General features: G+C 50.2%; 1 protein-coding gene and 1 pseudogene across 1 annotated transcript; one reads left to right on the top strand and one right to left on the bottom strand.

Moving 5' to 3' along the window:
- Positions 1 to 17681: 17681 nt before the first annotated feature.
- Positions 17682 to 49589, bottom strand: Hs1bp3 (HCLS1 binding protein 3). Its single transcript, XM_057781915.1, has 7 exons — positions 49471 to 49589; positions 45541 to 45706; positions 41540 to 41747; positions 39020 to 39245; positions 25411 to 25565; positions 24072 to 24195; positions 17682 to 19794 (listed from the first exon to the last, which is right to left on the bottom strand). The coding sequence occupies exons 1-7, from the start codon at positions 49500 to 49502 to the stop codon at positions 19539 to 19541; spliced, it is 1167 nt and encodes a 388-aa protein (XP_057637898.1). The 5' UTR covers positions 49503 to 49589; the 3' UTR covers positions 17682 to 19538.
- Positions 49590 to 54724: 5135 nt separating this feature from the next.
- On the top strand, positions 54725 to 59243 carry LOC130880465 (growth/differentiation factor 7-like; annotated as a pseudogene).
- The last annotated feature ends 11820 nt before the right edge of the window (positions 59244 to 71063 follow it).

The following is a 71063-nucleotide window of genomic DNA, read 5'->3' as shown; positions in this document are numbered from 1 at the left end:
ACTTCCTGCTCCAGGTTATCTTTGATGCACACTTTCGATTTGCCCAGAATTCTTTGTTGTTGCAGAAGCATGGTCTGGTATATAGCCAAGCCTGGTCTTAAGCTGACGATCTCCCTGCTCCAGCAAGTGAGTGTTAGGGATTACAGGTACGAACCACTATGCCTAGCTCACAATTCTATATTTGTGCTATTTTGTTTCACCTGATGTTTTTAAAGTGGCATCAAATTATCTCCGAAATGAAGCAGAATATAATGAAAAGATGTTTGAAATACCTGGGCTTGCAAAAGCAAAGTTTCTTGGCTAGGCTTTCAAATTCTTCCAACTTCTCACTCACTCAGTAGGGTTTTTTTTTTGTTCGTTTGTTTAACTTGTTTGTTTCTTTTAAATCCAATGATTGTTTCAGTGTGAATTTATGTCAAATATTACTTTAAGAAAATCTGGAAAGTCTATGATTCTAACAGCACAAGCTTGTGGAGAATAATGGGATAAAGGTATCAAAACTGAAGACATTTTGGACTGAGAGTAAGTCACTACTGAGTGTTCAGCCCTCCACGGGACAGCAATATCACCCCCTCCAAAAATTCAAGGACCACTCCAGAAAAGGGGGAGAAGGAATATAACAGCCAGGGGATGGGAAAGAGTGCCCTGGAATGCTACTTTCCAGAGGTGACCAAAACAGTTGTGGTCACCTGTCTGAGAACCGCATAAGGTTGAGCCATCAGCCTTCGTCAGTGGGAGAAGGGCAGTGAGGTCCAGCCTCTTTCTCAGGGGCTATTGGTGGTAAATGGTTGTTTTGGGGTAGAGAGTAACTTTCTTTGGTGCTGCAGTCATTGCTAAGTTGCCTTTGCTTAAGTAAGTAAGCCCCCATACACACTAATACAAGTAACCTTAATTAAAGACACACACACACACACACACACACACACGGCATGAAAATAGGAGTAAGAACTTGTTGGGAAAGAGAATGGGTTCAATGGAAGAGGAAGAGGGGTGACTGAGGCTAGCCCAGGGTGAACATGACCAAAATCTATTATATACATGTATGAAGTTATCAAAGAATAATAAGTGAAAAATTGGGAACGTACACACAAAAGTAATTAAAAAGTTAGGTCTTTTGGTTTTCAACTATTTGCACATCCTGATCCAGGATTTATATCTAACATACATAAGGAACACCATGACTCCAACGAAAAAGACACATAATCCAATTAAAAAATGGGCACGAGCCGGGCGGTGGTGGCGCACGCCTTTAATCCCAGCACTTGGGAGGCAGAGGCAGGCGGATCTCTGTGAGTTCGAGACCAGCCTGGTCTACAGAGCTAGTTCCAGGACAAGCTCCAAAACCACAGAGAAACCCTGTCTCGAAAAACAAAAAAAACAAAAAACAAAAAAAATGGGCACGAGATTTAAAAAGATGTTTTTCCAAAGATGATATGCAAGTATCTAATAACATTCACCTGAGAAGACAGTCAGCATCATTAGCTCTTAGGGAGATGTCAACCAAAGCCACAATGAGATACACTTCAGTGAGGGTGGCTAAGATCAAAAGACCACGTCGAGTGCCAGGAGGGAACAATTAGGAACCTTTGGCAGGTATGTCAAATGGTGCACTTCAGAAAATGGGGTGCCAAGTCCTTCAAACATCCAACATGGAGTTGTTGTATGCCCCAGCAATTCCACTTCTAGGTACATGAAAAATGAAGGCATAAACACACATAAAACCCACCAACAGCATTATTTTTGAGCCGATAGGAGCTTGGCTTGCAGAACACAGAAGGTAGAGGCAGGTGGATCATAGAATTCCTGGCCACGCTGGTCTACAAAGTGAATTCCAGGACAGAGGAATCCCCCACCCTATCTTGAAAAACCAAAACTAAAACCAAAACCAAACCAAGACCAAAACCAAAACCAAAACCAAAACCAAACGAACAAAGAGCCAATAAGTGAAACAACCCAACAACCGAAGAATAGATGAACAAAGACATAAGACATCCACAGGAAGGAATACTATTTGGTCACAGAAATCGATAAAACACAGACAATGCTTCACATAGATGAACCTTGAGTCTATATGTGATGTGGAAGAAGCTGGGATTACCAAAAGGCCACGTGTAAACACCATTCTGTTTGCAGGAAATGTCCAGTGGGGAATAGAAACGGGAACTGTCCGTCTAGAGCTCTGAAGACGGGGGGTGGGGGGTGTGGGGGGTGGGGGGGTGGGGGGTGGGGGGGTGGTGTTGGTTGGAGCGTGATAGCTAAGTAGTGTGGAATCAGTCTCTCGCCCTTCTTGCTCCCTTGTTCTCTCCGGTCCTTCCTTTTCTCTTTCTTTTTGAGACAAGTTCTCAGCATGTTGCCCAGGCTGGACTCAAGCTCATGTGTCTCATTCCCCTGCCTTTGAGCATTGGGATTAGACGTTTGTAATTAGTACACATGACGTGGGGTTTCTTTCCCAGGTGATGGACATTCTAAAATTGGTTGTAGTGGTTGTATACTCTGTGAATGTAATAAAACTCATTGAGCTGTATAGTTCACATGGGTGTGCTTTATGGAGTGCAAATTATATCCTATAAAGCTATTGAAAAGTATCTGGGAGCTGAGTGTGGCGGCGCATGCCTTTAATCCTTGCACTTGGGAAACAGAGGCAGGCCAGTCTCTGAGTCTGAGGCCAACCTGGTTTACAGAGTGAGTTTCAGGACAGTCAGGGCTACACACACAAACCCTGTCTTGAGAGAGAGAGAGAGAGAGAGAGAGAGAGAGAGAGAGAGAGAGAGAGAGAGAGAGGCAAATCACCTGGTACTTATTCTATTTGACCCACTTAGAAGGCTGGGATGCTGATGGGAACTCAGGTATGATCCTAAGCTGCTTCAAACTTCAGCTCAGCCACTAGACCAGGTTGCACAAGCCCACAGTGCAACATTCTCAGACAATCATCGCATGTCCTTACTTAGGAGATAATGACATCCGAGGCACAGCGTGCTTGTGTAGATCTGGGGATATGATCACACTATAGGAACTGAGGGGTGTGTCCTGAAAGGCCTGCTATGGTTTGAATGTGTTCTTCAGAGTTCACATAAAGGCACAGTTTGTAAAATGCTTCTAGTGTAAGCCTGACGATCTGAGTCCAATCCCCAGAACTTTAAGAAAGGCTGGGCTAGGTGCTGAGCTCTTGTAATCCCAGAGTGGAGAGGCAGAGAATGGGGCTTGCTGGCCAGTCAGCAAGTTCTGGAACAGTGAGAGATACCAGGTCAAAACCAAAACCAAAACAAGGTGGATGGCTCTTGAGGAATGACACTCAATTGGCCTCTGACACACACACACACACACACACACACACACACGCTGGAAGGAAATCCAATCCCTCAAATTTCTATGTGAATAAATGATATTTGAAGCTGGAGTCTTTGGGAGCTAGTTAAACACCATGTGAGGTCACGAGGGTGGAGCCACCATGATGATCCTAGGGGTTTTATGAGGAGAGGGAGGAAACCTGAGCTGGCACGCTTGCTCTGTCTCACCATGTGATGCCCTGAGTCTTCAAGACCAGATGCCTAGCAGGTGACACACCACGTGCGCCTCCAGAACCATTAGCCAAATAAACATCTATTCTTTATAAACTACCCGGCCTCAAGTGCTTTGTTATAGCAACAGGAAACAGTCGAAGACAACTCTTTCTGAGGCTCCTGTCCTCGGAAGGTGTCACAGGTAAGTGGAGCTAGTGGATTTCCTTTATAGGAATAAACTATCATTGGTCTTGCTAATGTAGGGGGCCTGAGAAATGGTTTAGAGTTTGCTCTTAAGCCTGACCTTAATTCCAAGAATCCACATAGTGGAAGGAGAGAACACTCTAGCAAGTTGTCCTCTGACCTTCTCTCTCCCTCCCTCTCCCTCCCCCCCATCTCTCTCTCTCTCTCTCTCTCTCACACACACACACACACACACACACTCATACAACATTGGCACACGTACTCCTCTGACAAATGTTTTAAAAAAATCAAACAACAATTCACTAAGTTTATGGGAACGCCTCAGAGAGGGAGGCAGGAGCTGCCTGTGGAAACAGGCAGCCCATGAATGGTACTGAGTCGGCTGTCCACACGTCACCGACCCTAAGTGTTTGGTCCTTAGCTGAAGTGGCAGTTGGTTTTAGTCTACATTCTTGCGTCTTACTTTTCTGGGTCTCTGAGTCAGCAACTGCATCTAAATTCTGACCAAATGGCCCTGAGTGTGGAGGCCTTAGTTTTAGAGTCAGTTATTCCATGCCAGGCCCCTGGTGACTGGAGATTAGAAGGCTGAGGACACAAGGACCGAGGGCTTGACTATGGTGGTCTCTCTAGGACACCCTTCTAGCAGCCTCAGGGAGCTTTTCCCAACCCCCTCCAGCACACCCCACTCTGTTCATGTTTCTGGGGTGTTTTCTGTCAGAATCCCAATGGTCAACCCTTAAAGAAGATGTTTTTATTTTTTACAGCGACTTCTTATGTTATTAAGACAGGAGCATGTTAGGAATCAAACCTAGTTTGTCTGAGCCAGAAGTCTACAAGCCCCCAGCCTCACCTCCAGCCCCCTAATTTCTGTACCCCAGTGCTGACTTTTCTGTGACTCAGGCTTCTTGTATGTGACCCCTCTAATCTGGGGCTAGGGAGCTTCCATTTAAAGTACCACGAGAGAAAAGGAAACAGAAGCATGGCTCTCCCTACTTCCAAGCCCTGAGTCTGTCTCTCAGGATGCCTCTTGTTGCCAAGGAAGATGAAGCAGATGTCTTGGCAGCAGCTTCAAAAGCTTCCTGCCAAAGCAGGGGAGAGCTTGTCTTCAGTCTAGCTGCAGCCAAGACAGACAAGCCCCAGCCCACATTAGTCACAGGAAATGAGTGCACACACGAGAGAGCATCTTGAACCTGGGAGGCCTGCAGCTCCCAGCGGCCTCTCTTCAGCAGAATTTCAACACTGACCGCAGAAGTTTCTTGGCAAGGCTGTAACAGACTTCAAGTGTCCATCCTCCACTCCCCTAGGCCCTAGACTTCCCAGGCCACCCCGTCTTTCCCATCATGCATTATCCCATAGGATCCCAGCTTGGCAGGGAAGAAGCCCTGGAAGGGACATGCAACCATAACACTCTAGGTTTATACTTATTTTTTTTTTTTGAGGAGGCTGATAAAATGCACATAACATGAAGTTTACCATTCTAACCATTTCCAAGTGTCCAATTCAGTGGTACAGTCACCATGTCTCACAAACATCACCATCACAGATTTCCAGAACATGGTGTCACGGCAGGAGGAAGCTTATATCAACAAGAAATCTCTTCTCCTTCCTCCCTCCCCTAGCCTCTGGTGATTTAACCTCTCATCTCTCAGTCTCTGACTTTTCCATGTTGTATGTAATTCATAAGCAATATTCTATCTCATGTGACCATTGTGAATGGCTTCTTTCACCCAGCTTAGAGTTTCCAAAGTTCATTTATACTTTAGCTATACTTCACGTACTTCAGAATTTTCTATTGTATGGCTTTACCACATTGTTTTATTCGGCCACCATAGACATTCACCCAAGATAGGCATTTGGGTTGTTTCTACTTTTAGTTTATTAAGAATAGTGTTATCATTTTTTTTTTTTTTTTGGTTTTTCAAGACAGGATTTCCTTGCAGCTTTGGGGCCTGTCCTAGAACTAGCTTTTGTAGACTAGGTTGGCCCCGAACTCATAGAAATCTGCCTGTCTCTGCCTCCCGAGTGCTGAGATTAAGGGTGTGCACCACCACTGCCTGGTTATAAAAATTTTTATATGAAAATTTTTTTGTATGTTTAATTTATTCAAACATGTCTTTAGTCTTCTCGCCTGTACACTTACTTGTGGAATTGCTGGGTCATATAATTTCTATTTTAAAATCTTTATGAATATTTTAAAAACTACAAAGCCAATCTAGGAATGGTGCTGCATGCCTGTAATCCCACCACTCAGGAGGCAGAGGCAGGCAGATCTCTGAGTTCGAGGCCAACCTGGTCTATAGACTAAGTCCCAGGACATCCAGGGATACACAGAAAAATCCTCTCTCAGGAAGAAAAAAAAAGACCAACTGTTTTCTTTCCTTTTCTGGGTTGTTTATCATGCTTTCAATGATGAACTTTGATGCACAAAGGTTTCTCTACTTGATCAAGCTTAGTTTATGTTTTTTTTCTCCTTAGAGGGGAGTGTGCCTAGCATGCGATACATAAACCAGGCATGGTGCTTCCCACCCACAACCCCAGCACCTAGAAGCAAGAGGTCATGCTTGGCTACATAACAAGTTTGAGGCCACTCTGGACTGCCTCAAAAAGCCAGAGGAAAAAGAATCAAGTTCCTTAGATGTACTAATTCACATCTGCATTCTCAGCTCCATCCCATGCATGCGCATGTCTAGTCTTGTGCTGAACTGTAATGTTGTTTTCATTGGTCTACCTACATAGCAAGTTTTGAAGGCAGGACGTAGAAGGCCTGTTCTTTTTCAAGACTGGTTTGACTGCTCAGAGTCCCTTACAAGTCTATATATTTTATTCCTTTTGAGACAAAGTTTCACTCTGTAGGCCATACTGGCCTGGAACTCAGGAGTCTCATGCTTCAGCCTCTAAAATACTATGGGATCAGGCATGAGGAACCATGCCTGGCCCCATATACATTTAATATTAGCTCTTCTGTTTCCTTCTTTTTTTTTTTTAAAGGTCATTAAGATTTAGATACGGATGACATTGTCCTATATATCAAATTGAAGTGATTGCCATCTTAACAAAATTAAGCCTTAAAATAATTTAGATTTGTTTAATTGTTTTATGTGTATAGGTGTTTAACTTGAATGTATGTGTACCATGTGCATGCAGAGGCCAGAAGAGGGCACAGGAGTCACAGGGACTAGAGTTAGAGATGGTTTGAGCTCCACTGTGGGTGCAAGGAATTGAACCTGGGTCCATCGCAAGAACAACAGCACACTGAATGGCTGGACCAACTCACTGGCCCCAGTGTTAAGACTTTCAGCCCATGACTACAAGTGTCTTCCCATTCCCCTTTACTTTCTTTCAGCAGTTTTCTTTCTTTTTCTTTTATGTGGAAATATATATGTTACATGCATGTGTGTATGGGTATCCATATGTCTATAGGTGCATGTGTGTGTGTGAGGGGTGTGTGTGTGTGTGTGTGTGTGTGTGTGTGTGAAGGGTGTGTGTGATGTGGAAGTCCAAGACTTATGCTGGGAATCTTTCTCAATCGTTCTCTACCTTACTCTCTTTGAAGCAGAGTCTCACAGTAAAATCCAGAGCTCATCAATAAGGCTATTTTTCCTAGTCAGCTCCCCTGGGGATCTCTTATCTCTGCTTTTGAGGCTAGGATTATTGGTGGATCACCACACGCCACAGCATTCACATGGGTGCTTGGGATCTTAACTCCAGCTTTTGCTGCTGAGTCATCCTTCTAGCACCATCAACGATGGTATATGGTCCTCATTGTAGAAGTCTTCAACTTTCTTGGTTAAATCCACTTCCAAGTATTTTATTTTGTCGACACCATATGCACGGGATGACTTTCTTAACTTTCTTTCCATATTATATAAAGACATATGACTGATTTGTATGTTCCTATCATATCCTTTGGCTTCGCTGAATTCATTTATTAGCTGTCATAGTTTTCTGTCTGTATGCATTATTTATTTATTTATTTATTTATTTATTTTGGTTTTTTGAGACAGGGTTTCTCTGTGGTTTTGGAGCCTGTCCTGGAACTAGCTCTTGTAGACCAGGCTGGTCTCGAACTCACAGAGATCCGCCTGCCTCTGCCTCTCGAGTGCTGGGATTAAAGGCGTGCGCCACCATGGCCCGGCTGTATGCATCTTTTATGAGTGTCTATCTACATGTAAAATCATGTCATCTGCAAAAAGAACACCTTGACTACTCCTTTAGCCATGTGGGTGCCTTTGATCTCTTCTTCTTGCCTAATTGCTCTGGCTAGAACTTCTGGTCTTGTTGCCGACCTGAGTGTATGCCTGGTGCGTGTGCACGTGTGTGTGTGTGTGTGTGTGTGTGTGCGAGAGAGAGAGAGAGAGAGAGAGAGGGATCAGGACTTCACCAAATATTCTTCCACCTCTTCCTGTCATCCCTCTGTGGCCTTCAGAGTGGCTCCCACACCTGCTCACTCTCCCACTTCTGCCCACTATTTTCTCAGAAAATACCCCAGGTTTACAGCAAAGAATGTTTTGAGGAATTTCTGCACCTAGTATATGTGGTTCCTTCCACCCAGTCAGTTTCCATGAATTCTCTTGGACCCTTCCCCACTATCCTGAACATGCAAGCTCAGGGGGTGCATCATAAGTGCTGGGGAGCATGTGGGAAGCCTTTAGATATTTTTTTAGAGGCCAGGCTTGCTGAGAAGAGCAATGTCCTAACATTCCTGGCACAGGAAAAATTAATCCGCAACCCCCCAGCCTGACTTGGCAGAAGAACTGATGGCTGGCTGTCACAGAATCACGGTGTTCTAGGGCACCTGACCCGTGGCAGGTAGCACCACTGGCAAGCCACAGAAACAGAACCAAAACCTAAAATCATGTCTCCTTCAGCTAGAGGAGGCCAGAAGTGCCCAATACCTGAACGAAGCACCTCTGTGAAGCAAATGGGTGGAGATCCATATGCTAGGTTAGAGCACAAAGCCACAAGGAACCGAGGGCGGTGCTCAGTACCTTCCTGCTTTCTGCTAGAAGCACACGGAAGGCACAACATAGACAAATTCTCTCAGTCCTGCTTAGGGACAAGGCCAGAGTCCGCTCTGTGGATCCTTAGTCAGAACTGGCATCAAACAACACCCGGAAGCATTTGACAAAATCACCACAGTGAGATATATTAATATCCTCTCTCAGAGATGATGGGTCAGGTAATCCGGAATAAATTAGAATACAAAACCTGGGAAATAGGGCCAAAAAATTTGAAATTATATATTCTCTCCAAGAAAGGCACAATTCAATGAAATTTAAAATGAATTACATAGGGATAGCAATACTAAGGATAGAACCTGGGAAATAGGCATAAACACGAAACGTTATGAGCATTTTAAGTAGCTTTTTATAGTTGAAATAAGAAAGACAAACTTAAAATTCATTGTTGTTGAAAATCAATCAAAACGAGACACACTAAATGATAAAATGTACAGGAGGTAGCCCAAATTCTGCTTTGATGGATTAAGTAGGTAATACTGGGTGCTGACGAGGTGCTTCATAGGCACACATACAAATAAATAAATCAAATAAAAATAGAAAAATAGCAATATAACCATATAAAGCCCAAACTATCTGTTTTTTAAATTTTCATTTCAATTATTTATTTGATACAGGGTCTTACTATGTAGCTCTAGCTGTTCTGGAATTCACTTGATAGACTAGCCTTATTATTGTTATAGTTATTATTTATTTTTGTTTTGTTTCATTTTTTGAAACAGGGTTTCTCTGTGATGATGTGGGATGCCCCTCTGTATGCTGTGAACATGTTTTATTGACATTGGTTAATAAAGAAGCTGATTTGGCCAGTAGCCAGGCAGAATAGAGCCAGGCGGGAAATCCAAGCATAAAAAGAGGGAGAAAGAAGGTAAAAAGGCACCAGCAGCCACCTGAGGAGTAAGATGCCAGAGAATTACTGGTAAGCTACAGGGCACATGGTGATACACAGATTATTAGAAATGGGCTAATGTGTATGTAGAGCTAGCCAGGAAGAAGCCTGTGCCATTGGCCAAACACCTTGTAAGCATCAGACTGATTATCTGGGAATTGGCTGGTGCCAGAGAAACCTCCAGTTACACTGTGTAATAGCTCTGTCTGTCTGGGAACTCACTTTGCAAATCAGGCTGGCCTTGAACTCACAGAGATCTGCCTCCCTCTGCTCCCAAGTGCTGGGATTAAAGGCAAGGTAAAAAATCAGTGGGAGGACTGGAAGATGGCACAGTTGGCAAACTTCTTGCCAAGGAAGTAATGAATCTGGACACAGCAGGATACACCTCTAACCCCAGTGCTGGACGGGGTAGAGGGTAGAGACCAGAGAACCCCTGGAGTTCACTGGCCAGCCATCTGGAAACGATGATTTAGGTTCTGTGTGAGACCCTGACTCAAAAAATAAAGGTGGAGAATGATGGAGGACAGACTGTGTTGACCTCTGACCCCCCACAAGCATGTACACACACATATATTAATAAGACCAAATACCACATGCATCACACACACACACACACACACACATACACACACACACGTTTAAAACAGAAAGAACAATGAGTGGCTTTCATTTCTCATCGATATGAGTGCCAAAAAAAATAAACAAAAGACCCCAGATTGAAAACTGGATTGATAGCACAAAGATAATTTTAGAGCTATAGGAGAAGAATGTGCATTTCTGAAATCTAAAGAGGAGGATGCTCTTCTAGAAAAAAAAATATAAAGGATGAAAGAATTAGAAAAACATCCATAGAAGAAACAGATCAAGGAGGGGTACAGCTGTGTGACAGACAGGTGAAGAACGGGCGGGTCTGGGCAGCTTGTATAGGAATCTTATCGGTACCTTGGTATTTTTGCAAAGCTCACTCTGCTGTTCTGCAGCCCGCATGAACCTGGGACCCCTATTCTTGAATTCAGGCTCTCACACTTGTTCCTTAAACTTAAGACCCTTGAGCCCTAGGTCTAAGGGGTGCCCTCAAAGCCAGCTCAAATGCCATGGTGGGGAAACGATTTTAGGCAGGGCAGCAGAAAGAGCCTGCCTCTTATTTATTGGCAACAATAATGTCTCAGGCTTAAAGTAGGGGACAGGAGATGACGTGTTGGGCTTAGGTTGGCCCTTGTAACCATGAGACAAAACAAAACAAAGCAAATGAAGCACCCACTTCTTCTTGGTCAATGTCAGCAGCTGAATGAGTACTGCTCTTGGGAGGGGGAGGCCCAGGAACTAACCAGGCACCCCCGCCCCCCTCCCCTGTTCTCAAAACAGTGAGCAGCATGAAGTCTTCAGAGATGAAGTTAGCCCTCTTTGCTTCTTAAGAGTCACACAGCAGCCCTTCCTCGATGCTAATAAGCAAAGTCCCAACACTTCCTGAACCAAAAGGGCTTCGTGGAGACCTTCAGAAGGACCGGGCTACACAGCCTGCTCCAGAAGGCTTCACTCCCAGAAAGGCTTGTCTTCTCAACAGTCATGGCCCAGGCTCCTAGGATTTACTGAGGACCTCAGGGAGAACCTTGGACAGCTTTCCCCCCCACCCTTGCCTGACACGGACAACTGACAGGAAGTTGGAAGTCACACACACAGAGATAAAGCCAGTAAGTATCCAGGGCTTCCAGGCCCGCTGGGGATTTTTGTCCCCATATTTCTCCAGGGGGATCTAAGAGAAGATTGCTTTCTTTCACAGATGCCCCCAACTCCTTCCTTCCACGCCATTTTCTGCTGGGCAAGAGCCCTGACCACCATGAGGATGATGTGGCTGAGCTTGACCTGAATCCCAGATGAGTGAACCACAGGGGAGGGTCAGGGTGTAGGGAGGTAGGGCTAACAACTAGGTGTTGTGGGTGTCTTCTGAGTTAAGAGACCTGCTACTGGTGGTGCCTTTCTAAGTTTTTGTTTTCAGGTAGACCGGTGTGTAAGTTTTAGGTGTGTACACATGCAGGTGTGTGCGCACCCCTCCTGTGAGCGTGCCATGTAGGTGTGTGCGCGCCTGCTGTGAGTGTGCCATGCAGGTGTGTATGTGCCCTCTGTGAGTGTGCCATGCAGGTGTGTGTGTGTGCCCACTGTGAGTGTGTCATACAGGTGTGTGTGTGACCGCTGTGAAGGTGCCATGCAGGTGTATGTGCCCGCTGTGAGCTTGCCATGCAGGTGTGTACAGAGCCCCCAAATTCTCCTGCCCCACCCAAATACACAACTCCCCCACTGTGGATACTCTGCTCCACAGAATGACCAGTGATCCTATAGAAAGTCTAGATTCTATTAGGCTCATTTTCGGTGTGGATTCTATGTTTGTCCAAAAGCATGTATGTATCCTCTAGAGCAGCGGTTCTCAACCTTCCTAACACTGTGTTCCTTTAATATAGTCCCTTATGTTGTGGTGACCCCCAACCATGAAATTAATTTTGTTGTTACTTCGTAATTGTATTTTTGCTGTTATGAATCATAATGTAAACATCTGATATTTCTGACGGTCTTAGGTGACCGCTGTGAAGGGTCATTTGACCCCAGAGTGGCTGCGACCCACAGGTTGAGAACCACTGCACTGTAGGCTGTATTGAGCAACTTAGGCCCACTCATCCCTCCTTCCCCTTGGACCCTTGGCAGCCAGCGATGTTTTTGCTGGCCCCGCAGTGCTGCCCTCTCTGTTTTACTGCGTTGGCATGGCTCAGCTCCCTTTTTCAGACTGTCGTCTTTTTCAGGTAGCACTATGCATGCGGGGTTCTCCCCCAGTCTTTCAAGGCTTCCTAGTGCATCTCTTCACCGTACTGACTATATTCCATTGTCTGGGTTCCGTTCTTCATCTATGCAGCCACAGAAGGGTAGCTTGATTGCTTCCAGATTTGAGCAATTAGGAGTAAAGCCGCGGCCCTGAACAGTAGTAGGTTGGTGTGTGGACTCCAATCTTTCAACTCCCCTGGGTAAGTACCAAGGTGCACAATTGCGGCATCCGCCGGGATGGAGTCGGTTTGGGACCGTGGTTCCTCTGTGAACAGCTTTGCTGAGACGGGGTTCAAATGCTTCCCATTTAAACTGAGCAGCCTGGCGAATCCGAGAGAATGTTTACAGGCTCGCTCCCTAGCGCGCGCTTTAGACCACTTCCCCACTCTCGAAACGTAAATGTTTCCTCATGGCCGCTGGCAGTTCGTTTTCTCCCGCACCCCTCCGTCCCCCAACCCACTACCATCTGCTTTCTGCCCACACGACGACAGTTTACCCTCTCCAGAGTTCCACGCAAACAGGCTCCTGCAGTGCATTCTGGGTCTGGCTTCTTTGACTTAGCGTGTTTTGGAGGTCCACCCTGCCATAGCCACTGGCTAAGCTCTTCCTTTCTGTGCTGAACAGCGTCATACCATATATGGATGAACCCCAGTTTACTCACCCATTAACCCGTAGGTATTTGGGTTGTTTCCTGTGGACAGGAAACTGCTGGGCACAACACTTCCGTGAACGGCCATGCCTAAGTGTTTGTGTGTGGCTTCTGGAAGAAGGGGGATGGTGGCTTGGCTACCCGGTGGGAGCAAGGAATGGAGGAGAAGCTTGGGGGAGGATGGGGAAGACATGCAGGCAGTTGCCTCTGTTCCCAGCCTCCCTCCAGAAGCACCCAGCCTGTAGCTCTGAACAAAAGGTCAGAGGCTGGGAGAGCGAGGAAGAAGTGTTTATTTCCTCATCGCCATGGTGCTGGGAAAACTCCTTTGTCTACACTGTAAAGTGAACTGGGATGAGGTCCCCTGCTCCCACCGCCCTGCTGTTATTCGTGAGTCTCATCAGCAGGGCTGGTGTCCAATCTGTTCCATCTACCCTCCTTCCCACGTCCTCCATGGCCCACACCCAAATAGCACAACCCTTGGCCTTAGTGGATCAGAAGACTCCGTGCTGCCATCTTCCAAGGTCACCGAGCCACACTAAAGCAGGGGAAGCAAGTCACTACCCAGCCCTGCAGACCAGCAGTTAGGCTCAGGGAAGCACAGTGACAGGCACAAAGTGACATCTGATGAGATAAGAGCCTCCTCTAACTCACATCTGTGCTCTACAGCATCCCCACAGCTTCCCATTCCATACAATATCTGGTCCTCCCTCTTAGGGATGTCACAGTCCAGAAGGCCTGGGTTCGAATCCTAGGAGCACTCAAATAACCAGAAAGAAGTTCACTAGAGTCGTACACCAGACTGGGGGCAGGAAGCAAGGTTATTTTCAAGTGTCTGCTCAGCTTCTCTACAGCTGTGGATGCCGGGGAAAGAGGTGGGCAAGAAATCTGCCATCCTGCTTTCTAATCTAAAAGCATAGCCCTCTGGGACCTAGAGCATTTGTCCGAGGAAGTCAGCAAAGTGTCCATTAAACCAAAAATGAAAAGAGAAGCGTGCATGAGGATACCAAGTGCCTGAGAGCCAGTGTGGACCAGCCAGCTCTGTGGGAGTAGCACAGAGCCTTTATGCTCTGCTAGGCCCTAGCCTCTATGGCTTCCTTAGAGCCTGTGCTGACATCCTCAGAGGCTGAGTGAGATAGAGGATCATGGGAGATGCCCAGGAGCCAGCTGCCTGGGAAGGCTGGGCCATGCAGAGCCACACATAGACAATGTTCGGGATGGCAGGGAAGGCTCCAGGCTTCCCTTGGCATCTCCTGCCCTGTAGGAAGGAAGGCAGGCATGTCACTGTCTCCACCTTTGAGGGTCACTGAAGCTTAGTTGGGCACGTGGCACAAAGAATAGATGCCAAACTTCGGGCTCAGCAAAGAACCTGATTCAGTACCAGAACCCAGCGTTACAGGACAAGGGGGCGGGTATACGATTGGCCTGGGAACACTTGTGAATGCCAAATGTTCACGGCAGGAGGCGGATATAATGGGTTGGAGAGGGTCTCCTCAAATTTCAAGTCTACCTAGAACAGTGATCCTCAACCTGTGTGGCCGCATATCGGATTCCTGCATATTAGATATTTACATTATGATTCATAACAGTAGCAAAATTACATGTATGAACAACAAAAATAATTTTATGGTTGGGGGTCACCACAGCATGAGGAACTGGATTAAAGGACTGCAGCGTTAGGAAGGTTGAAAACCACTGTTCTGGAAGCTGTGAGGATGGCTTTTATGGGAAAGAGGTTAGAAACATCATTAAGAGAGAATGACGTGTATTATGTGCTACATTAGGCAACATAGTCTCGTGGCTAGAGTTCTTACAAATGGGAGTTAGGCACAGAGATGTGGGAGAGACACACAGGCACATGCCACATGAAGATGGGGGCAGAGGTCGGAGTGACGAAGCTATGTACCAGGGCATGCCCAGGGCTGCTCAGGAGCCAGGGAGAGGTAGGAGGTGGTCCTTGGAGACTATAAACACCCGAGCATTATGTATCTAACTTCCAGAACTGCTGAGGAAGTTGTTCTGTTTAGATCCATTTCGTTAGGGATGATGGCAGACACCCACGCAGGACCAAAAGCCAGGGCCAGGTTACACACAAAACTATATGTGCCGGCAGGCAGCAAGAGAGGACATTTTAGTGGTGTTTGATGTTTGGGCAGGAGCTTAAAGAAGAGAACTGAAGCCAGGCGGCCTCTGGGAGGAGCGACGAGAACTCCTTTTCCATCTTCGGGTCCATTGCCGTTCCTGGGGCAGGGCTTACAGACAGTAGGTCAACAGGAACATTCACTATCTGCATGGCCTGCTCTTTCTCATGTCTGCGAGCCCCAGAGGTGTGCACGGCAAACTCCTGCCTCCATCTCCCCTGCTCACACTGTATGCTCTGAGCCTTTGTCTTGCTCCCGATGGCTCGTGCTCTCTTTCCCAGCTCTACTGCTACAAGTCGTCCTCCCGCGACAGGACCGACCTGCTTCTAGTCTGTTTCCCTAGGACACCCGATGCCCCGCGTTCTAGGGATCACAGTTCTGCACACAACAGGAGCCCACTGAACACTGTCTGGAGATGGGGAACTGGACATGACTGGCCAGCCTGATTGTCGGAATCTCGTGAATCCAGCTTTACTGAAAGAAGTGACCAGAGGCTGTGCTCTTTGTTAAGTTGGCAGAGAAGCATCCGGAGTTTGGGAGGAACGTTATCAAGAGGGAAAGTCCACTCATTGAGCCATTTGCTAAGCTCATGACCTCTTTGCTAGAGGCTGCAGCTATATCCCAAGTATGACCTGAGAGTGCGATCTCTAGCCCCTCACCAGCAGCCAAAGCCAGGGAAATAAGAACCAAGGGTCAGCAAGTAGGGCAGGGACTCATGTTTGCACATCACGTATATGCACTGCACAATGCCCAGCATGTATTCAACGGCCAGTGCTGACGAAAGGCTTGCTGAGGCTAACCCACTGGCCTCTGACCACCCTGCCTGGCCACTTAGTAGGCAGCTTGAGTTGGGAAGAGGTCCCTCTATGGTCAGCTCCTGAAGCTTCAAGCACAGATAAGACCTTTTGGTCACATGAGTCCAGCACTGTGGAGCAAGAGTTTTCTACAGTCTGGATGGATGAACGTTCAGAAGCTTCCATGGCTCCAAGCTGACCACATCCTCACCAAGGGAGTGCTGCTGGCTGTTCATGCCACTTCTCTGCCAGTCCCTGGCCACCTTTCTCCGATCAAAGGTCCTTAGGGTATAGAGTGGGATGGTGGTGGCTCCAAACAACAGCTGACAGTCCTTGGGGCATCTAAGGCTAGAACTGAGAGCTCAGCCACTCCAAGTGGCTCTGTGTATCAGGTCTTCTGTAAGCAGCCATCGGCCTGTGTGGATATAAGCTGCACTGGGAAGTGTCTGCCATGTACGCAGAAGATACACTGGTCTCTTTGCAGTTCTCTTTCTCAGGATCTGTACAGCTGGGGTGGTGAGTGAGCCAGAAAACTAAGCATAACCTCCCACACCAGCTTGACACTGGGCATCAAATCCATAGCAGTTTGTGGACACAAAGCCCAGGCGACAGCTGGGAACATAAACCACAAGTCCTACAGAGGAGCAAAGCTTGGCTGTGGTTAGCTTCTGATGCAAGGGTCTCAGCAGATCCTTGAGCACACGGGGATGAGCAGAGCCGGAGAAGTGGTAGGCAGTAGGTGGGCACTCTCCAGCAGAGCCCAGGATGCAAGCCTGGCCAGGATTAGTCCTAGAACTGGGACTTTCCAGAACTGTCTCAAGTTCACGATGTTCTCAGAACAATGATGGGAGGAAGGGAGCAGCGGATGCAGCCAGCGGCAACACATCCTGCCCACAGGGCCCATAATAGCCTTCAAAACAAACACATGCTGCTGTTCAGACTTCAGTTTCTCTCGCATGGAGATATTTGGAAGTTTCCTGAGTCTGAGTCCTCAGAACAGCTGGATGCTTGCTCCTCTGGACCCCTGATTCCAGTTCGATCCTGACTAAGGAGTCAAATCAAAGTGGAGGGGGAGAAAAGGCTATGGGGTGGCGCAGGTTACTCTTGGCACATGCCTGAGAATGTTCAAGGAGCTGGTTGCTCTGCAGTGAATGGCAGCCTGCAGAGCTGTTTGCTGCAGAACCCAAGACAAAGCAGTACCTGCTTCGGGTACAAGGCCAGGCTTGTGTCCATCCATCAGGCAAGACATGCCTGAAATCATGACAATTCCAGCCCCATGATGAGAATCTGGAAAGAAGAGGTTCCCCTTCTACAAAGGGCTTGGCTGAGTGATTATTGGCCAGAGGCTCCACTGGGCCTGGCCTTCTAGGCCGTCTGCCTCAGTTTACACCGTGGGAAGGACTAGAATTATTCCTTCTTCCTGGTTGCAGCTAAGAGACAGAAAGGAGGGCTAGAGCAGAGTCAGCAGACATGCCTTCCCTGGTTCCAAAGACAATCCTAGTTAAACACACACACACACACACACATTCCCACAGAGACAGACAAACTGAGAGACCATCACCACCACCTCCTCCACCACCTCCTTCCTCCACCACCTCCTCCACCACCTCCTCCACCACCACCTCTCTCCCATCAGCCCAGGCATGGAAAATAAAAGAACACTAAAATTCTGGCTTTGTCACGTACAGACTTTACTGGGTAACGGGGAGATGTAGACTAGCTATGCAGGACACAGACCTGAGATCAAAATAAGTCATGACGGGAAACTTATCTGTGGAGCAGAACACCCGTGCCAGGGTGTCCCAAGAGCTCCACGGCAGACAAATCCCTCCTGGTGGGCAAAACCACACAGGAGAATGGTAGGTCAGGTCCTGTTAGGGACGCCAGCTGGGAGTTGGCCCATGGTCATCCAAATCCCTACCACCCACTTCTCCTACGTCGTCTATCCCCCAGATTGGGTGCAAGGAGCGTGTGTGTGTGTGTGTGTGTGTGTGTGTGTGTAAGAGAGGTAGACAGCTCATAGTCAAGGCACAGAGGAATGATATAGAGGGAGAAGTGTCCAAGGATATGGTTGACTGGCTCTGCAGAGGGCTGGGCCACGTGGCCTCTTCCCACCTACTGAAGCTTCCTTTGCTGTCAGCGAGGAGGGCTTGAGGGGGCTTTTGGGCAGTAGGTAGGGAGGGGTGAAGGCCTGCTGGTGAAAGGGAAGTAGAGTTGGGTTGGGGGCTATCTAGATCAGTTCTAGGCTCTGGGGAGACCCTCAGTCTGGCAAGGCAGAGGATTACTCTGGTCCTCAGCCTAGAACCATTTATGCCCTTCCATTCAGCCTGGGCACATGGCCCTGCTCAGAACGAGGCAGCTGACAAGGGACATGGTAAGACGCAAGACTTGTCAGACCTGGTACTCCCAGCCTGCTGCTGTAGGTCTTACTACAAGGTAAGGAAGCTGGGGGCCCCGGATGGTGCCATTTGGGGGCTCCTGACAGTGACTCTTGGACCCAATTGGGCCTTTCTAATGCCTCTGTGAAGCTCAACTGAGCCAAGGAACAAAAAGGCTGCATTTTGTTAAAAAAACAAAACATGTGTTTCGTAAAAAAAAAAAACAACAACAACAACAACAAAAAAACAACCAGAAAAAAACCTAGTTCCTAATGCAAAGAATATGCTCCAACATTCTTTGCTCCAGGAGATACCACTGACTGGCAGGCACAGGGTTGCCTGGTGCACAGCTCCTTCTCCTTAGCTGGTGGCGCCACTGGAGAAAAGCTAACACGTTCAGATCCTGAGGGCAGAGAGGCCTTATAGGAGAAGCGTCAGTGCCTTATACCCATGGGTCAAGTTCTGGGAGATGCTATGACCCACTTGGTTAACAGGTGCATTAAAGAGGCCATGGGCTAGCCAGGTCCTTCCTGGGAAAGGGAATGGAAGACCTGGGGTCCTGGAGCCCTCCATGCCCTAGGGAGGCAAGGCAGGGCCTAAAGTTTTCCTATTAGAATTGAAAGTACAAAGAGATGCTGAAGGGACTTGGGTCAAGGCAGTCTGGACAACGGGGCTTTCTGCTCTGATCATGCCTTGGGGCCTCAGCAGCCAAGTAGAGATTCCAGAGCGGCCTGGCACAGGTACTCCCTTTAGCCCAGCCTAGGTTCAGTAAGTCTTCCTTCCTGTACTGAGCTGGCAGAGACAGTGGATACATGTATGTAGGTGTCCCTTCCCAGGTGGACATTGTCCTCTGAGCTCATTCTACCTTAGAGGTCAGGCCCTTATTGAGCAAGGCAAGCTCACACCAATTCTCTTCTTTACAATCAACTGGGCTGGGCTGATGCAGTTTGATTCCTATGATGCTCCCCGATCTCCTTCTGCAGAGTCCTTGTCCATCCCATAGCCCAGGAGGAACAGTGTAGTACTGGGACCAAGGGTCCAGGCTTCCACTTCCATTGGTAGTCCTTGCCTTGCAGGTAGAATCCACACATTCACATACAGCCTCTTCCCCGGGAGGGTATGCAGCTGCAGGCACAGTAGAGGCTGGAAGGGGTAAGTCAAAAGAGACTGGGGGAGGTTTGGGCAAGAGTGTCGTGGTCTTGGATATACTGCAAGATGTCCATTTCATCCATAGCTTGAATCTGTTGCTGCTTCTGTGGTCCAGGCCCAGTTTCTGATGGGCCCACAGAGGGGGGCACAGTTGGTTTCCTGGGCAGTGCTGGCTTCGCTGGGACTAGAGGCTTGGGCTTAGTCTGGGGCTTGGGTTTAGGTTCAGATCCTAGGTTCAGAATCTGGTCCAGGTCCTCTTCAACTCTAGGGAACCAAAGAGAGCAGTCCTGGAATATAACTATATCCATGAAAGGAATAAGAACCTGGAGCAACACCATCCCCACATAGGCATGGGATAGCTTCCAGCTTGCCTCATGTCAAGGTATTGCTCACTGGACCATCCACCCAGTACTGAGGAGAAGCCCAAGGGCAGGTCTTTCTGACCCTCCACCTCCACAGCAGCCAGGGTAGAGGCAGACCCTTGGTGGTGACTTCAGGCCTGCTGGAGTCTTCAGGGTACCCAGCCCTCTAGAAATAACTGCCTGCTGTCTGGTACAGACTCCTGACCTTCACTGAGCACTTGGGAATCATTCACTCTCTCAAATCCCTACTTCCAGGAAGGATATACCTGTGTCTATTTTATAGACAGGACTTCCAGTCTGAGAGGCTGGGTGGCTCACTGAGAGGGCACTAGGTCATAGTTGTGGTGAGTCACAACCTCGTTCTCTGACCTGGGAGGCACACCGTGAAGCTAAAACAGCTCCACCCAGAGAAGCAGTAAGCATGGACGCTGCTGCTGTGGGACAGGGTCTTCTGGCTGAGGTACAGCTCTGTGAGTCACCTGGGTTCTAGAGAGAGCCTTCCGAGGCTGGAGTGGACTCAGCCAGGACTCATGAGGATTGGGTCATGTGAGTCTGGAGCAACGACTCAGCACCCAGGTTATATCCTAGCGCCCACAGGGAGGTTCACAACTACCTGTAACTCCCGTCTCAGGGAGTCCAATCCCTCTTCTGACCTCTGAGAGCACAGTACACGTGATGCAAAGATAGAAATATAGGCAAAGCAGTCATACAAAGTAATGCAATAAAAATTTCCAGAAAGACTGGGTGATGGCACAGTCCTCAGATGTCCCACTGGCTGACAGGACTGAGGCTTCGGTAGTGATTGGCAAGGAGGCGAGCAAGCATGGGTACTGAACAGCCAGCCAGATGGCTCACTGCTCACCCGTTCTTAGCCTGGGGGAGCTCGTGTTGTAAGTTCCCAGCGGAGGAACTCGATCTCAGAAGCAGATGTGCAACACAAACCTCCCTTGACACTCCCCCCCCCTTCTGTTAGCCCGCTCAGTACTGTGATAGACACAGCAGGCCAGGCACTTCCGCACTTTTCAGTTTGTCTGATGCGCTCTCAAAATACTGGGAGCAGATAGATTCAAACCCCGTTTTACTGAGGCTTGGATTCCATGGCTAGGGTGACCCACAGGAGGCTGGCTTTCTAGAGGGTGGTCACCTTCCTGGGAACTCCTGCATAGAGGTCCCTTCTCCAGCTTCAGGGAGGGACTGGCCCTGTGCTGATAGTTATCTCCACAGCTGTCCTTCAGTCATGCCAGACTAAGTGAGTTCGGCACAGCTGTGGAAAGCAGAGGACCTGGGAGGCCGCTTAGCTTCTCCACCTTTTGGTTCCTCATCTCTAGGAAGGGGAGGGGAGCATTAGCGCTGTGCAGCAGGCCTGAGCAGATCCAGCAGTGCCTCAGCAGGTGGCCACAGGCCACTCCACCTCTCAGACTCTCTCGGTCTGCCCACCTGTAGAGGAGGGGGTGGTTCGTGCTCCTCTAACCTCACAGGGACCTTTGTAAGGAGCAAATAAAACAACCCTAGAAGTGCTTCGCAAATCTAAGGGCATACTGCACACACTGACTTGGACTGACAGTCCGGGAATGTTAAACAGAGCAGGGAGCAGCTATAATAGAGCCACTGCCTCACTCCTCCCGCAGGGCACCCCAGGGACCCAGAAGCAGGCACCGATGGTTAGAGAAGATGGGGAAGGGTTCCTATGGAAAGGAGGAAGAAAGGTTGCTCTGACATGACTTGGCAGGATCCTGCAGAGGGGGTGCCAGAGAGCAAAGGCTGGGAACAAAAGGACTGAGTATGAGGGAGGCTGTCTGCCCTGGGCAGTGTGACCTTGCAGAGGAACAAGAGTACCCAGTAAGGACTGAGGTGGGGGAGGGGGACAGGAGTGGACAGAGGAGCATTCGGTCTGAACAATGCCCTGCTCCTACAAGGCCTGAAAGAGTCCCGAGTGCACACAGAGCAGTGCGAAGAACTGCCTGTCAGGAACCAGCGGCTTGGGAGCTCTGGGTTGCCCTGCCTGCTTTCTGGGGTGATCGTGGCTTTCAGAGCCTGCTTGTGGGGGAGCAGAGAAGTGAGCAAAAAGTCTAGGCACAGAGGGAACGGGTGGGCCAGCTTCTAGAGAGACCAGGCATGTAGGGAGATGTAGGGAGGTGTTCTCATCCACGGGAAGGCTGCTCCTGCCAGTCTCTGCTGTGATGTGTTTCAGCTTTCTCCAGGCAGCCATTGTGTCTTGACTCACTGGGTCCCGAGCTGGCTTCCTTACATCCTCGAGAGGACATCAAGGGTGCCCACAAGAAGTTCAAAAGGGCAGAACTATATTCAGAGTTCTTTGGAAAGCCGGACAGCAGTTAAAGGACTGAGACCTATTTCAAGCATAGCCACGACTCTCTGGAGCAAGTCACAGCAGGGTCTGCTAAGGTTGGGAGGGGTGCGTATGGATGGTGACACGGGCCCCTCAGATCATGTCTAACATGAGGTTCAGCTCCTCTCTCTTCCAGACCCAGGTGGTATGATGTCCTGAAGTGTTCTGTGCCCCGGAGCCGCAGCTCTCTCCTCCCTCCTAAGCCCCCACGAAGGGCAGAACTCAGTTACAGTTCAACTTTGAGACCTGGGATAGAGGTTTCTTGAACTCTGCTTGGTTCACTCAACAACTCCGACATTGCAGCCTCAGGAGAACTGAAGCTGAGGTAAGTGGCTAGGAGAGCGGCGGAGGAGTGGAAGCCCGCCATCAAAGGGAGTCCAGTCACTGCCTCAACAGGAACAAGGCAGGCACAAAGAATAATAAATTCTGGCTCCTGCTCCCAAGAAGCCAATTCTTCACCACCAGATGTCTGTTAATGGAGGCAGGGATGCAAAGCCCACATTCTCCGAGCCGTGATTCCCAGGGGGCTGCGCAAGACCGGGAAGCATAATGAAAAGGAAGGGTCCCAGGGACCAATAAGGCCATGAAACGCTGCGAGACAGTGTTTGCTTAACGCGGATGTCAGCTGGCCACGGCATCCTGCGGAAATCGCCTTGAGACACCCACAGAACAGTGGACGTGGCATGGAAAGAAAGTAAAGGTTTATGGTATGCGGTGCTGCCCCTCCGGCATATACCCAGCCGCCAGACTGCCCCTTGCCTCAGTTTCCTCCCTGTGGGATAACTACGATCCTGGCTCCTCCAGACACCAGGATGTCGGGAGCAAGCACACACGATGAACGATGAACAGATGCCAGGGGCCTCTGAGAGGTGTAAATACAAGACGCCATCGAGGTGACTCAGGCTTGGCGGGCACTTAGAGGGCTGTGTAATAGCCCGGGGCTGCTAACGAGGGGTGCGGTGCGGATGTCAGCCTCCAAGGACCACAGGCCTCGGCGCTATCTAAACTGCTCCTGGAAAGAGGCCGCTCAGCTTCATGCATATCACCAAGCATGCTGCATCCTGGAGGGGCGTGGATTGGGAGGTGGGAACACCACAGTGGAAGCAACTGGAAGCAGGGTGTAGCACAAGAAGTCAGGGAGACCCCACAGCCCGAGGCAGGAAGGCAGGTCTCCCAGCCCTTCCTTTCCAAGAGCTCAGTCAGGGCTTCCACCGGAGCTGAGAGGTGATTACCTAGGCTGACAAGAGTGGCGGCCTTGGGCAAGTGATCTTTCCTACACTATTTTCTGTAATTGCGGAAAACAGCACCCATCGTAGGGGCCGTGGGAAGGGTAAATAAAATTACCTGTGGTGGGGCAAACCTCCTACATCTCTGACCACATAGCAAGCTCTAAGGAAACAGACAGTATTTCTTTCACATCTGACATCAACCTTCAGGTAATAGATTCTCTGCCCTCGGATAGGACCCTTCTGGAGGGCTCATCATTGCTCTCTCTGAACACGAAGTATATGAGGAGTCAGTTTTATTTGTTCCCCAAGCCACTTATGCCCATTACACTTGCTCATGAATTAGATAATTTAGTTATGCTATTCCCTTAAAGGAACTATTAAAATGGACGTGTGAAAAGGAAAGGAATGTAATTCTCTGGGGAACCAATGGGGCTGCCCTGGTTGCTGACAGCCTTCCCCCAGCAAATCCTCGTTCCCTTTTACCCATGAGTGGCCATGGCTGCAGGACTTGGCCAGGACTGGATCCCTCCCTTATGGGCTGAAGCTAGGAAAACACTCTCACACTTGGGTAAGAGCTATTGAAGTCTCTGGGGACAACAGTACCTGAACAGCTCCTTGGAGCTGTCCCTGGATGCGGGCCCTCCACTCTCGCTGGTAGTTGGCAGCAGTAAAGGGTCACCCAGGGAGACAGCACCACCAAGGTCAGGGTCGTCAAACAGCTTCAGGGCTGTGGGAAGAAGGAGCAGAGGGTAAAAAGAAGGGCTGGTCTATCCTCGGCTACCAGACAGCAGGCCTGCTAAGCCTCCTATTGCACCCAAGTGAGCGAGCAAAGAAAGCAGAGAGGTGGGAGACCCTGTAGGGCAGGAGGGTGAGATTCTTCCAGCTCTGTATGGTGTGAGGTGCCTGCCCACCTGGCCTGTCTCTGTTCCAGACCTCCAGGGCTGCTCTCTGTTGGGTAAGTGGCTTCTCAGGATATTGCACCAGACCCCCGTGCAAAGTTCCAGCAGGACTGGACCCCTGAGCTTACCCACAGGTACAAATGAGCAGGTGCCGAGGGCAGCCACCAGCCACAGATCTTGCCAAGGTCATGAATGGGAAGCAGGGGCAACAGACACTAAGTGTTGATAGCACCACCTTCGTAAGCCCAGGTCTTCTCAACCCTCTCCCACCTGAGCCACTCATGGCAATCCTTTGGGAGTGTCAATCATGTTTCTACTTGAAAGCATCTTTCCCCGGTGGAGCTAGCTAGGACCCCTGGCCTTTTGGGGTCCACGGCTGCACTCTCTCCCAGGATGCCTGCTGTCCTATGGGAACCCGTGTCCTATGGAATCTCTGCTCAGCCCTGAAAGAGATTTGTGGCTGTGCTACATTTTCGGGTGATGCTATCTATGTATCCCTAGCTCTCTGAGATTTAAGGTTAGGGATCCGAGCTTGACCTTCCCTTGGTGGATGCTCACCAGGCATGGGATGAATCAGAAAGTTACCATCGTTTCTCTCCCTGAGGAAGAGGACCTGGGCAGGCATGAGGAAAGTTCAGAGAGACAGGTGGAAGAGTCCCAAAGCTACTGAGCCCTCCCTCTGAACCCTGCACCATGCCTTGCAGTAGAGTCTATGGGGGTGCCATGCAGTCATTCAAATTAAACCTTGTACAGAGTAGCATGCACGCCCAAGGTGGGCCAGCATCCTCTTTCCATTAAACAGTTCCAGTGCCCATGTGACTACAGAGGTAACCAGGGAACTATGTCTTTAAGAAAAAAAAAAAAGTCATTCACTTCCTGAATAGGACATTCATACACTGGTTATGAGGTTCTAATTGGCCAGCATAAAATCTCTATATACCTAATCTGTATTTCATCTAAACAGGACAAAGATGAGAACCACTTGCTCAGGGACACAGGCAGTCAACAAACTCTAGGTCAACAGCAGGAACAATAGTACTTACAGTCCTGTGTGGTCTCCAGAGGTCTCTGGGGGGATGCTTTATTGCCTGGGCTAAAGAGCCGTGCGTCTGGGTCCACCTCCTCATCAAAGATGGTGAGCCGAGGTGAAGGTTTGGGCCTTATGGCCACTTCTGGGCGTTTCTTGGGCTTCTTGGAGCTGGAAATAAAACACAAGGTAAGGAGTCTCATGAGTGCACAGGTGGCCCACTAGTCAACCCCAGGTTCCCAGCTCGGCTGGGACTGTCTGGATGCCAAGGGCCATAGAAGAGAGGGTCAGAAGAGGACCACAGGGAGATCTGGGACAGCCCAACCAGAGCAATCTTAGCAGGTGGAGCAACCTCAGTGATCCTCAAATCTCCAACCCACAGCTCCTCTCGACCCAAGAGGAGGACAATCAAAAGAATAGGGTGTGAGCATGTACCAGGAATGAGCGTTGCCAAAAATCTGACTACCGAGTGGAGAGTCGCTGACTGCTTGAAGCAGTCACAATCTATGCTCAGGTGTGATGGGCACTGGGAAAAGTAGGGAGAAGCGAGGGGCTATCTGGATTAGTCACTGGTGGCCAGACAGTTCCTAACTTAGATGGTCGACTCAGGTGTCGTGCTATCACATGACCATGGGCCTGGTAACATGCTTCTCTTCCTCTTTATGTGTATAGTATTCCTTCCCCGTGTGCCTGCAAGCCAGAAGGGGGTGCCAGGTCTCATTATAGATGGCTGTAAGCCACCATGTGGTTGCTGGGAATTGAACTCAGGACCTCTAGAAGAGCAGTCTGTGCTCTTAACCTCTGAACCATCTCTCCAGCCCACATGCTTCTCTTCTCAAGGTGAGGGTACCTGTGAGGTGCCTCTGGAGGCCTGAGCTCAGAAAGCTGAACTTCCCAGCCACTTGGACATGGGGCAGATGTGGTCTGTGGCTCAAAGTTCAAGGGACAGGGCCCAGAAGGTAGGAAGAGGCCTGTTTGTGACTTTTCTTCTTTCCATAACAAAATTAAAGTGGGATTTCCCACTGTATGCTATGAATATGTTTTATTACCATTGGTTAATAAAGAATCTGCTTTGGCATATGGCAGGGCAGAATAGAGCTAGGTGGGAAAACTAAATTGAATGCAGGGAGAAAGAGGGCAGGGTCAGGCGCTGCTGGGGAAGCAAGATGTGAGGTAACACCATGGCCACGTGGCAATACACAGACTAATAGAAATGGGTTAATTTAAGATGTAAGAGCTAGCTAGAAATACACCTGCGCCATCAACCAAACTGTGTTGTAATTAATATAGTTTCTGTGTGATTATTTGGGTCTGGGCGGCCGGGAAACAAAAGCACAGTCTCCGTCACAAAATACCTAACAACAACACAATACAACACAACACAAAACAACTCCAGGAAGGCAGGGGTTATTTGAATTTATGGTTTGAGGGTACAGTCCACCATGGTGGCAACATCAGGGTGACAGGAGTATGACGTGGCTGATCACACTGTAGCCATAGCCAGGAAGCCAAGAGAGATAAATGTTGGTGCTCAGCTTTGTCCCTTTCATAGAGTCTGGGACACCAGGCCATTGAATGGTGCTGCCCATATTTAGGGTCCGTTTTCCAACCTCAGTTAATCCAATCAAGAAAAACCCTTCACAGGCATGCCCAGAGGCTTGTCTTCTAGTTAATTCTAGATCCTGTCAAGAGCCAACAATAGTAACCACCACATGGCCTAAGGCTTTGTTTCCCACACATGTCTTTCTCTCCTCTGTAGTACACCTGCTGCCCTTCTGGCCAATGCTGCTGGTCCCCAGGGCGGCCTACTCCTCTGTGATGTTCCTCTGGCAGCAACCCAGCCTGGCTCTGCTACACCTGTTCACGAACTGATGCGCTCTTGCCCTGGGATGCTTGCAGCCGGAAACTGGGGGTCACCGGGAGGCTTCTGGGGTATGCCACGGTTTTAGTTCTTGATCCAGGTGGACAAGGCAACCTTCATGGAGCTAGATCACATGATCTGGGTTGCCTTGTGACACTGCCTCCACATCAGAAACTCTTGGTTTTATTTTAACAAGTTGACCTCATGCCTGGGGGCTGCTGCCCACATTAGTTGTTTTAAGATTCCTGCAAACAGCAAGGTTTGTCTTTCTTTCTTTTCTTTTTTCTTTTTTCTTTTTAACTGGAAACTGGGATTGCTTTCGCCTGAATGCCTGGCAGCCATTCCACTGCAGTGAGGTCAGCTCTGAGCTCATGCTGGCAAACTGCACAGAGGCTGGCCATTGCCAAAAATTGTAGCAGGTCTTTGGGTGCTGCAAGGCCAGGGACTCTAAGCTGACTATTCCCACCATCTGGAGGTAGATCTATGTGCTGGCTAGTTTTTATGCCAATTGGACACAAGGTAGGGTCATTTGGGAAGAAGAAATTTTAGTGGAGAAAATGCCTCCATCAAGTTGACTAGTAGGTAAATCCATCGGGAATCTTCTTTTTTTTGGGGGGGGGGGGTTTCGAGACAGGGTTTCTCTGTGGTTTTGGAGCCTGTCCTGGAACTAGCTCTTGTAGACCAGGCTGGTCTCGAACTCACAGAGATCTGCCTGCCTCTGCCTCCCGAGTGCTGGGATTAAAGCTCAGCTTACTGTGGGAGGTACCACCACGAGGCAGGTGGTCCTAGGTTGTATAAGAAAGCAGGATGAACAAGCCACAGAGAGCAAGCTGGGGTCCATGGCAGCAGCACACTCCTCCACAGCCTCCCCATCAGTTCCCACCTCCAGGTTCCTGCCTTGAGTTCCTGCCCTGGTTTCTCTGAATGATGGATGGACTACAAGTTGTAAGATGAAATAACCCTTTCCTCCCCATGTTGATGTTGGTCATAGTGTCTTATCACAGCGATAAAAATCAGAACTAAGACACCAGCCTAGCCTACAGTCACAGATGAGAGTAGAGAAGCTGTGGAAGCCAGGAAGGGGCTTATCTGGAAGTCCTGGTGCTCTGGGTTACATCTGTCAGGTCAGCCTCATTGGCCAGATAGAGAAGCAATGGTTCAGAGGAGTCAAGCATCTGGTGGAGGCCACACAGCAGACTGAACACTTTGGGGCTGCCTGCAGGGTGGTTATTATGATTCTATGCTCTTGCTCCTTACTTTAAATGTCCCATGAATAAGACTGACCTTGCTCTCCTCAGGAAAGGAAGGGACACATTCCAAAGGCAACAGCAGTATCTGTGTCCCTATTCTAGTATCTGTACTTTGTCCCTCAATACATGCCACCAGGATGAAGTCGTAAGCTCTGCCTGTGGCGCTGGGGTGAGCAAAGGGAACCAGGATCTCTAGCCTAATAGTGCGCATCCTCTGGAAGCCCAAGCTCCAGCCCCTCTCAGACCCTGCAGTGTGGACTCGGCTGTTCCTCATGGGGCGGCTCCCTTCATCTTATCCCTTGATAGGGGATGCTAACAGAGGCCATGGTCCTAGCAAGGATGGACCATAGTCCAGACTCCCTGTGCCCAATGCCTGGAAGACCCTGGGAGCTGGGCCTTTCTCTGTGGGATATAACCATCAGTTGGGTTTGGGATCCCCTGAACCAGCCTTGGACGAAGGGAAGAGAACCATGGGCTCTGTTCCATCATCGATATATCCCTTACTCACATATGCTAACATCCTCTGCTTGGTCCCTGGCCCTGGACCCAGCAGGCACTGCAGCAGTGATGGGCAGAGAACTCCATCTACGCCCATGCCAGCACCTGGCCCATCAGCTCCAGGAAGGCAGGCACGAGGCTGCTCCTCAGCCATTCCCGTAGCTTTGCCCTCTATGTCCTGGACTTCCCGACTTAGAAATCACCTTCTCTGGGGATCAAACGCACAGGCTACCCAGTCAAAGGCTCAGAGGGAAGGGAGGCAAAGTTCTCTGTGGATGGAGATCAGCAGGAAGCAGAGAGCAGGGGATTCTGAAGAACAAGGGAAGCATGAGAGGACACACAGGAAGCCAGGTGAGCTTCCAACCATTTCCCTACTCCTACCCAGGCTGGCTAGACAGCACAAATGACGCCAGGCTGTCCTGGGCAGGTTTTCTCTCAAACAAGACTTTTTGTCCTCCTTGATGATACCTGTGATTTTTGCTAAACTAAAAAGAAGCAGATGTTCAGCACAGGAGCACAGAGTCAGGCACTGTCTGAACTCTGCCCCACCCCACCGAGCCGCCCTGGCCTCTGATTTTTCAGATCTCCCATGGGAAGACAAGACATCAAGGGATCTGGAGCTTTGGGACCTGGAAATCGCCGGGTCTTGTCTGATTGGTCCGGAAACTGCAGAAAGGTGTTCCGTAAATTCTAGAAGGACGAAGGCAGGCAGGCAGGCAAGCAAGCAGGCACACATGCATGCATACAGGCATTTGTCCTCTGTGTAGCTGGATAGTTATCAGATAAAAGGGGGACAGATTAGCTGACTGAATAGGAGGGAAGCAGAAACAGGCAGGCAGGCAGGCAGGCAGGCAGGCAGGCAGGCAGGCAGGCAGGCAGGCAGGCAGACATCTCTAATTCAGACTCTACTTGTTCCAGGAGGAGACAAGGAGTGAGGGTCACAGCATCAATTTCAGCGCTCATCTTTACAAAGCCCTTTCTCTAGTCCATCACTGCTATCCCAACCATGCCCCCTGCCAGCCTTTCAGCTACAAGGGGCCCATCCATTCCCTTGGAGCGCCTCCTACAAGCAGCACTCACCAAGCACCTCCCACACAAAGGTGCCGGTGCTAGGTGATGGGGCAGACATTCTCGAGATAGGTGCCTGTTCCCAGAGGCTGTGAGCTGAGCAGCCAGTCACAGGCACCAGTCACTCCATATAGAAAACCCCAGTCCGCCACAGCTGGAGCACCGAGGGTGGAGTCAGTGAGGGCTCAGGGAGGAATTCCTGGAGGAGGCTGTGGAACCGGGTGGCTGACCTGGTGGGCTGAGGCCAGAAGAGTGTCTCTGGCAGACTGACTGCCAGTCACTCTGCATGACCAGAAACATGAGAGGAGGAGGGGGAAGCAGTTCCTCATGGAACTTTGCTCATAAACCATGGTCCGGCCTGGTTAGGAATGGCAGGCGAGGCCGGCGTAAGGGCCAGAGGGAGCTAGCTATATGACACCATTAAAAGATGTGTAACCTAAGTGATAGATGGATGGGATCCATCACTTCATCTGAGATTTGAGACGCTGGAGCTCTGAGTGTTCCTCCTCCTATGCTTCCTTATGCCAACACCTCCACCCAGCTGTCCACAGACACTCAGTTTGCCCTCAGCACTGACAGGAGGCAAAGCTTCTGATCAATACGAGGTTTATTCTCTTTTCATCACCAGGGACTGGGCGGGGTCGGCAGCCCCTGACTTCCTGGTGGACCTGTGCAGATCCCAAGGGCTACCTAAAGAGGCATCTCACCCCGCGCCGGCTGTGTGAGGTAGGGAGGGCCCCTGTATGGCTGCAGGCATGTGTAAGCATGTTCATGCTGGTGTGCAGACTCTGGTTCTCCTGCTGCGTGCCTGACAGGAGACAGATGCACAGCGGGGCCATGTTCCGAGGCAGGCATGTAGCACGCACAGGGAGATGCGGCAGCTGCTGTTGACAGCTCCAGAGTTCTGCCTCCCTCCCTGTGGCTCAGGCACTTCTGGTGACAGTGATCGACACATGAGAGCAGCCTCCCCTCTGGCCACCCAGGGGCCGTGTGGAGCCATTCCAGATTCATCCACCTCCCACAGCAACCAGTGATGGGCACCAGCTGCCCTGGACTGGTGAGCAAGGGAGTAGCAGAGAGGGTCTCCAGACATAGCCAGCCCGCCTGGGTCTGGACAGAAGGCTGGAGCCCACAGCCAAGACAGACCACCTTCAAAGCCAGGACGATGACACCAAATACGGCAACAAACATCTTTTCCAATGACGCAACTTTTCTGCTTTACCATAAAGAATTTGTCATGTCTTCACCTTAAATTTGGTTGTTTGTTCCAACTGCAGAACAATCTCAGGGTGCCACTAAACGATCTTTTTCTGTGTGTGCAGGTGCACGTGTGTGCACACCCGTGCATGTGAGCAGAGGCCAAAGGGAAGTTCAGCTGTCACTTCCCTGGCACTGTCCACCGTGGTTTTGGAATCAGGATCTCTAGCTGGCCCAGAGCTCGGCAAATAGAACAGGCGAGCAGGCCAGGGAAGCCCAGGGATCTGCCTGTCTCCCACCCCACCCCCAGGGTTCTAAACACGTCCCTGCACTTCAGGCTTCTTTATGTGGGTTCTGGGTTTATTTGAGCCATCTCACCAGCCCAGTAAAGACTTCCTGAATTTCATCCCTGGCCACCTTGACCTGCAGCAGCTCCACACGGGGCTCCATAGAGCAGCAACTGCCACGAGAGGTATCTACCCTGAGGGTCGGGCAGCCTCATGGAATAGACGGGAGCTCCAGGGAGGGACTGGGTAGAAGACGAGCAGGGGTCAGCAGCTGTGACAGGCGGAGGCCTCAGGAAGTGCAGGCAGGGGTGAGACAACTTGGCACACCTGGGTCAGCAGCACCGTCTCTGAGCCCATTTTCTGAAGTTGGTAAATGGGAATTAGTAGGGAGATCTACAGAAACCCTCTGTAGTCTGTATACAGCTAGCACCGGGCAAGGCCAGAGGTTTGATGCTGTTTCATGATATTTGGCTTATGATTACAAACTTAAGGAGATAGGCCCGGGTGAAGAATCATCCTGGATAGCCCTCATTGCTGTGGAGCCCAATGCCATCCTCTCAGAAGCAACAGCCTAACTCTCAGGTTTCCCATTGTCAACTCCTATCCCAGGGACCAGTACCTCAGCAGTGAGTCCCTCTTCTTACATTATGGGTGACACCATTTCATTTTCTCTTGGTACCACCAGGATACCAAGTGGTGTCGCCTGCAGGGGACCATCCTTCGCCCTAAGGTGAATATCTGGTCCTGCTCATGCTGCAGTTATTCCAAGAGATAGAAAATGCACAGGAAGACAAGGGCCATTTTACACAGACACTCTGGCCAGAACCTGCAGCAGACAGCCCAGGAAGCCAACCAGCAAACAGCCTCCACGACAGCCAGTCCCCAGGGGCCAAGTGTGATCAGTACCTGCCAGTTTGTCTAACTGTCACCTTCACTTCCAATTTAGTGGGACCAGTCACAGAAAGCAAGTCAAACACACACCCTTAACAGATTCCCTAAGACCTAGGACATCTTGCTTCTATGTGCCCACACTGACAGACCCAACGACAGTCCAACCCTGCCAGCCCTTTGCTCTAATGTGAGGCTTCTCATTCCTGCCGCCTGCCTGCCTTGAGTCTCTGGCAAATGCAGGTGCTGGTGATGCAGGTCCACCATGGCTACTGCAGAATGAACAAGCAGCCTTTGTTTCCTCTTATCTGAGGAGTCTCTTCCTCCGTCCCCATCAGCATCCCGCAGTGTTCGAGCCACTGGCATGACTGAGGAAGTGGGCTGCCACCGTTGAAGACTGTCCGTCACCCACGTCATCCAAGCAGATAAAAACAGAGAAGTCAGCCAGGCAGTGCTGGTGCATGACATTAGTTCCAGTACTTGGGAGGCAGAGGCAGGAAGACAGAACTCTGAGTTCGAGGCCAGCCTGGTCTACAGAGAGAGTTCCAGGACAACCAGGGCCGCACACAGAAACCGTGACACAAAGAATAAGCAAGCAAGCTAACAAAAACCTGGAGAAGTCCAGGCCTGGCAGAGGTAGTGGTCTCAGCTGGTTATGAAGAGTCCTGAACCTCCCCCGCCACACACACACAACCCCTCAGGTCACTGAAGCTCCTACTCTCAGGATGCCCCTGGTTTCTTACAAATGTTCCTCAACTCTATTACCCTGAACACTGAGTCCAACCTCCTACTGGACATGGACTGTCATGCTATGAATGGCTGATATTGGGGGCAGTCTTGAACAGAAGAATGGTAGACACGGCCCCTCACATGACTCGATCGGGAAGGGATTAGGTAAGCATTCGCTCCAGCAAGAGCTCAGCCTAGCACACTCTTTCTCCACAGGGACAGTTGTGGGAGGCAGCCTGCCACCTCCAGGTGTACAGGTGCTCCTGACAGGAGGCACAAGCCGGCCGGCACATAAACTATCACCTGGTGCTGAGATTTGCATAACAAAAGGAAGTAGGCACACAGCCTTCCACAGTTGTCTGATGTAAGAGACACACAGGCCTTGGGAAGAAGACAAACTATTTGCCACAACTTACAAATAACTTTCCTTTCTTCCTTTTGACTCTTGGGCCTAGACCCTTTGGGGCTTTGGCGGGAAAGGTAAAAGCTGCTTGAAGGCTGGAGAACCTTCCCTCCACACCACTGGAGGCCCCTTTGCTCCTGAAACTCCAATTGTTTCGCAACTGAAGAAGTCACAGCTCGGAGTTGAGCAAACTGCCCGTGGTCTGCTTCAAAGGTAGGATTTGAATGCTGAACCCTACTTTGGGGGTGATCATACATCCTGGAGTTCCAGCTTTCAAACTCTGTGCTTATAAGAGGCGCCAACCTTTTCCAAAGCTATCTAGGGTCACTTCAGGGGACAAAGATCTAGTTCCCATGTCTCTCTGTGAAGGTCTGTTTTTTCTATTCTGTGTCTGTGTGAAGTTTTTCTCTTGAAAAGCAGCCTTTGCTACTGAAATAGAAAGGGCAGAAACCACTGTGCTAGCCACGGTCCCTGGAGTCCTTTGCCAGGAGCAGGAAGGACCTGCATGGAAATACAGCAGCGAGGCTAGCTGTGCCCCTGGGTAAGGGTGGCTGAAAGTTTTGACTCTGCCCTCCTCACTACTTTGGGGCGAGCTAGGGCCTAGAACCATGGAGGTACTACTGGTGGTCTCCGCTGCTCTCAGAGAACCTGGTTAGTGGGGGGTAGGCAGAGAGGAGCAGGAGGATTAGGAGGAAAGGCATTATGGGGGGTACCCTATTCACCCCACCCCTCTGCACTGTGTAGGAGCATCTCTCAGACTTTGGCATACATTGGTGTCTGGGCTGCTGCAGAGTGAGTGACCACCACTCACAGACGAGGGCTTCCTGACAAGGGCTCCATGGAAGGGCTCAGGGCGCCTGGGAAACTGTATCCCCACCTGGCTCCATGCAGAAACACAGGCCCTAACTGTGCTCTGATGTAAAGGCTTAGCCAACAGAGGCCTGGGCCTCCTGGCTCAAAGTCCCCAAGGTCCTGCTATTTGTTTAGCAAGAGGCACCCAAGGAAGGGCATTCCAGGGTTAGTGAGGGAGGAGGGGGAGAGCAAGACTGAAACCACCCCATCCCTCCAGCTCCTGCCATGGATTCTAGATGCCCGGTGAGGAAATCTAGGAGCAATAGCAGGGATTCTACAGACACTGAAAAATGGAAGGGTCATCCCAGAGCAGAAATTTCAGCCAAATACAAAAAGTCAAGGATTATTTTCATACTCAACGCAAGCAGTTATTTCACGGAAAACGAAGCAAAATCTTGATAAAACAGTCTCCAAGGAAAAAGGTCTTCACTTGAGTCCTGGAACCCCGCTTTGAGAGTCTGAGAGGCCAGCCTCACAGACAGGCAGGGGCAGGAGCCAGCTGCGTCCTCTGTCACTAGGAAGCAAGCTGGAAAAGAAGTGGCAGGCACAGTGGTGCTTTGACGGGCGGGATGACAGAGAAGAGAGGTCTAAGACAGGGCCACTGTGTAGGCCCCAAGGAGCCTTTCTCAGCCAGAGCCCCCTGCAGAACCTTCAGGAACCTGGCTCTGAGGCCATTACTTAGATGAACAGTTCAATGGAACGAGAACTCTTTACCCAGGAGTTCCTCGACTTCCTCCCTGCAACAGCAAAAGCCTGCGGAAGGCACCAAAAGCCTGGACCTGATGGTGCCACTTCCAGTGCCTGGGCCTGAGGGGCTGGCTCAGAGTCTGAGGGAAATACAGCATTGTTCCGGAGAGAGCCCTAGCAAAGCTGCAGAAAACACCCAACTGTGGAACTGCAGATCTGAATTAACCCACTGTTAAGGAGATGTGAAGGTCAGAAATACCTGTTTCTGGGGAAAGGACTTTTGCCTGTGTTTCCACTCTCTCCCAATGACCAGGGTATTTTTTTTTTTTTTTTTTTTTGAGTGAGGATGAAAAAATGTCTCTAGCGCAAGGCACAGTTTTCTCAGAGCCACAAAGACACTAAAATAAAGTTAAATACGGAAAGTATGTATGACAGAGAAAGGCGTCTGGGACAGAACGTTAATTGTAAAAGCAGAGTGAGAAACAGTATGTACGCTATGTCTAGAGTCCAGACGGCACGGGCCAGACTCAGGGGGAAAAAAACTCAGGAAAGACAAGGAGTGATGCTGTCTGAATGAGCTAGGGTGTGAGCTTTTCTCTGCTTTCCAACAGTGCACCAAGGCTGACTTCTCCCTAGTCGGAGGATGGTTAAAGAGACAAAGAAAAGCCAGGCCAGTCAGGCTCTGGCTTTGTGCCAATCTCTCCCACCCTTGCAGACAGTCCTGAAATGGAGCCTGAGCGCCTCCCTGTGGCCACAGCAGGGAACGCCTGAGGTTGAGCACTAGGAAGGCTGCTCCAGAAATGTCCTGGGAGCTGGGGGATCAGAGCTTGGGAGCCAGGCGTGCTGTGTGTGAAGAGGAGCAAAGGAACTCAGATTATAGGCCTCTGGTGGAAGCAAGAATACTTCACCAAAGGGAGGTGGGCAACCCTTCTGTCCATGAGAGGGAAACCTGACTCTTCAAGTCACTGCTGTGTCATATACATGTGCCCTGGTTACTAACTTACTTATTTACTCCATCCATCCATCATCTATCCATCCTTCCTTCCATCCATCATCTATCCATCCTTCCTTCCATCCATCTATCTATCATCTATCCTTCCATTTATCCATCTATCTATCATCTATCCATTCATCCATTTATCCATCCATCCATCCATCCATCCATCCATCCATCCATCCACCCACCCACCCACCCACCATCCATCCATGTCAACTTGACACAATCTAGAGTTACCAGAGAAGAGGGGCCTCGGCTGAGACAATGCCTCCCTCAGATTGCCTTCAGGGATGCATGTAGTGCATTTTCTAGAATAATGCCTGGTGTGGGAGAGCCCAGTCCTCAGGGGCCAGTGCCCCCTTTGGGTAGGTGGGACTGGGATGGAGAAGACAGCAAACTGAGCAAGCCCAGGAGACGCAGCATCCATCCCTTCATGGTCTCCGCTTCAGCTCCTGTCTCTCTTCCCTCAGTGACTGTGACCTGGGGGTTGAAGTCAAGGAAACCTTGTCCTCCCCTAACCCGAGTTGCTTTTGGGCATGGTCTTTAATCACAGAAGTAGAAACCAAACTAGAGCACCAGGCTTTGGCCAAATCCCTGCTCAGAGGAGTCTTGAGTTCTCCATGCATAAAAACCCTCCCTAGCTCGTGCCACATTGCCAAAAGATGGTCACAGGTGGCTCCAAGTCCTAGTTCTGCCATTTGGGGCTGTTTGAATGAGCTCAAGACGCCTGACTCTAGACTCCAGTGTCCTACCACAGAAAAAAAAAGTCAGCCTCACAGGGATCTGTCTCCTACGGGGCGCCAGCAATAGCCCCGGGAAGCAGTTTCGCATGTTCTGGATCTTTTCACAAATGGAGGCGCCATCGGCACAGAGTGTGCTTAGCGAGGTTTCCTGTTCTCAAGCCTCGCTCAGTCTCATATGAAGCATATACACGCGTGTCCTGACGTCCCACACACTGACTGCAGGTCACAGCCAATTTCAGAAGTGCTGCCTCACAGGTAACATGAGCTCCTGCACGCAAATGCCAATTAGCTCAGTTCCTGGCACTGAGAAAGCTCGCGAGAAACCTTACTTATAATTCCTGACAGAGCCGATAATAACAACTGGTGTCAGGTGGGACCTTAAGAGACAATCTGGCAGGAAGGGGAGTCCTCTTGGTTCTGCTTTCCCAGAAGCCAGAAGCCAGCAGCCCTTACCCCCCAAGGGCACAGAGCTCCCTCCAGGTGGTCCCAGGCTGGCTGCCCAACACCGGCCCCTCAACTCCGCTACTAGACTAAGAAATTCAAGGCAGCACTTGCCAACCCCAAGAGCATTTTCCTGCCCAAAAAAGGAGCCACTTTGCTAACTATGTTGTTCAGCCAAAGGCTGGTGCAGCCTCAGAAGTCCATTTCAGCTTGGCACGGCTCCTGGTTACTTAGAACAGCAGATGGCGTGAGTTCAGACAATGCCCTATTCTTAACAAAATAAAGCCCAGGCAGGGTCCTAGGGCTGGGTGAGGCCCATAAGGAGTGGATATTATAGGGTTCTCCCCATGTCACCCTGGTATCCTTACTGCCTGTCCCTTGTGGACCAGACCCCTCCTCCTCACAATATACACACTGACTGGAGGCTACTGGGGACACTAGATTCTCCTGGCCTGGGGACCTCTGCCCAATGTGAGGCCTCATCTCCTCTGTGGTGGGCTCACATCCCTGCAGTCCATGTTCCGGATTCACACCTGGGGAAGTCAGCCCATGCCGAAAGGGTGGCATGCTGGGAACCTCATCTTGTATGTCATCACACTGAACATGCCTTTGTCTAATTCTTGGGGGGGGGCTCTTGTTTCAGGCAACCTCCCCTGTCTGTATCCTGAGGATGGCAAGCAAGTTCCCAAGACCCATTTGTCACAGTGTGAAGGGTGCCCTGGGCCGTGGTGTGGTTCTGCTGGAAGCTGACCTTATGATGACGGCTAACGTGAACACCTACACATCCTAGATCATCTCCCCGCAGTGTTCCATGCAGTAGGTACTGTTGAGAGCCCATTTTTACTGAGGAAAACTAGAGAAAGAGGCAGATAGCCAGGGAGCCTTGGCGACTGAAGGATGGAGCTGGAATTCAGGCCCAGCGGCAAGCGCTCAAACTCAGTGCCAAGCCAGTGCCATTCTTCACCTTGGGCTGTTGTTTGCAAAGGAAGGAACAGCTGAGACGCAGCATGCGAAGCACACAGCGTTATGCTCAGCACAGAAAATATTAGTATATTAGCTGCTCTTCGCTCGAGCCAAGAAGGAGAAAAAGTATTCTGGGATGGCTGAGTAGCTGGTTTCCATTAGGGAAGCCATTGTGTTCTCAGGCCACATCTACTGGAGGGGGGCGGGGCTGTGGCAGGAGATGCCTGGCTGTGCATCTCCTCTCCGGCCTGTGCCCTGACCCCATTTCCAGCACAGGGTGGTCCCTGTAGCCAGGGCTCAGGAGCGGCTCACTGATTGGCTGGATGCATCAGAGAGGCATGAAGCAAAAGAGATGCCTAGCTGGTTTGCCTCTCTGTCTCCTTGGACTGTGTGTGAGCATGTGAAGGGGACACTGTCCAGTCACTGTCACAGGTGGCTTACACCCACACAGTCCTGGAGGAGCTGAAGGAAACCCTGCCTTACAGACGGAGAAGCACACTCAGGGGCAAACAAGTCACACTGCCACTCATCAACGAGAAGGAGAACCCAGGTCCCAGTGCCAGTATTGCTGGGTCCAGCAGGCTGTGCTACTGAGCTACCATGGGGCTATCTGTGTAGTTAGTCACAGACGGGGATCTGACGAGGGATGGGTAGGTGTGACCCTGAGGTGGAGCAGAGTGAACTCTCCTGAGCACACCAGGTCAAAGTCCCATGGCCCAGACCCCTTTGAGCCCAGGACCTGGGACGCAGTGGAGACCTACCGCATGATGCCCAGGGGGTCGAGCACCTCTTCCTCCTCCTCTTCCTCCAAGGACTTCTCCACATCCTTGTTGCTCAGGCCCAGTGTGGGCGGCTGCACATCATCCTGCTGCTCAAAGAAATCAAAAGCCTCATCGCTGTTCCCTGGCTGGCTGGCTGTGTCACCCAGGACAGAGGGATCTCTAGTGGCAAGGCCTGCAGCCCCTGCAGCCCCTGCAGCCCTGGTTCCTATGGGAGAAGAAAATGAGAGCTTGACGTTCACGTTCAAGGAGATATCTCCACCCACCCTCGGGAGCCAGGTTCTGAGGGCTTCCTGAAACTTCCTGGGACCCCAATTCTGAGAGTCTGGGAGAGGGCCAGGTTCTATGGTATCCCCCTCAGGGATGCTGGCACCATGGGAGGCCAGTGCGGCCTAGCCATAGGGAATGTCAGAACAGGCTGAAGGTAGGAGTTTCAGAATTTCTTTGGCCCAGTATTGTGTGAACTTTGCCCAGGGAGACACGGACAACTCTCTCATCCCAGATAGAGGAGCACCTGCAGAACAAAGGGAAGAGTCCACCCATGTCTAGCTTGATGCGCTGAGTTTAACCTGGGTTACTTACAGGAGCATCTTATAAGCAGCTATACCATGTTTTTTTTTTTTTTAAGGGACTCCTTCCTTCCTAACAGCTTGTCTATCTGTCCATCCATCCCTACATTCATCCTGTCCATCCAACCCTCCATCCCTCCCTCCGTTCACCCTGCCCATCCATCCATATAGCAGTCCATACATCTTGTCCGTCCGTCCGTCCGTCCATCCATCCATCCATCCACCTATCTATCAGTCTGTCTGTCCCTCCATCTGCCTTATCTGTCACCCGGGGAGAGGTGGGGCCTTCTGAGTCACTCCAACATCCAGGAGGGAAAGTAAATGGACCCATTTTTGCGCTTCACATACAGGTTAGTGATCACAGCCGCTAAGAATCCAAGAGAGCAGCAGCTGTGTCATGCCAGAGGACAGCAAGCCACAAAACTCAGAGTCAGCTCTACCACAGGAACAGCCAAGCCGGTGCCCAGCAAGCCCGGTGGCGAAGCACACCAGCCAGTGTACAATGAGACTCTTGAGCAGGACTGTCTCTTTCTCAATGCTTTGCAATAGTAAATCCCCGCCAGGGACAACTCCAGGAGCCTGCGTGACCAGATTTCTACCCGAATGAGTGCGGTGAGCATGTGGGAGATTCCAGAACGAACCACGACCATCCCAGGACAACTGAGCTGACATCAGTTCTCAAAGCATGAGAGGCAGGTGTTTGTGGTAAGTTCAGTTCAGAAAGGGGAAGCAAGCCCCCAGAAATAGAGGCTTGGCATCATTGCGGCATCTGCACACGCAATATCTGTCTGTGAAAAGCTGGGAATAAAAAGATAGTCCTCCCCCACGAACAGTTTGAGAAGCGTAGGCTTGGACTGTTTGTTCGTTTCCACGCAAGCAGTGACTGGGTAGCCACTTTTTGAAACCATCACTTAAAAAGAAATCACTCAGCCAGGCATGGTGGTGCACACCTTTAATCCCAGCACTGAGGAGGCAGAGGCAGGCAGATCTCTGTGAGTTCGAGGGCAGCCTGGTCTATGTAGTGAGTTTCAAGACAACAGGACTACATAGTTAAGCTCTGTCTTAAACGAACAAACATCACTCAGTAATTAAAAATCATAAAAAGCGTTCTTCTTTCACATTTGGTTTATGGGAATCATGTCCCATAGAACCGTAGAAGTGGAGATCCATGAGATCAGAAAAGAGCAAAGTTAAAGGGCTGTCGGGAAAAGGAACGGGGTGAGGAGAGAGAGCTAGGCACCAGACGGAGATGTGGCCTGGCCCCATCATCCAGGGATGAAGGACAGATGCTCATTCGGAGGGATTTAAGTATACAGGAGTGCTGGAGGGTGCAGTATTAAAATACCACCCCCTGGATAACAGGCTCTGTTTGAAGCATCTCATGTGTGTTAGTTCATACATCCCCAATCTCCATCATTAAATTACTTCTCTTATTGAGAACACTGATGAAAGAGGGAATGGGGAGGGGAGTGTCCTAATACTACAAAGACAAGTTTGAGATCCTTGGAGTTGGCTATAGGAGTGCCAGATCACACCCATACTCTCTATGTGGGGTATGGGCTGATTGTGGATATCCACAGCAGGTTGGGTGGGGAGGCACAGTGTTCCCTGGATGTCATAGGCTGCCAGGTCTGATTGGCAGAAGGCAGAGGGATGTGCACACACAAGTGTCTAAGTGAAGGGAGATATATAATGAGGTTAGGAAGGCCATGGCGACGTCCCTCTATGAATACCTGCTGGCATCTGGAGGTTAGTTCCTTGAGGGCTGGGGTTCCTGCTTACCATCCAGCCCAGGAGGTCACTGAGGCCCAAGAGCTTTGCTAAAGCTTGCAGGCCATGGAGGGTGGCGACGGGCTGTGCACTGGGTCACAGTGGTGGGGGGGGGATTCTGGGCTGCAGAGACCTCAGGGACACAGGACAAAGCCTTAGGTACCTAGGAATTCTAGCAGCTCTGGGCTGCCCGCCAACTGGGCATCCTTGGAGACACAGCGCAGAATTTCATCAAACATGGCTCTCCTTTCCCGAATGTCAGACTCCCCGACAAACAGGACCTTCCTAGGCAGTGGGGGCAAGCTGGCTGCCGGGTAATGATTGCTCAGTTTCTGGTAAAACTCCTCGATCTCGCTGTATTTTTTGGAGACCTGGAATGAGAGGAGTATGTGGTTTCCTGAGAGAAGAGCCAGGGGTAAGAAACTTCCTCACCCTGACCAGATATGTGCCCGGAGCAGGCCCGCCTATGCCCTGCTGAGCTATGCTGCTGTTGCCCCCCAGCCTCACTCTCCGGTCCCCAGAGAGGTCTAAAGTCCCAAAGGAAGGATGCAGGAGTGTAGAGGCCTAAGGCACTGCTGCAGGTTCTGTGTACAGCCCTTTACAGGGACCTACGTGTCCTGCAAATGACCACGGCCTACACCTATTCTGGTCTATCTGAGCCTGCCCAGAGTGAGTTCGGCACCTGGCAGGTGACGGGCCATCTTGCGACAGCACTGTGAATCACTTTTTCATAGCACAGACATCTTGATCATCCTCTGACTTGAACTGGCCTTCTGGTGGGGCCTGTCCTGCATGGGGCAGAGCCCAGAACTGCCCAGCAGGAGTCCCTGACGCATGGGTGACACATCGCCTGTTGCTGCCACCAGGTGTCCCCTGAGTCTCCAAAGGCAGCACTCGGCTTACTGCAGATCACAGGCTAACCGACCCAATCGATTATAACCGCTGTACCCACCTCCTCCCAGTTCTGAACCTCCCTACAGCTAGTGATCACTGCTTTCTCATAGACTCTCACTATGTATTTGCTGACACAGAACTCTCTGGCTGGCTCTGGGCTTCACGCAGTGAGTAGCCACAGCCGTGTGGGCTTGTACTGGGATCTGTACAATCCATATGAGCTCAGACAAAAGTCACGTACCTTATGCCTTGGCCTTCCCCAGCACCCTGGGTTTCCTCAGTCCCGGACTCGTTGGTGCTTCCCTGGAGGGTAAACCCATCTCCACAGGACATATGTGGCACCGTTGAGGAAGACGGCATGGATGATCCGCACCCCGAGACCTGGCGGTACCGTATTAAGTATGTACACGGTGTGTGACTGGACTGAGGGTGGTGCCATCACTGGGACTCTGGAAGGGTGTGGTCCACAGCTCGTTAACCAGCGTACCACCCCATTTCAACTTCCTAGACGCCAGGAACTGACTGTGTAGTGAGGGTGGCAATGAGGGAGCTTCAGAACCCTCCAAATGGAGAGTCCCCTGGGATAGGAAGCTGTTGCCTATAGTTCCAAACTGACTCTGGAACTTTTCCGGGAAGAACTCTCGAGGAAAGAGTAAAGAGGATCCCCAGGGCACCAGTTTCTCAGGTTTCCACCTGAATTCCTGAGTTCTGAGGCTCTGGCGCGGCAGCCAAGCCACAGTGGGGAGTGAGCACCCCCTGCTGGCCTAACTGCTCTCTGCAGGCTCAGCTCCAGACCCACAAAACAGGCAGTGAGCTCTGGCACCCACGGCTCCCTCACCCTCTCGTGTTGCAGGCAGAACATCAAGCAGCTGCCAGCAAATATGACAAGAGAGACAGGGAGCTAAAGTGTGAGCACCAAAATACCCGGTGACTGTGTATGGCAAGCACTGCGGAGCACTGGGTTGACAGCGATGCTACCTCACAGTCCTCTGGTAAGTGTACACTGACTGTGCAATCAGGGTTTACAGGCACAGTCATACTTTACCTGAGGCTGCCAGATCTCAGATACAGTGCCTCCCCCCGGTGGGGGGGCTGGCTTTACGCCATGGCTAGCAACTAAATGCTTGCTTTTATTAAAAAGTATATATCCTTCTAAGGAACGTACACGAAATATGAATTCTTTTAGCTAACTCATAAAATCCCAGGGGGATAACTCTGGGCTACACCCTTGGATACCACGGCAAATGAATTTTCCTTTGCCCTCTTAGGTATTCAAGATCTGCGAAGCGCTGCACCAGCCTGTATGCGCATGCCCACGCTTTGGACACACCCCAGCAAGCTTTCCATGGGGCGTGGGCATCACTGTTTAGGGCAAAGCAGCTCTAGTGTGGCATGTGAAAGTGTCCCAGGTGACCTTTCATTCACCCTGCCCTAATGTTCGGTCCTCCGTACAGGATAGAGCAGGCTGCACTGGCACCCCAAGTGTCCCCAAGATGCTGCCTCTCCGTCAGGCCCCGGCATCACTCACTCCCTTTCTGTCTGCTCGGCTCTGAATGCGTGGATGCACTGAACTCAGGTAATCTGAGGTCAGGGCAGATTACTAGGAGCTGCAAACGGCCCCCCAGAGCGGATCCACTCTCAGAACACGGCAGACCCAGAATTGGCTGGTATTCTACCTAGGTCCCTAGGTTCCACCTAGGAGTTGGTCTAAGGAGCAGTCAGATGAAAAACAGCACTGTTGTGGTATATCCCTTAAGGAAAGATTTGTGACTTACACTATCTTTTTTTTTTTTTTTTTTTTTTTAATGTGCATTGATGGTTTGCCTGTGTGTATGTCTGTGTGAGGGCGCTGGATCCCCTGGAACGGGAGTTACAGACAGTTGTGAGTTGCCCCATGGGTGCTGGGAATTGAACCCGGGTTCTCTGGAAGAGCAACCAGTGCTCTTAACCTCAGAGCCATCTCTTCAGCCCCCTTACATCATCCTTATAAACTTGGTCCCTCACTGTCACGGAGCTGTATACTCATCATTTTCCTTTCGTTTCAGATGCCTGGTGTTGTGGAACCAACCTGCAGTAGGCTGCACCCTCCTGGTTCCCCTAACCTTATCCTTCAATCCAGTCTTTCCTGCTCACCAGGTCTGGACCAAAGGGTAAATAAGTGTGGGACACATCACTCCTTTTTTGAAGTTCTCTGTTCACCCAGCCTCACTTTTCTGCCCTGACGCCAGACTCAACTGCTGCTGGATTGCTGGTGTCTCCAGGATTTCTTCCTCGGCTCTTCTCCCTGCTATCCACTCCTAGTTCTTGACAAGACTTCCAAGCTGATGTCTTAGGCCCGGCCCACTTCTATGCTGGGCTTCCTGAGTCGACCCAAAGGGTGAATAGCACGCTGACCAGTCTCGAACCTGTTCTCTGTCAGTGTTGCTGACCTTGGCGAATGGAAGCCGCACACTGGAAGTACCTCACACTCCCCTTGCCCCATCTCCTGCTTCTGCAGCTTCCAGCCTGGTCGCTTTCCGTGTTGTCCCCAGGGCCAGGCTCCTGGTCTCCTGATCCCCATGCCTTGCTGTTACTAGACTCTCTGGTTAAAGGCAGATGGGACCGTCACTTCTCTGATTAAAATGACTTGTCTGCAAGACAAGTGCAGATCCAGCTGTGTCCTGCATGTCAGCCACCCTTGTATCCTCCCCAGACCATGATCAACCGCTCAGAGGCTCCAAATTCTCAGCCCCTTCCCAGCTCCTTTGCCTTCTTTCTGGGACACCTTTTACTCCTCCCCTGCTGATCAGCACCCTCCCCCCACTTCTCTCTCAAGACAGAGATTTTTCTGTGTAGCCCTGGCTGTCCTGGAACTCACTCTGTAGACCAGGCTGGCCTTAAACTCCCAGAGATCCACCCGCCTGTGCCTCCAAGTGCTGGAATTAAAGGCTTGTGCCACCACCGCCCAGTAACATCATCAATTCTTTAAAACACAGTCCCGCCTTCACCTCTTCCAGGAAGTTTCCAGAATCTTCTTTTCTCTCCAAGGTGTATTAGGCTGCTTCCCCTACACATTCCCAGTCTCCCCTGTGTGCCTATCACATCTATGTCCTTCGCAAGTCTGCCTTCCTGAGGACTCACACTATGGATCTCCTCTGATGTTCCAGTCATCCCACAGCCTAGCGCTCTAGACCCTAGGGAATTGTCACCATGCTGATGCTACTGGACCCTGAGGGGCAGACACCCTACCTGGGCACCCTCAGAAGATCATGGCTAGGGCCCTCTGCTCACCAAGAACTGGACAACATCTTCAGGCCGGTGCTTGGCAGATTTGAACACAGCCAAGCGGGTCACCACTAGGATCTGGTATTCCACGTGGCCGGACATCATCTTGCCCCGCACTTCCTGGTGCTGTGGCACGGTCAAGTCAAGGCCTGTGTGGACATTCTGGACTTGCCTGTAAAGTGAAGGAAAGCAGGTCAAGATCAGGTTCAAGTCAGCAGGCTTGGCCAGTGAGGTGCAGGTTGGTCAGCCACCCATACCAGGAACTGAACTCTGCATTCTGTCCCTATCCCCTGTGGTATTGACCCCAGCGGCTGAGCATACTGGCCGATAGGAATTGCCACGTCTCAGGCTTGGTTTCCTTGTCTTCGCACCTAGGGCTGAGCTGGATTAGAAAAGCCCACTTGTGGGCTGGAGAGATGGCTCAGAGGTTAAGAGCATTGCTTGCTCTTCCAAAGGTCCTGAGTTCAATTCCCAGCAACCACATGATGGCTCACAACCATCTGTAATGGGGTCTGGTGCCCTCTGCTGGCCTGCAGGCATACACACAGACAGAATATTGCATACATAATAAATAAATAAATAAATAAATAAATAAATAAATAAATAAATAGAAAAAGAAAAGCCCACTTGTGCTTCCTCTGCCCTGTGTCCAGGCAACTCTGCTTGATCGGCACAATTACACTCCCCTGTCCCTCCCTGAAACTCCTGACGATTAAGTTCAGGCCAGAGCAGGAAGCCTGGGAACACGACCTCATCCAGACATAGAGTTCTCAAGATGTGGTCCCTGGACAGCATAAGCATCTGAATCACAAGCCTGGGGTTTGTTTGTTTGTTTTTCACGATAGGGTTTCTCTGTGTAGCTTTGATGCCTGTCCTGGAACTAGCACTTGTAGACCAGCCTGGCCTCGAACTCATGGAGATCTGCCTGCCTCTGCCTCCAGAGTGCTGGAATTAAAGGCGTGAGCCGCCACGACCACCCAGTAAGCCTGAGGTTGGTTAGGGCAGATCTTAAATAGCTTAAAGTTTTGCATGCTATCTTACTTCATTTGCATTTGTTCGGCTCTACCTTCAGACACAAAGCAGTCAAGACAACACCTACATGGTCTGGGTGTGTTCTTGTAGAACTGGAATTGTTATTTCCCCGCTGCCAAGGCAGTTACGTTATCACCTGTCGCAGGTGCCTTTTTGTCAGCTATGTGATGTGTGCATCCTTCAAAAGTGCCCGCCAGGCACAGCTCGCTCTCTCACCTCTCTAGTCTGTTCTCTCTGGCTGTCTGCCTGCCTTTCTCGTGTTCTCACTTCAAGACGGCTGACCGTTCATTCTTTCACTATTCCTCGCCCCCAATAAACCCCTTGCACTAACTTGCTTAGTGGCATACCTTAGCAGGGCCCGCCGAAAGGTACCCACTTCGCCTCTCTCTCTCTCTCTCTCTCTCTCTCTCTCTCTCTCTCTCTCTCTCTCTCTCTCTCTCTCTCTCTCTGAGACAGGAGCTCTCTGTGTAACAGCCCTAGCTGCCCTAGAACTAACTCTATACCAGGCTGACCGTGAATTCACAGAGATCTGCCTCCAGAGTGCTGGGAAAAAGGTGTGTGCCACCGCCGCCAGGCACGCCCTTCTTTTTTAAAATTCCTCCAGAAATCATAAAAGCAAGTAGTTGGCAGCATGGTTCAGGAGCACAGTATGCTCACCTGTGTCCTAAACCAAGCTGCTCAACTGCCATGTGACTACAGGTCCCTAAAGTCCCATTGCCCACGGCTTACCATGATCTGGCTCACACCGCCCTCTACAGGCCTCAGCCCGACTCAGGGCCTTCCATGACGCCCCAGTCCAATGGTATCCCAATTCCTACCTGTGACCAGGACTCTTTCTTCCAGGCTATCCTGCCTCTTATCTAACACCTCCGTTTGACTGTCAATCATGGTCTACAATGAACCCGTCTGAACAAATGCCGATTCCCCTGTCCCACCTGCTCCCCGTCCCAGGAAGCAGTAAGCTCAGGATGGTAGCCCTACCACCGATCTCCACATCCTCTGCCTCCCTCACAACCTCACCAGATTCAGAAGGCACAGAGAATCTAAATAGGCCTCAGCCCCTCTTCCCCTCAGTGGGGTTGCTCCACCCCACCTCCACCTGGATTCCAGGCAGTGCCCGCAGAACATGGGTGCAGCATGCCCCATGGGTGCAGTCATGGGGCCTCTCTGTGCTTATCCATCACACTGAGAACGAAACCTCATTATCTTTCTCTATTGTGGGCTCTCCAGGGCCACCTCCCACTCTCTCTCCTTCAGGACACTGGCCTCCGGACTGTGGCTCTTGCTGTCTTCTCGGCTGAGCACAGGTTAAGATTTCCTTTCTGTAGTTCTCTCCCTCAGGGGGCTTCTCAAGTGTCTGTTCACCTGCCATCTCTCAGAAAGATGTCCCTGAACCACACTGTATGAAACTCAAGTCGATCCCCAGATCTCCTGTCTTTTCACCTTCTTACTTAGCATTTACTGTCCTTGACATAGCTTGGATTTTCCTATGGCCCACCTGTTCCCACCAAAGCCTCACTAGTGTATCCTAAAACCTGGACCAGCCGGGCGGTAGTGGCGCACGCCTTTAATCCCAGCACTCGGGAGGCAGAGGCAGGCAGATCTCTGTAAGTTCGAGGCCAGCCTGGTCTACAAGAGCTAGTTCCAGGACAGAAACCCTGTTTCGGAAAAAGAAAAAGAAAAAAGAAAAAAACTTGGACCAGTATCAGCCACAGAAGAGGCCTCTGGGAAAACACCTGCTGGATGGATGCATGCATGAAGCCTGAGAGATGTCCAGCAGGAGGAGGCTGGAAATGCCAGTTGATCCTGGGTCCAAGGCCACCTCAGCGCTTGCAAAGGTGTCAGCATTACTTGAAGGCAAGCTCCCAGGGTCTACTGTGACTATCAGAATGGCCTCTGCCCTCACCACCAGCAGCACTCTCTGTAACACCAGCCACTGAGGGAGGCCACCACTACACTTCCTAGGCACCAGCACCAAGTTCACGGCCATGGGTCTGTCTGGCGTGGCCCACAGGGACATGTACTGCTCCCGTGCTTACACTTGTCTATACGGAACCTCCATCTACAGAAAGGGAAACTGAGGCTCAGTGAAAGGAAAGAAATCACAAGACGACAGGGATACCTGATCTAACGCAGATGCGGCCTAGGCCTCATTAACCAAACCAAAAAGCTTCCAACAACAGGGGTTATGTACAGAATTAGACATTTCGAGGCAGGGAGCTGGGAGTATAGCTGAACCTGTGCGCGTTATGTCCATTTACAGAATAAGTTATGTAGGGAGAGCAAAGGCAGAGCTTACGAATATCCTTGAAGTTCGCCATTTTAAAGTTACTTAAAAACCGAGGAACAAGTAGGACCACTCCCCTTCCAGCTTTCCCAAGTTCTCTCCCAGCTGGGTCCCTTAGGTGTGGCTCTGGGTGGGTGCGCACTGCCTTTGGCCCTAATGCGGAAACTCCTGACCTCTCTCCAGCGCCAACGGCCAGGGTCTCAGCTTTATATGTGTGGCGCCCAACAGTAGCAATATTCCCAGGCCCAGGGCAACTGGAACTTACTGGCCCCTTCCTCCCGCAGCACCATTCCCTGCACGACCAGCTTGTTTGATTCACCTCGTCCCTGGTGCTTAGCATCGGGCTGGTACACACAGAACTAGCACTGAAAGGTTTGGGGGATTGGAAGAAATGACCCTGAAGTACGCAAGGACAGGGAATGGCCCCCTATCCCAGCCAGAGCCAGTCCCAGGCCCTTCTAGAGTCTTGGATGAGTGCTTGGCCTCAGCTTCCTTGTCAATAAAACCAGGGACACTAGATGGCGCGCCACCACACCCGCAGGGTAGTGGGGTGCACCGGAATAAACCGCCAGGTTGCTAGGGTGCCCGGGACGCAAGGGTCGGGGGGTCTGGCTCACCTGGAGGTGACAAGCACCGCCGGGGACTGCATGTTGGCTTCGGGCGGGTGGACGATCACGGGACCGGGCGTCACCAGCGTCGCTGCGTTCCGGCCCCGCCCAACTCGGGCTCTGCGCCACCTCCCCGGCTCTGGCCCGCCCCCTGCTGGCGCGTCTTGCACCTCGCAGCCTCCGTGATCTACGGAGTAGTGGGGTGCTTTGCTTTTCAGCCCTCCGCAGATGCTCCATAGTCACCTCATAAACTTGGCACCTGATGCCATTTAATCCCAGTACATGCTTAGGCCTCTAAGGCGATAGGACTGCAGCCGCTAGTCCTCAAACTGCTCTCCTACAGCTCGCTGCAAAAGACTGCAAAAGCGCTCTCTCCTCTCCTGGGGTCGTTTTCACTTATGCAACCAACCACCCTCTCCCTTTTCCCCTCTCCCTTTCCCGTTTATCTCTCCTCCCCCCTCGCCCCGCCATGGATTCCGGGGTGGAATCGTCAAGCCTGCATAGAAAACGCTTTCACTCACTGAGCCATCGCACAGGCAGGAACAGAAGTTTTAATGCACCCTCCCCTCCTGTCCCATCCTAAACCCTCCTCTCCTTTCCCCACCCTTCCCTCCTATCCCCCTTCTCCTTCTTCCTGCCCATTGCAGAAAGAAGTGGAGTCGGAAAGGGCTTTGTAAAGGAGCAGGTCCTAGAGGACCGAGAACTGCTGAGCCAGAGTGGGAGCGATATTGTGTGGGAGCTCCAGAGACCAGGGGATCAGCGGGACCTGAGCAGAGGAGGCAAGCAGGAGTCCCGGCAGGAAGTACTCAGTGTTTGAGCTTACTTAGGACGCTGCACTGACCTGGAGACCAACTCTGGTCATCAGAGAACTGCGCACAAAGGGACGTCCTTGTGCGTTAGTGTGAAGATGACAGACTTGCGGAGCACTCCAAAGTGGGGGAAACTGTGAAGGCTGCTGAGCTGCAGAATAGGGCACAGGTGTGAGAACCCCAGGAGATGGAGGTGAACAGAGGAGTCAAGGTGCTGCAGTGGGCTGAGATGAGGCTCTCTCTTTAGAGCGCTTGCCTGCCATACACGAGGGCATGAGCTTCATGCCCAGTACCATGTAAACCCATGATGGTAAGTCCAGCACTCAGGAGGTGAAGGAAGGAGAACCAGAAGTTCAAGGTCATCCTCTACTCCACAGTGAGTCTGAGGCCAAGTCAGCCTGGGGTACTTGAGACTTAGTGTCCAGAGAGAGAGAGAGAAGAGAGAGAGAGAGAGAGAGAGAGAGAGAGAGAGAGAGAGAGAGAGAGATAGAGAGAGAGATAGAGAGAGAGAGAGAGAGGAGAGAGAGGAGAGGAGAGGAGAGGAGAGGAGAGGAGAGGAGAGGAGAGGAGAGGAGAGGAGAGGAGAGGAGAGAGACTATAAAAAGATGCTGGATGCTGCTATGGTTTAGCTCCTGCAAGTGGCTGGATAGTAGTGTCTTTGTGGCTTGGACACTTGGAAGAACTCTGAGGTGATATAATGATGAGTCTGTTTTGGACAAGAGAGACTGCAGGACCTGGGGTTTGGAGACCATTGAATATAAATGGTCAGGACCCAAGGACTTAAGACTCAGATGTGGGTGGAAAGGAGACAAATAAAGCGAAGAATCTGGGTGACAATGAGAGCCCCGAAGAGCTGTCTTGAGAGACCCCAGACTACTAGCATACCTGCCACCAATATGGTGTGAGCCAGTGAGCTGGGCCTTCCTGCGCACTCCAGGAATCTCAGCCTGCCTGGTGCCTGCCAGGGGTAGGTACCACAGGATTCCTGTGAAAGTGACCCACTTCTGATAGCAATTCCATTTCGCCTTCCGTGGGTCCCACAGGCTCCAGTGCATAACTGTGTACAATGCCTGGAATGTGGGATCTAAATCTGAAACTGTGTGCTTCCTGCTCAGCTCCATGGTGCAGGCAGTAGTAACAAGGACCATGTTGCACAAGACTCCTCCCTCCTGTCTGGGTGGGCCACTCCATGTGCCCATCCCCTGGAGGGAGTTAGGCCTCCAGTGCTGTGGACTCTTATTTCAGCAGAGGAATGAACTCTGACCTGCCATGTCCAAGCATCCCCTTTGTTTCTAGTGGAATGGATTGTCTTAAGACCTGCTCATTTTCTCGGTTCTTTCATTGATGCTCTGGCTGTCGGCTCACCTCCATGTGGTGAAGTAGAGGGACCACCCTCTTGCTAGTCACCCAGCCAATACTTACAGGCCCAGCTCAGGCCTGGGGCTGCAGAAGGAGATTCAATTTTGTCCAGTGCTGTTCACTGACCACGTGGGGATAGTAGGAGATTTCAAGGATGCAGACTCTGGGGCACAAGGACACCCTGGAGACAGAGAACTCCTGAATAACAGCCTGGGTGGGAAGGGGTGTACGGAGAGCTCTTTCAGGAGGAGGTGGTACCAGACCTGAGTGATGGAAAGTGAATGCTCTTGTTCCGGATTTCTCCTTGAAGAAATGAGTCTAACAGAACCGCAGCATTGCTGAGAGTGCTCATAGCAACTGAGAGAGATGGAGTGTACGGCAGGTGCTGTGGATCAAAAGCCACCACCAACAGCCTTCCTTCTGCTTTGACTGCTTTGAGGGCCAGAAAAGGAAAACCTTTCACATTCCTTTGTGGCTCAAAGGGGGCACAGGACTTACTTCTGGAATATATAGGGGAGTCTCTACTGCTCTCCAAGAGGACCTGAGTTCTATTCCAACCAACCACATAAGGTTATTCACGATTGTCTGCAACTCTAGCTCCAGAGGATCTGATGCCCTCTTCTGGTCTCTGCAGACACACACACACACACACACACACACACACACACACAAATCTTTTTATTATTTTTCCCCCAAGACAGGGTTTCCCTGTGTAGTCCTGGCTATCCTGGAACTTACTTTGTAGACAAGACTAGCCTCAGACTCACAGAGATCCGCCTGCCTCTGCCTCCCAAGTGCTGGGATTAAAGGTGTGCGCCACCACTACCTGACTTTACCAGTTTTATGGAGGCAGCTCCTCAGTTGAGGTCCCTCTTCCCAGGTGACTACAGCTTGTGTCAAGTTGACAAACATTGACCAGTGCTGCTCCCTTCATTGCTGTGTTTCTAGAACAGAAACCCTGGGTTCTATGACCAAGGTTGGAGGGATGGACATTCCAAATTATCACACATAAGCTTTGATTCCCAAAGTCCTTGTTGATTTTTAATTTTGGATGTTGTCGTAGTTCCTGCTCTGTTGCTGTGAAGAGACACCATGATGAAGCTAACTCATAAAAGAAAGCATTTAATTGGGAGCTTGCTTGCAGTTTCAGAGGGTTAGTGCATTGCCATCATGGCGGGAAGCAGACAGGCATGGCGCTGGAGCAGTGGCTGAGAGCTTTCCTTCCTGATTTGCAGATAGCGGGCAGAGGGAGAGAGAGACTGGGCCTGGCATGGAAGCCCACCCCCCCGTGACACACATTCTTCAGCAAGATCACACTTTATTCCCATTAAAAGAGGCAGAATATGTTAGATTGTGCTTGTTTGGAGACATTATTCAGCCCAGGGTGGCTCAAAAGTCAAAATCACTTTGCCTCCTAGCAAGGATTATGGATAGAGGTCATCTCTATCAGGGTCACAAAGGAAGTCCACAGTAATGGTGGTTTGAAGGCCAGGTCCTCCCCCACAATTCAGTGTGTTTCTCTGGCCTCACTGAATGTGGCCATTTCTTCTCCCAGGACACCTCCCAAAAGGGTAGTTAGTTCAGAGGCCAGGCTTAATCAGCCAGGCGCTGTTACATACTCTTGCCAGCAGATGGCACTATCCACCAGTCCTCTGCGGTTTGTCCCACCTAGGAGGCACTGAAAAGCACTCCTAGGAAGGGCTCTGGGAAAGAAGCTACCTTCTCTCATTACCTCTCCTCCCCTCCTCCACAGGGTGCTCTGGGCCACAGAGCAGGCCACTCCCAGAGGCCCTAGGCCTGGGATTTGAGGACCCCAGTGTGAATGCCAGAGCTGTTGCTTGGGGCAACCTGGGCAGCCCAGTTATAGGTTAAGCATGGGAAATTCCTGTCATTTGAGGAAGACTGTCCCTGGGCATACAGGGTACTGCTGCCATAAGCTGCTAGAATCTTTACTTCTGCTGCCCCAGGTCTTTCTGGGAGAGACTTAAGCCTTCCTAGGGGCTGGTAGAGAAGCCAGAGTTATCAGAAGAGAAGGAAGAGGCAAGTAGACGCCTCTGCGGGGGTGGGGGTGGTGGTTGCTGTCACCTCTCTCTCTCCATCCCCCCCTCAGGGAGACCTAAGCCAGGACCCACTCTCCCTTTATCCTCTCTCTGCTCTGGATTGGAGGTCAGAGGTCATGGTGCATCCACACAGAGGACACACTCCTGGTCCTGCTGTCGTGGTTCCTTCATCCTTCACTATCCCTAGGTTGACATGTGATTGTTAATCTCACTATAGCTGGAAAAAGGCAAAGCCAGGAATGGTGAGGGACTTGCAGCCAGAGGTTCAAGAGCTTGAGTTCAGGTCTCTGGTTAGTGGGTGAAGCCAGATCTGGAACCTGGACAATGGCAGCCCAGAGATCTGTGTTTTCCACGTGGAATTGACATGTTAAACACACAGTCCTGACTTGCATGTCTACAATAGAAAGAAGGACAGCCAGGACCCAGTGTTCCTCGGCAAAGAGACCCCTTACTGGGCGGGTAGGTGGGAAGAGAATTAAAGTAGGAAGTCTCTGTCCTACCAGAGCCACTTCCTCGGGGACCCCAAAGAAGGAAACCCATACTACTATGGCTTTTCTTCTGGTCCCCAAACCTGGGCACCAAAGGCAAGTTGTCATCCCAGCTGTCCACCATCTGGGCTACAGCAGGAAGGCTGGGCGGAGGCAGGCAGCACAAACCTTGGTCCAGGAACAAGATGCCTGCTGCAGACTGAGCTTAGGCCTTACATCTCTCATGGAATCCTTCAAGTATTAACCCTGCAAGTATTGACCCTGGCCAGGGCGTTCCTTCCAGCTCCCAAACATCCCAAGGCCCCAGATTGAGCTCTGCCCCTCTGGTCCAGAAGAAGGAGGAACTGCTTGCTGGGGAAGAATAAGAGGCTGTGTGTGTGTGTGTGTGTGTGTGTGTGTCCCACCTCCCAAGCGGCTTTTAGACAGCCCTCGACCTGTACAGGCCCGGTTTAGATGTTCAGTTTGGTATCCAATGCAATTTTAAAGTAAAGGGGAATGGGTGTGGTTCAGGCCCTTAAAGCCTTCTGACAGTTGATTGTCTATTTTCTGGACACACTCTCTCTGGGATTTGTCTGAACTGAATTGACACAGACTGGCGACCTCCCTCCTAAGCGCAGCCAGCTCTTTAGAAACAGGGCTGGCCAAATCAGAGCCTGCGTGTCTGCATGCTCAGGCGTCCCCTATTGATAGGGCGGAGGTGGAAGCCTTTTTTACCCATGCTGGATGGGTGCTATATCCCTAGTGGCTCCAGAGCGCTGCTTCAAGTCTGTACTGCTCGCCCTCCAGGCTCGTAGCTACCTACAAGCATACGAGCAGCCGTTGCCTTAGCCCTCCGGACCTTGAAGAGTGTGGTCGCTCGCCCCCCAGACAGTAGAGCCCAGTCTTGCCTTAGTCTGGGTCTGGCCACCCTGGTATAGGAAAAATAACAGGAAAAGGGAGTGTTTCAGAGTAGAAGAGAGGGGAGGAAGCTGGGATGGTACGCCCGACGCCGCCCCACCATCCAGTTCAGCAGAGCACTCAGGTCTTGGGGCAAGGATTGGGTGTCTCAGTGCCTGAGGGTGGGGAGGCCTTACACCGCTTTTGGCGCTTTGGGGCTGGAGGACCTCTCTTGGGAAGAACGGAAACAGGATGCAGCAGCGAGGGGAGGAGGCTTCTGCCCTGCATTGCGCCTGAGTTGGGAGTCGCAGAACCGCTGGTTGAGCGTTGGGGGGGGGGGGCTGCTCCGAGCGGTGGGCAGGGAAGGGGGGCAGCGGCTTGCTGCACACTTCCCCGGTTATTAAACACTATGTCCAAAAGGCGTCGGGGTACTTCCCGGAGCCCGTGTCGAGCGGCCGACAGGCCCACAGAGCCCATGGACCTGAGTGCCGCTGCTGCGCTGTGTCTCTGACTGCTGAGCGCCTGCCGTCCCCGCGACAGGCTGGAGGCTGCAGCGGTGCTGAGCGGCGGGTGCAGGACGAACCTGGAGCACCGGGGGCAGCGGTGGCAGGCGGACCCTTGTCCCTGCTCGGAGTCCTTCAATTCTCCAGGCCGCCTCAGTTCCCGGGCTTCGCGCTGTGCGCCGCGCTGCAGGCTCTGGCTTAAGGAACGGCTCGGTGGTGCCACACCACTTCATGGTCCAGCTTTACTGGAGCCTGGCTGGGAGGGGCTCCGGTCACAGCAGCCTCGGGGCACAGTCGCACGGATACAATCACCGACTTTGTAGACGCAAGGTACTTTACGTATCTTCTGTGATAGTACATCCTGTGCGCTACTGCCCAGAGACGAGGTCGGGGGAGCAAGCTTCTGCTCCTTTGGGTTCAGAGCCATGGCCCCATGAATCCCATCTTCAGGTGTCAGAAACTTCGAAGTCAGTGCATCCGAATTCTGTAAGACTGGACTGTGTCTCCAGGCAAGGCTTGGCTTCTGAGGGCTGAGGGGGTGAAGGTCTGTCTCTCTGTCGAACTGTCAGCTCTCCCTCAAGCTGGCAAGCGGAGTTCAAGATCCGCTTCTTTGGGGAAGGGTTTGGGGAAGGAAAGATCTGGGGCCTGGAGCCCTTGGAGAAAAAAAGGACAGGAGTGGGGACCCTGAAGAACAGGGATTAACAGTGACGGTAGGTTCCTGTCTCCAGGGGGGAGGATACACAAATTGAAGGAGTTAAGGAGAAATCAGAGAGAAACAAGTATCAGATGAAAGTAAATTCTTCTCTCTCCATATGAGGAATGCACTTCCAGCAGGCATCAGGTGGATAGTAGCTTGTGTGTGGGAAGTGAGTATGGGCGCCAGCGATCTGTCGCAGCCAGACCCCAGCGGCCAGAGTCCAGGACTCGGTTGTTTGGGGAGGGCATGGATGCCTGGAACCCAAGCGTCCCATTTTACCCTGTGCTGGACCCTCCAAGGTAGGGTGTGGGTGGGACTGTGGGGTAGTTGCTGCGTATCATCAGGCTTTTATTAATCTCTATTGAAGTCATTAAAGCAAACAGACACGGAACATTTAACTAATTTCAGGCGGAAATGCAAGCAATTTTGGCCTTAATTCTACCCAGCCAAAGATCTAGCTTGGAAATCAGGAGGGAAAGGAAGGCAAATAGGTCAAGAAAGTAAAGTCCGGCAGCCACTGACAGTCTGCAGGCCATTGCCACCAGCGTGGGAAAACAGGCAGAGGCCACCGTGCAGTAATCACCCATCTCAGAAACACACGCAGTAGCCATGCACAGACAGTTTTCTTTTTGGTCCATAGAAATCCTGGGCTCAAATGGCCCTTAGGATCAGCGCGCATCTTCAGAAGGTCTGTCACCGCACTCGGCACTGATTCGGCACTGATTCACCAATTCACGATTCACGGGAAGAGCCAGTCCTGGCACACAAAATCAGGGGAAACTCCAGACCTACATAAAGTGCTCCCAAGATGCAGGCGAGAGCATGGGAAGGGCCCTAAGAGCATAGAATCATCAGACTTCTTAGGGCTGGCTTAGTGTACTGTGTTATAGAACTAACTAGGTCCTTCTGGTGGAGCTCTGCTTGACCAGAAAGACCCAGAGCTGGGCCACCTTTCCTCCTTCCCTCCCTGGAGAAGCAGGGTGAGGTGGAGGCTGCAGAGAAAGTTCTTTGGTGAGGGTGGGGGGGAATTGTGGCTGCGGACATAGCCCAGTACCTCTGTCTAGCTTGGTACCACCAGCTTCCCTTTAGAACAGAGTTGCTTGAGCAATACACCCAGACTGTAGACTTAAGGCATGAAGGCCTGGTGTCCATGGCTGGTGAACAAATCCTGAAGGTGGGGGGAGTTTCTGCCTGGTCTCTCTGATGGGGCAAAATGAAACCATATGACAGTCTAAAAAGGCAATGCCTTGTCTGCTCTTTGGTGGAATTTAAACTTTATTTTTTTCCTTTCTTCCTTCCTTTCCCTTCCTTCCTTCCTTCCTTCCTTCCTTCCTTCCTTCCTTCCTTCCTTCTTTCCTTCCTTCCTCTGTCCCTCCCTCCGTCCCTCCCTCCCTCCTTTCTTCTTTCTTTCTTTCCTTCCTTCCTTCTTTCCTCCTGAACCCATCCGAGAGAAAAAGGGCCATGTCCAGAAATAAATCACATTAGAGCTAAAGACTAAGCAGCGCTCACTGTGGCAGCCATCACCTCAGCTAATCTTTCCATGAAGGTTCGTTGCATCCCACTGCCTTTCCCCTTCCCTTTGGTGGCTGTGTGAGCACCAGGAGAAGCCAAAAATGAGGTGGAAGAGGGTGACCAACAATGAAAGCTCAGGGCGGACTTGGGAGAACCTGTCGCCAACCTGGGCCCTCATTTCCTTTCTGCTGAAGGAACAGGGTGACCTGGGGGGGGGGGGGGTCTGTATTCCGGTGCTGCTGTGTTTCGTTTCTGGACTATTCTCAGGGTCCAACTGGCATGGGAAAACCGTGGTCAGTGAGGATGTCTAGTAGGTTGGAAGAAGAGAAGAAACTAAAGGGGAAATGAATTTAGGGTATGAGAGGCTCACAGCTCTTTAGGGTCGCTAAGCCCAGCAGCAAGGGGCAACTGTCATACACAAGTCCCTAGGAAAGCTCGCACCTTCTTGTGCCCACTTGGCCAGAAGTTTGACTTACCGTTTAGGCGTTTAAGCAGGCAGCAGAACTAAAGAGGCCCTAGGGTTCTGTTTTTGGGTGCGGTGGTGCGCTCCTGGCCCCACGGTTCAGCGATTAGGTGTGCGTCTGTGGTTGCTGTGGACGACTGAAGAACTAAAACTTCAGGTGTAGGAGACAAGGAAGAATCCCTTTGCCCAGGACCAGTATTTCTTCTGGAGCCCAGATGTAGCCACTGCTGCCCCCTCCTATGGACCTTCTTGAGATGTTATGTATCAAAAGCAGAAAAGTCAAACCAAGCTGCCCCGATAGCTGCAGATACCCGACCACACTCTGCTCAGCTCTTTGTTTCTGTTCTTCCCAGCAGAAGAATCGAATCGGCGGCTGATCCCGGCTAGATCTTTCTACTCGATGTATCCAGGCTTCCCGACGCCGACGAGGTAGTGAATACTGAGCCTTGCGGGCTGCACTGGAGGTCTCCAGGGCCAGACCAATACAGTACGACCCTCTTTCCGCTGCAGCATCCATACGTGTGCCCCGACGCGGCCCGCACATCTCATCTAATATACTCGCGGACTGCCGAACCCCTAGAAGTCGCCTACTGGGAAGAGTTGGACGTGACAGATGCGGCGCAGAGGCGCCATCGCGAGCCGCGCGCCTCCTGCAAATTCTGCAGACGACCGGACTTCCGGCTGGTCTGGGGTGGCAGCGGCAATGACACCGGTGCGAGGAGCGCGCGCTGCTGGTGAGCTCCTCCCGTACACAGAGGAAAAAAGAGTCTGTTCCGGGAGATTCGCGTCCAGGCCCGCGCGCTCCAGGTTACCGCAGAACCGCCACCGGATCTGGGACCAGGAGCTGGGGAAGCAACCCCTGGCGGACTCAGGCGCTAGCGGGTCCCGAGAGCTCAGAGCTGCAGTGGAGGGGATGGGGTGGGAGTCCCTGCAGTCCCAAGCCTCCGCACATGGACCTAAGAAGCTGGGTTGGGGAGTCTGGATCATAGCACCATTAGGCATGATCTTCAAGTAGTACAGGGACAAGGTGGTGGAGGCCTGCCGCTGTAGGTAGCATGCCTTCTGGGGAAGGCCTTGCCACTCAGGACCCCAGATGAAGAGCAGCTCCGACCAGGCCAGAGGAATGGTGCATATTGGCTACTCCAGAACAGAGGAGAACACAATTCACACTCACATTTCCGCACTCCACACACACACACACACACACACACACACACACACACACACACACACACACACACTTGCCAGGGGCGGCAGGTGCGAAAAGTCTTGTGCAAATGCGACGACTGATGTCACAGCCATGCTTGTTTGCTAACATCCATACAAACCGCTGTCTCTTTAAGAAGGTGTCTGTGTTCATGCTGCAGTAATTGACACTAAATCCAAGTAGAAATGGTATGGTTGGCATGGTTAGCGTTGGATTCTTCTTTTAGTTGGAGGAGGTGTGGCACCATGGGATGGTTGAATTCCTACCACTGGACCCTGAGTCCCACTGCAGGGCTGTGGTACCCAGATTCTCTGGAGGTGTGCACTGGGAATCTACAAAAAGTAAGGAACCACTGGGGGAAGAAAGCACCCATCCCCTATACAAGCCCAATGTGGTGCTGTCTCGGTTTTGAAAAGGAAAATTTATCCAAAGAACGTGTAGAAGGAGCTGCAGGCAGGCCTGCTTTTCGTCCTGCCCAGCTCCCACATGGTTAGCTTTATACCTGAAATAATTACACGGAAACTGTATTCTTTTAAACACTGCTTGGCCCATTATATCTAGCCTCTTCTTGGCTAAATCTCATATCTTGCTTAACCAATATTTAGTAATCTGTGTAGCACCACGAGGTGGTGTCTTACCGGGAAAGATTCAGCATGTCTGACCTGGTGGTTTGCTCCATCCCATCTGACCAGAGAGGAGAGGCATGGCATCTGGCTCACTTCCCTTCTTCCCTGCATTCTGTTCTGTCTACTCCACCTACCTAATTTTCTGACCTATCAGACCAAGCAGTTTTCTTTATTGATTAACCAATGAAATCAACTCAAAACAGAAGACTATCCCACATCAAGAATGTGTTGTGCTGCAAATGTTAATCCCAATTTTAAAAAAAATCAATTACAATTAGGAATGATCTGGGAAGTAGAAAGAATGTTTTTCTCTTGGTGGTGTGAGTAACAGGGTAGAATCTGCCGGGTTTAGAAGCATCTAGAGGGTGGTGTAGGAGGAAGTTGAGCAAAGGCTGCACTTGGGTAGCAGAGGCAGCTGAGGTGTGCCAAGAGGATGCCCTAAGAGGCAGGAAGGAGGCTATCAGGGCTTGAGTGTCCTGGGGCTGCTCCGAGGGGATTGAAGCCTATTGGCCAGGAAGGCAAAGCCCCCTCCAAGAGGCGATGGGTACTTATGCTTTGCTGTGGAATCTGTGCTGGCTTAAGTGTGCCTTCCACTGTGTGTGTTGCTGTTATATTTTGGCACACAGCGACGGGAAGTGAAGCCACACACAAATGCTTTTTTCAGACCCAAACACACAGCCTGGACCTGAAATGCAGGAGGTCCTTACTCCTAGACCGGTAGTTGTGGCCCTTGGTATGGGACGAGCAGGGTGCAAGCCTGTCTCTCATCTCCAGAATCCCTGCTCTACAGAGGTGTTTGGTTTGATTTCTTGCTACCTGTCCATCTTTAGGACCTCTTGTCAATGACTGGGAGAGAGAAATCACCAGGGCTGCACCTGCTGAGAGCTTCCAGGACAGTGTTGACTTCATGCTGCGTTTTCTCCTTAGGGTGTGGGAGAGTGAAACACGATTAATAATAACAACAACAACAACAACAACTCGGGGACAGATACTGGGGTTCAACCTGAAGATCCGAAAAGCAAAACAGCCAGCCACTGGTTCTTACCTCGACCTCAGTCCAAAATGATGATCCAGCCTCCAGGAATCTTAGAATGAGACTGAGATTGAGAGCCATCTCCTCCAGTTTTATAATCCTCTCTAGGGCTGGTATTAAAGAAACTGGTATTGCCCAGTTTCTCTGGCAACTAGTGTGGCTACTGGGATTAAAGGTGTGTGTTACCTGCCTAGTTTTTTAAAAAGTATTTATTATATATACAATATTCTTCCTGCATGTACACCTCTATGTCAGAATAGGGCACCAGACCTCATTACAGATGGTTGTGAGCCACCATGTGGTTGCTGGGAATTAAACTCAAGACCTCTGGAAGATCAGCCAGTGTTCTTAACCTCTGAGCCATCTCTCCAGCCCCACCTGCCTGGTTTTTAATGGTTGATCAGTGAGGCTGTTTTACTCTCAGATCTTCAGGCAGGCTTTATTTGTTAAAATAATATTGAAATATCACTACAGGAGAGGCATTACTTCTGCCTTTGTCCTGGATGTCTGTTGGTGTAGCGGCGTAAATGAATGCAGACAGATTGTAAAAATATATATAGCTTTAATGGGGAAAATAGACTTACAAAACCAAAGGTTCCCGCGGAAAACAGAAAAACAAAAGGGGCGGCTGGGAGCCACGCCCGCAATCTTTATAAATAAAAAATATCCTCGGGGGACCCCGCCCCCTGCTAGCAAGGTGATTGGCTGGGTCTCCCCTACAGATGTCAAAGTCCAGGATGGTTTATAGGTATTTTCCTTCTTAGTGGTTACACTATACTCCCTACAGACGAAGATTTAAACCCAGCTAATATATTTAAGAACCCCATCTGAGTCCTTTTAATTTTGTAAAATTTTCCAACAAGAAAATAATCCTTGTGTAATTTATTCTAAGACAAAGACTTCTCTTCTTTTAGAATGTGAACTTGTATGGCTGTGAATAGCTGTAACCAAAAAATGCAACAATTTCAGCTCTTTCTTCTTTTCTTTCTTTCTTAAATCACCAAGTGACTACTCTTGATAGGATTTCATCTTCCTATGGTGACTGGGCAGAGGAGGACCTATCCCACTGCAGAAAGCATGGGTTCTGCTTCAGAGGCTGCATGGCTTAGCCTCTGAAGACTAAAGGCATAAAGACCATTGAGTGGCTTCTTTTTTGAGGCCAATGACTCATTTTAGAGCAAATATGCCAGGCCATTCTGGCTTGGTTCTCCAGACAGCTCCTCCTTAACTGTTTCAGCTCCTCTTCCGACAGAATGTAGTGTGCTCTTGGCTCCTCCACTCACTTCTTCCTACAGAGATGCAGTTGTGACATGACCTGGCCCTCAAAAAAGACTGTGACCAATACGACCTTTGGGGATATGAATCCCCATTAGAGTGACTCACCTTTGTGTCAGGGATGGCAGCAGCTGCCCAGTTTGGATGCAACGTTCCTGTAGTACATTAGTGAAAGTCTCTGTGGTCATGTTTATCTCCTACCAAAGGTCTATCTCGAGACTCTCTTTGTGCTCTTAATTTCATTATTAAATGAAAATTAATTTTCTTGGGAGAAAAACTGTCTTCTCAACTAAATATTCTGCAGGTCCAATAAATGTGCGAGCTCTGAGGCCCTTCCATGGAAAAGTGTAAAGTCTTGTCATGCACTGTTCATTACATCACATTTTCATTGTCCACAAGTCCCCAGCGGGCTGTGCAGGGGCTTACACATTCACAAGAGAAGGGACATTTGCATGGAGAAAGTCAGGGGATTTGAAATTGTATCTAACTTCTCAAAGGCAGTTGTAAAGAGGTCTAAAGTAGACTCTTCAGTGGCTGATTTTGAGGAGGCCAAGCTGGGCTTCTGTTCCCTCCCTGTCTGTGCTGTGCTCAGTCTGCCCTTGGTGCTGTTGATTTCCAGGCAGGCTGGGGTGAAGGTGTCCTTGCTGCTGCTCCACTGAGGATGGGGACTGCTGTGGTCACAGATGTGTGGAGCTCACGTATCCTTGGAACCTGCACTCAGCAATCTGGGGAGGGTCTTTTCCACAGGGACATGTCACCAGGGCTGACTTCGGTGGAGCTGTGGTGTCTGCCGAGTCCTAATCACATGCAGGTGTACAGCGATGGCCAGCACAAGGAGGCCCAGATGTTCTGCAGAGCCTGAGCTGGGTGGATTTGCAGAGGTGGGAGTCTAGTCCCTCTGTGAGGGAGTGAGACCTTGCAGGTGCACCCACACCCTGTGACTCTAATGGACACCCAGTCAGGGGGTCACATTCCCATCCCAGAGAAGGGGAATTTTCCCAGAGACATACCCAGGAAGGAAATCCACCCCACTGTGGGGAGGTCAGCACAAGCACCTTCACTAGAATGTTTGAGGAATGCAATACAAAATGAGAAAGCTCTCCTCGGCCTGGCCATTGTCTTGTGTATTGTGCTGTAATTCCCATTTGGATTACTCTGCAGGGTTAGGGCTCAGTAGTTAACAAGACACGTATTTGGTAACTGCCAATGCCTAAGCCTCAAAGTTTTCTAATTATAGAAGAGAAGTAACCGTTGTTGTCTTACCAGACGAGATGGGCCACAAGGGTCTTGACCTTGTTTGTAGTTGCTTCGGGTTAGGAAGTGCACAGTTGTCTTTGAATCTACTTTGCTCAGGAAATGCATACATGTCTCTGTCCAACACGTTCACTGGCATGCCTAGTTTAAGGATGCAGAGGCTCAAATGGGACTTCCTAGTTTATTCTGAAGTCTAATGTCAGGTCCTATTCTTTGGCAAGCATAGAGATGATTATAACTCAAGCCCACTTTCTGGAACTCTCCTTTAAAGGACAAGGAGGGATGACAGTAGGGGTTAGAAGCAACTGACCATCAAAGCTGCTGTCCCTCCAGTAATGATGCTCAGAGATTCACCAGTCATGACCAGCCCTCCTGGGTGGGCTGGCAAGAGAGAGTTAAATGGGTACTCAGGAGGTAGAAGCAGGTGGCACTTTGGGAGGAGTCTGGGCATGATGGAAACTGGAAGTAGTGATTCTCAAGGCTTAAGAGTGAGCACACATGCAGAAGAGTCACTGTGTTAGACACAGAGCACCAGGTGGCTAGAAGGCTTGGCAGAGGACATCCTAGACAGACACCAGCGTGTGGGCTTGTGAGTTACAGCTTCCAGTCTTTTAGAAGGCTCGTTTACGAAAATCACCTCCATTTACTTCTGTGTGTGTGTGTGTGTGTGCGCGTGTGCGTGTGTGTGTTGGGGGGGGGCTCAATTGCATTTTACTTTATTCTCTTTCTCAACCTTCCTTACTAGGTTTGCCCACTGTGGCCTCCAGGAGGCAGCATGGTGTAGCAGAAAGAAGGGGACAAAGTCTTTTCTTTAGATCAGTGGCCTAAACTAGGATCTCAGCTCCTGTCACCTGCTGGCTTTAAAATATTTTTAAAGTTTATTTTAATTGTGTGTTTGTGTGTGTGTGTGTGTGTGTGTGTGCATGTGCGCACATCTGAGTTCAGGTTCCCATGGAGACCTGAGGCATCAGATCTCCCTGGAGCTGGAATTGTAGAGGGTTGTGAGAAGACCCACAAGAGTGCTTGGAACAGAACTCAGGTCACCTAAGAGTGGTCTGAGCGCTTTTCCATCTTTCCAGCCCCAGCAGGTATGAAATATTCAGTAAGGCAGGGCACTTCACACCCACGTTGTTTGAACACAGGGTAAGTCAGGGCCTCCATGGACTGAGAAGCCTGTTTGTGAGACAGGGACAGCTTAGGGAATACTTTACCTGGACCTGTTCTTCTCTATGCCAAACTGGTCCAATTCTGCCTGTTCTTTATTAGTAAAGGAAGCCCCTTTCCCCCAGAAGCCCCCTCTTCACAGAACTATAGCAATACCATGTTCTTTATGGCCCTTGCCGTGCTGCCAGGGTATCACCTGGAGGCTTCAGCAAGTGTCATGTTCACTGATACCAGTCTTGGTCTGGAGGTGGTGGAGACCCTATTAATGGTCCACAGATGCTCCCTGCAATGTGATCACTTACCTCCTCTATATGTATGGGACACAGACAAGAGTCATAACTTGTGAGAAAGCAGCAATGGCACACTTAAGTGCCCTTCTGTTTTCATCACGAGAGCTTTGATTACATCCTCGGAAATGTATTTGTTCCCAGAGCATAGCCTTTTGGCTTCTCCTTTTGACACACCTGCCAGTGGAGGAGCCCAAGTATATCCTCTCCTCTGTGCCCAGTGGGAGACCAGAAACAGAAACATCTATCTTATGTTTTCCAAGAAATGCTGTTTCCTGTACCTTCTCTAAACCTACTGTGAGAGCATCCTAGGCTATGTGTGTGGAGTATGCATGGTTCAAGTCCAGAAAGCTGAGCTAGGCCAACATGTCCAAGAGTATGGAGACCACAAGTGTCTTTACAACTTGTGTGACTGAACCAGCATACACACCTCCAGTGCACTGCTGAGACTGAGGGTCTCCCTTTAGGTGCCTCTTAGAGCAGCCTGCCCATAAGCCAGACAGACATTGGCTCCTACATGCATGACCTCATTGCTTTATAACAAAACAAAACATCTGCAACTCAATCAAGTATAACAAACAAACAACAAGAAAACCCAACCAGACAAATACTATAATTATCCGAGCTTCACAGGTGAGAAGTTAGGAGGCTGAGGGTGTGTGAAATCTTATATAGTGCTGTGGGAGCTCCTTCAGCCAATAGCCTTTAAGATACCAGTCCACTTGGGCATGGTCTCTTATAATAAATGCAGCTGCAAAGCCTGCACTCACTCTCTCTTGCTTCCGGCTCTCATTTTGTGCTGCTAGATTTGGTTCCTGTTCCCTGTTTGTACAGAGGATTGTGATCTGTGATTCTACCCTTAAATAAATAACCCTTTATTATACATAATTCTGAACTAGTGTGGGAATTTTGTAACTTTTGGTATCATTTGGCACCCGTGTGGACAACCACATCCACTTAAAACCTGAGAGGGCTTGGGAAGTAATTCCAGACACAAAACAACAGAGGTAAGGACGGTTTCTTGGTAGCAGCATTTTCTCAGATGGGCTCTGTTTTCTAGAGGCAAGTGTGTCTTATTTAAGAGAGACTTCTTGACTCAGCTTTAGCTTCAAAATCCTTGCATCTCTTTTAAGAGGCCCCACCACAAAACACTTTAATGGTGTTGATGAATAGCTGAAGCATGCTTCTTGGTGGTAGCTCGGACCCTGAAACTCCATAGAGTTCTGGCAATAAACATGGCTCCTACCAGTACCTCTGCCATGAGGCTAGACTCTCAGAAAGCTAAGAAATGGGTGGATCCAGTTGTCAAAGCCACAGCTTTCATCCTAGCCATATCAGTTAGCAAATTAAAGACTCATGTGGTCAGAAAGAGAGAGATATACAGTAAAGATAGATTCAGACAAAAAAGCCTCTAAATGGTTTACAGCGTGTTTAAAAATATATGTAGGCTTGGGAGAGAAAAGAAAAAAGGATAAAGTCCTGAGAGAGAGAGAGAGAGAGAGAGAGAGAGAGAGAGAGAGAGAGAGAGAGAGAAAGTTGGGTGTGATGGCACACACTCTGGTTTATATGGTGAGTTCCAGGATAGCCAAAGATACTCAGAGAAACCCTGTCTCCAAAAAGACACAACAAAAATAAAAAACAAAAAAAAATAGAGTTTAAAATAAAGCCACATAAAAATGGAAAATACACAGAAAGTTGGGATGCTGTATGCTATTTATTGTGTTGTCTTTGAATTGTTTGATGGCTGAGAAAGGAGCAACAGCTGCTAAAAGACTTTTGATTAAAAATGATGCTGGATTAATCCAACAAATATAATTATAATACAATGGAAATGTGGGTCAGACACATGAGGGAAAAAGCCAGCACCAAGTGACAAACACCACATGATTCTCTTTACATTTAATATCTAGAATGGGCAAATCCTTTTTTGTTGTCTGTGGTATTTATTCACATGGCCCAGAATTCAAGACTATAAAAGTCAATACCCAACTGGGGAGCTGGCTCAATGGGTAAGACATGAGAACCTGAGTTCAAATCCTCAGCATCCACTTAAAAAGCCAGGCATGGTCTTGTGTGATTGTGACCCCAGAATTAGGAAGAGGAGACAGGCAGATCCTGGGAGCTCACTGGTCATCTTACCTAGCAAAGATGTTGAGCTTCAGGTTGAGATCCTGTCTCAAGGGGATACGGCAGAGAGCAATAGAGGAAAACAGCAGGCACTGTGTGCATGCACACCCACACACAGATGTGCACACACACACACACACACACACACCAGCTAACATCCTGAAACAACTTTATCCCAATTCTAGTCTCTATCCATTTGGAGTCTCTACCCTTCTCTAGACAAAGAATATTATCTGTTTTTTCTTACTTTGGTGTTGGGGATCAAGTGTAGGATCTTATGTGTGCCAGGCCAGCTCCACCACACCATGGATGTAACTCATACCCACTAAACTGTACACTTCAAATGACAATAGAAATTTCATGTATTTTACTACATTCTTTTTTAAGTTCTGGAACCACAACAAAGAAACCTTGCAAAGTTCAGAGCACTAGTGAAAGAGGGTGTAGACTTCAGGTCCAGGCATTTCATCTCACTGAGTTTTCTTGACAAGCCCGTTCTTCTGCTGTCAGAGGACACCAGCATCGGTTCTGATGATCTTCCAACAGGTCTGACTGTGGCTTCCTGGCCCACACACCTCTTTCTCATGGAAAAAGTAAGGACACAGCACCTCTCTTCTACCATAAGAGATAGGATCAACCTGCAAATTAAACACATGTCAGTGATTCTTGGCCTGCCTTGATTCTTGAAACTAAAGGAGACATTGTGGGGTATGAGCATGGAACCTTCAGCCAGTCAATGGGCAAACAAAGACAGAAATTTTGTAGAGATGGCACTGTTCCTGGATGCAGAGCCACAGAACAAAATGTCTTTATGGGTAGGAGATCCTCTCAGGTGGAAATTGCATGAGCCCAAGGAGAGGAGCCACCCACGCTGCACAGCACAGCACACATGGGCGGATGTGCACAGGGTAAAGGAGACTTGCCTGCCTACCACCTCTTTTCTCCCCTCCGTTATCCAACTCAGACTTTCATTCCAATAGTAACACAAAATGGCTTCCTGTTTGGTTCGTGACATCAGCGTTTGATGGTGCCCACAACTGTTGCTAGGCCAGAGGTGGTGTATGACCTGGGCTTGATCAATTAGACTGTGGGGAAAGATTTATATGTAACCCATGTTTGAAGGTCAGGTCTTTCAATAGATAGATAGATAGATAGATAGATAGATGATAGATAGATAGATAGATAGATAGATAGATAGATAGATATGGATGGATAGATAGATTGAGCAATGAGTCAGTCTGAAGATGAAGCAATGGCCAAAACCATCATCCTACAGACCCCAAGATGGTTCCCCTGCAATGGCACCACCATGTCGTCACTGCACTGGTTTTTGTCACACACTTGCCCTATGCTCCATATTACACCACCTGTCCCGGTTCTCGGTATGGTTGGAAGATGTTAAGAGGGTATGTTAAGGTCATAATAAAAGCAGCATAACACACACACACACACACACACACACACACAGAGAGAGAGAGAGAGAGAGAGAGAGAGAGAGAGAGAGAGAGAGAGAGATTTTTTTCATCAGGCTCCAGCAGTTGATCCTGGTATTCTGTTGGAGCTGTCAGTGGGCCACAGGCTAAGAACTAAGCAGCCTCCCAGAAAAAGAGTTCAGGTTTTGGCATAGAGGGAAGAAGGGTTGCGGATATTGAACACAGCCTCTACAGAACAACCGAGAAGTCAGGGAATGCCATACAAGTCTCTTAGAGATTAGAAAGTACACTTATACTCACATTCACCCAGACACTCATTTGGCACCAGCACAGACTGCCACATGCCAGGCTGCAACCTGAGTGCACACATATAATGTTGTCTATGTCTTCATCGGTTCAGCAGAAACAGTCCTAGGCCTGATGACCTGTCACAAAGTTTAAGTTCATCCAGCAAAAGCAACCGTGCGTATAGCCAGTGTCCCAGAACCCTGGGTCACTGGTTTTGTAAGGTGCCATGTCTTGTAAATGGACTTAACCTTGAAAAGGAGCCAGGTTCCACCCTGATGCCCTCTTCTCTTGTCTGTGGCAATCGTGGGCCTGACTCACATTCTCAGGGATGTGACTGCTTGACTTATCCTTCTTATTTCCCACAGTGGACAGGGGATAAGGGCAGTAGGCCCCTGTCACCACTGATATCATTCACTGCCCTCTGGATTTTCCCCTGCCTACTTCAGGGTGATATAGGGTTCAGATGTGTGTGTACTAAGAGCACGTGATGGGTGAAATGCATGTGTGTGGCATGTGAAAGTTCAAGGGCAACTCTCCAAAGCCAGATGCCCTAAGGACACCATGGGTGAGAAGCTGGCTGAGACTACGTGTGTTTTCCTCCACTTGTTTATTTTCACACCTGTTCTGTCTCAGTTCCCAGGTGGCTCCTAACATGAGAACAGATGCTAACTCTTAGCCTAGAGCCACTCCTACACCAGCTGATGATGGCCTAAACTGACAATTTATCTGCCACTTAACCAGGGCAGAGGCAGGCATGGGGAGGCGGGAGTTGAGGACTGGTGCACCATGCACAAGGTTCTTCTAAGTGACCATTTCCAGGAGAATTCTGTGATTGAAGAAAAGGTCAGAACCACATGCAAACTTCTACCCTCCTCTCTCTCTCTCTCTCTCTCTCTCTCTCTCCTTCCCTCCCTCCCTTCCTCCCTCCTTCCTTCCTTCCCTTTTTCCTTCCCTCCTTCCTTCCCTTTTCTTGCTTGCAGGTTTGCTGTTGTTGGCCATCAGCGTGGCAAACAGCAATTGCCACCCTTAGGAAACAACCAATGCTGTCTCTTAGAGTCTACAGGAAGCTGTCCTACAGACTGCTGGTCAAGGTGAGTTCTGTGAGACAGTTCCCAGCCTTGCTCACTCAGCCTCTTTCTACAGCCTGGGCCTTCTTTGTACCTGACTGCTGGTCTCACTCTTCACACACCAGAGGAGACAGGACTAGATGCAGGAGGACTCAGACTGCGGCCTGAGCCATTCCCTTGCTGAAAGAATGCAAATGTGTTCAACAAATACTGGGTACACAGGAAAGAGTGTGTGGGGATGAAATCTGATGGCATGTTCTTTAAAATACTCTAGAAATGCATCTGTGTGTCAGCAAACCATGTGACTCAGTTGTGGCTCAAGAGAGAAACATGCTGTTGAGAATTAAGTGTTCTTACCAAAAATACATACATGCATCTAATAAGAAAATAATAAGACACATTCAAATTGGAAAACATTCTGCAAAATACCTGATCAGATTCTTCAAAAATGTCACCACACTATAAGTCTAATACCAGGGGATTTAGGGGTTGCTTAGACTATAGGAGACCCAAGAGAAATGTGGTAACTTAACACTGTGAGATTCAAGAAATTCTAGATTTGCCACTATCATCCACATCACACAAGAGGGGAAAAGGTGCCGAATGTGTCCTTTCTTCCCTGGGATGGAGTGGTATTCGACAAATTCCAGACAGTTTTCCAAATTCCAGACGGTTTTCCAAATGGTAACCTCAGCCTAGACCCATGGCTCTCAGCTTGAGAGTACCTTTGTCTAGGGTTGTCTTGTATATGCCACCATTTGATGACATCTGAACAGTGAGTAGAAAGAGTCTAAACATCTGATCAGAGTCACACACTTGTGAATAAGAAAGATGCCCACATCTCTGCCTGCCCTCTGTCAATCTATAGAAACATATGAGTGCCGGGATTCATGGATATTCCCAGAACTTTGATACAATCAAGTTCAACAAGCCCAGAAAACACACAAGGAATTCTGATGCTCTCCAGCTAATGCTTTACTTCCTGTTACATGGCTGCTACTGGCTCAGTCTGAATCCAGCATGAGACGACGACTGGGGAGGGGGTGCCAAGACTGTGCCGTTTCTCAAACTATC

Source organism: Chionomys nivalis, chromosome 1 (genome assembly GCF_950005125.1).
Source record: "Chionomys nivalis chromosome 1, mChiNiv1.1, whole genome shotgun sequence".
Taxonomy (NCBI): Eukaryota; Metazoa; Chordata; class Mammalia; order Rodentia; family Cricetidae; genus Chionomys; species Chionomys nivalis.
The sequence above is the reverse complement of the archived record's forward strand: the minus strand, read 5'-3'. Positions and strand labels throughout refer to the sequence as shown.

What these genes read in the sequence shown, in the direction of transcription:
- Hs1bp3 (XM_057781915.1), bottom strand. Translation starts at nt 49,502, where the DNA reads ATGCAGTCCCCGGCGGTGCTTGTCACCTCCAG. An exon ending in AAGATGTTGTCCAGTTCTTG is followed by an intron (nt 41,748 to 45,540) that starts GTGAGCAGAGGG and finishes CTCTCATTCCAG; the next exon opens with GTCTCCAAAAAATACAGCGA. An exon ending in AGAGCTGCTAGAATTCCTAG is followed by an intron (nt 39,246 to 41,539) that starts GTACCTAAGGCT and finishes CTTCTCCCATAG; the next exon opens with GAACCAGGGCTGCAGGGGCT.